This window comes from Mirounga angustirostris, unplaced genomic scaffold, assembly GCF_029215605.1.
Source record: "Mirounga angustirostris isolate CCGP_5_RB_7025 unplaced genomic scaffold, mMirAng1.0.hap1 SCAF_5, whole genome shotgun sequence".
Classification (NCBI taxonomy): domain Eukaryota; kingdom Metazoa; phylum Chordata; class Mammalia; order Carnivora; family Phocidae; genus Mirounga; species Mirounga angustirostris.
In genome coordinates this window covers 39,770,147-39,842,235 of record NW_026991713.1, presented here as the reverse complement: position 1 = coordinate 39,842,235, position 72,089 = coordinate 39,770,147, and positions in this window count along the sequence as shown.

Here is a 72,089-nt window from a genome sequence, read left to right as displayed (position 1 = left end):
AGGATACTTCAGTTGACCAAAACAGTGGTTATATCTGGATTTCAAGTAGGTTTATTTTCTTCTTTTTTGTTTTCATATTTAATTAGTTTTCTATGTTTTGCTTTCACAATCAGTGAAAAATAAAATTGAATAAAAATATTTGAATAAAAACTATCTGCTGTTTGGTAAATAGTTAAGAATAAAGGCCTGGGGGCACCTGGGTGGCTCAGTTGGTTAAGCGACTGCCTTCAGCTCAGGTCATGATCCTGGAGTCCCGGGATTGAGTCCCGCATCGAGTCCCGCATCGGGCTCCCTGCTCGGCAGGGAGTCTGCTTCTCCCTCTGACCCTCCTCCCTCTCATGCTCTCTGTCTCTCATTCTCTCTGTCTCAAATAAATAAATTAAATCTTTAAAAAAAAAAAAAAGAATAAAGGCCTGATGGTTAACAAGTTCTTTCCTGTAATTCAAACACTCCCTCTTTTAATTTTAACTACAGAAATGACAAGAGACAGGCTTAGGAAGGAAAAAACATATTTGGGGCATTTCACCTGAAAAAATGATTGAGTACCTCTTCCTCTTTATAGAAATTAAATATAAATGGCTAAAGTATTTCCCATTTAGTTATGACTCAAGGAAATAAACGTTTAGGGCAACATTTCCTAAACTGTTCAAAGGAACATTAGCAACCTGAAAATTTGCTAATAGGCATTCCTTAGAACAAGGGTTTTATAATCAAATCAATTTGGGAAGTGAAGTTAAACAAAATTAAACAGCCTTATTTTACAGCTAGTTTCTCAGAGCCATTTCATGTAATGATGTGCCTTGTGATTTTCCACCAGAATATACAATTTGTAATGTTTCCTAAACTTTCACCAAGAATTTCCATTAACACGTGGCATAATACAGTGTGCGGAAAAACATAATGGCAGATGTCAGCTACTGCATTCAAGTAAGACATAATGCTCTGCAATGGTTGGTTATCTCTAATTTTACTTTTACATTGTTTTGTTCACCTTACAAAATATATCTCTATCCTCAAACATAAAATTATCTTCTATTGTTTCTTTTTATTTTTGAGAGATTGAACCATTTATCTTTTTTATAAGAAAGTTGTTATGAATTGTATTCAGTCATAATAAATATATGGAGTATATTTATTTATTTGTTAGTTTATTTTTGATTATAAAATTCCCAGGCATACAAAAAGGCATAAAGAATGGTATAATGAATACTTGTGTAGCAGTCCCAAAAAATAAAACATTACAATACAAGAAATGTTTCCCTAGTCTGGAACCACCTACTCCTTATCTACTACCTCTAAGAGGTAGGCATCTTGAATTTCAAAACTTAAAATACAGGTCTTTATATTTTTACTGTGAATGTATGATGCTCCATGTGTTTATCTGTCCTACAATTTTCCCTGTCAATAGTGTGCTTGTGAGTTCTATATTAAATTTTTTCAGGGACCACCATGATAAACAAGCAAACAAAAACTTGGGGAGAGTGGCAAACTCAGCTTCCTGATGTGGAAGTCTTTGATTGATTAAGGCTTGATTGTTTAATGTACTATGTTGTTAATTAGCATAAATGTCCCATTTGTTCCTGAGACACATTTATTCTCCAATTTTTGAATACTGTTTTGTATACGCATATGATACATGGGCATATTTTTATCCTATTGGTTCAATTCTCTATAAACTCACACATTTATTTTGTTTGTCAATCTATCAACTAAGAATGATGTTTTTAAATTTTCTGCATCCAAGTATATACAATTTCCTCATTTTAACTTAACTTCATTAATTTCTTCTTGTAATTCTTTCATTTTTTGCTTTATGTCCTAAGTTTGTGTTATTAGGTTTAAAGTAATTTAGGATTATTATATTATGCCTTCTTGGTGAATTTAACTACTTAATTATTATATTGTGTTCCCTTTTATTTTTAGCATTTTTTTTAACCTTTGAGTGTATTTTATTTGATAGTTATATAGCTGTACATAATTTTCATAAACTTTCATTTTTAATATATTTCTGGGTCTTTATGTTTTAGATATGTCTCTTTAAATAATAGAGCTAGAATATTTTAACATAATCTGAAAATATCTATTTTTAACAGGTAAATTGAATTACTTTATATTTATTGTATTTATGAAAATACTTTCCCTTATTGCTAATAGCTACTTCTAGCTTTCAATTTGTCCTGCTTTTTCATCTTTTTTTTTTAATACACAGTGGCTTCTTTCAGAATGTTTGAGATAGTTTTACATTACATGTTTTCCTCTGCTGATTCGGATTTTTACACCTGGATTCTTTTCTTTAGCAGTCACGGCTAAACATTGAATTTAACATGCATATTTAACAAAATCTGAAGTTAATGAATATCTACACTGCTTCTAAACAATTCAGTATGCTTTGACGTCCATTACTTCCTTCCAATTTACATAGTATTGTTTTCCAGTATTTTAGTTCTACCAGAACAACCTTGGCTTTTACCTCCCAGGTTACTATTAATGCTGTTGCATCATGCAATTATCATTTGCTTAGATTCACCAACACATTTATGAATTCCTTTAATCACCATCTTCTTTCATTGTACTTTTTCTTTATGGTTCAGTTTCCTTTCAGAAGTTCCTTTATTGAATCTCTGTTGGTGGTAAATTCTCAGTTTTTGTTTTTCTGAAATGTCATTATTTTACTTCCTTTCCATGTGAAAGTTTATCTTAGTCCATGATTCTAGATTAACAATTCTGAACAGGTCAGAACTGTGTATCACTATCCCATTGTCTTCTGGCTTCTCTTCTTATTGTTGAAAAGTTTGTTTTAGTCTGTTTGTCCTTCCTACGATATGTCTAGTTTGTGACAGAGACAGTTAACCATCGGGTTCCTGAGTCATCTCATACTCAAGAGTCTGCAACTTAATGCCCAATCCTCTATCCATTTACAGACAAATCACTGCTACCTAATCCCTCTGAAACCCTGTAGGTTTATAAGTGATTTAACCCCAAAATCCGTGGAAAGTTTTTAATAACCCTTTCCAACTTCAGCTCCACCTGTTGCCTCTCACAGAATGCCCCCTTCATTAACAGTGAGTGAGTTGAAAGATCTTTAGATCAAAAAGCTCAGAGAGGTCAGGTGTAGTCTTTCCATTGAACATCAGGCTGGGAATGAGCATCTCTCTGAAAATGTGACAGTCAGGCCACCAAGATGCTTTGACCATTTGGCTATTAGAGAAGCCTGGAAAATAACTCATCATCTTTACTTAGGGCATGATTCACCAGCTACATCAAGAGAGGACCAAGTTAGACTAAAATGCCCCTTGAACCCTTTATTTATTATTTTGTTTTATTATATTATATTTTTTATTTTATTTTATTTATTTTATTTTATTTTATTATTTATTTATTTAATTTTTTTTTTAAAGATTTTATTTGACAGAGAGAGCACAAGCAGAGGGAGAGAGAGGGAGAAGCAGGTTCCCTGCTGAGCAAGGAGCCCAATGTGGGACTCGATCCCAGGACCTGGGATCATGACCTGGGCCGAAGGCAGCCGCCTAACCGACTGAGCCACCCAGGCGTCCCTATTTTATTTTATTTTATTTTATAAGTAGGCCCCATGCCCAGTTCAGAGCCCAACGTGGGGCTTGAACTCACGACAGTGAGATCCAGACCCTGAGATCGTGACCTGAGCTGAAATCAAGATCGGATGCTTAGCCAACTGAGCCACCCAGGCACCCCATCCTTGAACACTTTAAAAGAACTGGGTATGCAACCAGGAGGTTTGGGCACCATAGAAAGAACTGACAGGGCTTCTCTGTGTGTAATATATAGCGAGCTTAGGCATTTACTTTCTGAATCATGTTATATTTTGTGTAGGTGGAGAAATGAGTAATGCTGCAATTTCTCATGAGTGCTAAACTGGGAGGAAGAATACATACCTCAATTGACAACCTCAATTGATAAGATTGTTTTGAACCTGGACTCTTCAAAATTCCTCCTGTTGTTTCCAGAACAGTGTGTTTAAACTATGTGCCTGTGTGGGTGGAGGTGTGTAGAGATGACTTGGGGCATCTCACAACTTCCATCTCCTTTCAGTCTGTCCTTTATGATCTCTAGCTCTCAAGTGACTAAACTGGCTTTCCTCAATAATCATGTGCCATTCAGGGAATCCATAAGACTTCCAAGAAGCCTATAAATTGCCTGAGCTATGGAGGCGCTCTTTTTAACACTGCAACTATACTTAGGCCAGGGTAACACCACCTCATAGAGAAAGAAGCCTCCCTTCTTTGGAAGGGGATCTAGACTCCAGAAGTGAGCCTCAACAGATTGATAAAGTTTATGTCAGTTGGGAGCAGAATGCTTCTTCCTGCTGCCATGACCTCATATATCTCCCCTCAGGGAAATGGTAGTTCTGATCCAACTTACTGCCGGCAAGTCATGCCATCCGAACAAGACTTTTCCTCAGCATCACCCACCCCTGGCCAACCACAGTCTACTGCACATCTTGTCCCCTCTCCTCACTGGTACAAATGATACCAGCTTTACATTTCTGGGTGGGGCCTTCACCTGTTTCTTGGGGTCCCTCTATGCTGCTTCTCTTTAGCTTGAGCCTTTGTCTAAACATTCTTCCCATTATGGGGATCAGATTTTATCATTTGCCCACAGGTCTCCTCCTCACCCCCGGAGCATGTGTCATTTCCACCTGTCCGTTCCAACCCTTCCAATCTCTATTGGTTCATTTGTTTAAATTGTTTGCCTTTGATTATTTGCATATCATATTGTTTGGGGAGAGGGAACAAGGAATGATACATTAATTTCCCTAAAAATGTTTTTTGTTTGTTCTCCATGATGTTTACTATTTGTATTATTGTTATCTGAAACACATGAGTCTTTAAAGTTTTTTTCAGTAGCTTAAATAAACAACATCATTGTCAGAGTGAAAGACTTCTTTAGCACTAAGCTGCATGAAATGATATTGAAAAATGACCTGTCAGCTCTGCTCTGAGCAGGGCAAATGCCTGAGAGTTTTATCATGGACACCAAAAAAGAGAAGTGGAAGTTAGGCCTAACGTCAAATCAATGTCAAAGTAAACCAAAGCAATTGACTGAATGGAGGCATTTTATAGGACCTGCATTAATAAATGAAGTAGATATTGTAGTTTTAAGAGATCTAAAATGAAATTCTTTGAAAATTAAAAATATAGCCTGAACCATTTTTTTCTTTTGTTTTTTTCCTCTCCCAGGCTAATGAGTACCCAACTGGAATTTTGTGGCACATTTACAAAGTAAAAACGGAATTCCATGAATTATGCACAATGTTCTTAACTGCACATAGTCTCTGTAACTACAACCATTGTCACCCACCCTCACAGTTTGTCTCTCTATCCAAAAAAAGAGAATATCCATGCCGTTAGACATGTTGCATCGAATTATAGGGAAGAAGTATGAAGAATATCCAACTCTCTACATTTAAAACTGAAGCACTAAAATTGCACCTTGAATGTATTGTTCATATGAAAAACACGAAATTTCCTTTGATTTTTACAATAGTTTATGCTGCTTGGAAATTATGGGCTGGCATTTCAAAGTAACATTTTACAAGAGGAGAATGGATATTTTAGAAGAATATTTCTTTTGGCATACACTGTGTCAGAATGGGTTTTTTTTTTTTTTTTTTCAAATGGTGAAAATCCCTATAAGGCAGGATTCTGTCTTTGAAGGCAGAGGAGACAGGTTGGAAAATATTTTGTGACTTAAATACATCTTCTATATCTTAACTCCCAATTGTTTCTTTGTAGAATGGTCTCAGAAAGACTGATTTTACTGCTACTGAAAACTGTCTGAAGGTGAGAAACAGTTTCAGTAAGAAAAGCAGAGATGAAACAAAGCTAAGATACCAAAGTGAATGCCATGAATCCTGACTAGAACACAGTTTGGATAAATTAACTGGTTCTACTTTATTAAGTTACATTGAAGTAGAAGTTTATGGGACTCTACTGTACATAAAGGTCAAAGTGGTATGTGGTTTTTTTTTTCCAGAATTATTGGAATCCTCATATAGTTTTTTTTAATTATGTTATGTTAATCACCATACATTACATCATTAGTTTTTGATGTAGTGTTACACGATTCATTATTTGCATATAAAGGAAGCAACTAGGGAATTCTGTTTAAAGTACATAACCTTCCCTCTATGTCCATACTTTATTGAATTCTTACTGTATACTTGACCCAAGCTTCTTTCCCCTCAGTTTCTCTCCCCTGAAAACCTAGAATTTAAAAAGTAAAGAATTCTAGTTCAAGTAAACTGATTTTTTTCTTTTTATCTTTTAAGGATGAATAAGCAAATGTAAGCCAGCCCAAACGGTCAAGAAAAAGAAATAGTCAACGAGGGGTGCCTGGGGGACTCAGTTGGTTAAGTATCTGACTTCAGTTCAGTTCATGATCTCAGATAGAGCCCCTCATCCAGCTCCCCAACTCAGTGGGGAGTCTGCTTGTCCCTCCCTTTGCTCCTCCCCCACTCTCTCTCAAATAAATAAGTAAAATCTTAAAAAAAATAGTCAACCTTTAAGGGTACAATAATGTAACAAGTATAGAGAGGTAGGCTACAACATTTCTAAAGGTTATCCAATTCCTGATTGCAATCTCTCATTTTGAGACTTTAGTTCTTTTCTCTTTGGTTTCATGAAATGTCTCTGTCCTTTTTTAAAATTTTTTATTGTTATGTTAATGTTATGTTAATCACAATTGTTTGTGCAATTCTGTTGATTACAAGTATGAGAAATGAACTTCAACAAGATTAAGAGTAGAGAAGATCTATTATAAGAAAGGACAGGGGCGCCTGGGTGGCTCAGTCGTTAAGCATCTGCCTTCAGCTCAGGTCATGATCCCAGGATCCTGGGATCAAGCCCCGCATCGGGCTCCCTGCTTGGCGGAAAGCCTGCTTCTCCACTCCACTCTCCCACTCCCCTGCTTGTGGTCCCTCTCTTGCTGTCTCTCTCTCTGTCAAATAAATAAATAAAATCTTAAAAAAAAAAAAAGGACAGAGTGACTTATTTCGCTCAGCATAATATCCTCCAGTTCCAGCCACGTCATTGTAATATATGTTAAGAAAAAAAAAAAGAAGAAGATAGCAGGAAGGGGAAAATGAAGGGGGGGAAATCGGAGGGGGAGACAAACCATGAGAGACTATGGACTCTGAGAAACAAACTGAGGGTTCTAGAAGGGAGGGGAGTGGGGGGATGGGTTAGCCTAGTGATGGGTATTAAAGAGGGCAAGTACTGCATGGAGCACTGGGTGTTATATGCAAACAATGAATCATGGAACACTGCATCAAAAACTAATGATATATGGTGATTAACATAATAAAAAAAAGATATCATTCACATATCTATGACATTCATAAATACTATCCTTAGTTCAGCTTTTAAAGCATTACTAAATATGTTGTCCTGAATAAATATACATATACTCAGCCATAAGTCACCAGGTTGTCCCATTTAAATTTATCAAACAGAAGCCAAGATATAATAGTTATCATTGTGTATGTATGTGTGTGTGTGCACGTGCATGTGTGTTTGGTAGGAGATAATGTTGCATAGTGGTATGTGGGAGCTGTCAAACATGGGAGAAATGTAGTCTTTTTCTTGACTGAAATAAGGGGAAATAGAACTATACTCCCATCTCTTAGGATCTTGAGGAACCTGTATAGGTTTTAAAACACCTAAGAATCAACTGAAATGGGCATAATTGTCTGTTGCAATGTCTATTTGAGCGCAGATTCACAAGTTTGAGGTTTTTATGCCTAGACTTCTATTAATTTGCTTGGCACACTATTTTCCTAGACTATAAAAAGGTTCCTACTGTCTACTTCAATCAGCTCTCTATTTAACAGACCTGGCAGTCAACACACAGCTGAGCTAGTGAGACTCCCAAGAGGATTCTTAAGGACATCTGTTGCTAATCTCCATTCCCTCAATTTTCCGAAGATTCACTCCCTTTTCCCACCTCTCTCACTCCAGCAAATAATGTTACTTTCAGCTTTCCTGAGAAATGAAGCTCATCTGACATGGATTGCCTCACCTTTGTTCTTGCTCTTATCACTTCCTACATGTGATGAGATATTAATCCAAAAAATCTGTCCTTCAATCTTTTTTTCCTGTTGCCTAATAATATGAACATACTCCTCTTTTCTATTATATATATATATATATATATATATTTTTTTTTTTTTTTGAGAGAGAGAGAGTGGGTTGGGGAGGGCAGAGGGAGAGGGAGAGAGAGAACCTTAAGCAGGCTCCATGCCCAGTGTGGAGCCTGATGTGGGGCTTGATGCAGAGCTCAGTCTTATGGCTCTGAGATCATGACCCTGAGATTATGACCTGAACCGAAATCAAGAGTTGGGCACTTAATGAGCCACCCAGGCGCCCTTAACTCCTTTCTTCTAAAAGACATTCCCATTTGATCCCTTAGGTTCCTGTTCTTTTTCCCTCCCGTCTCCACCAGACATCTTAACATAAATATCTACTTACTGCCCCCACTTCCTCATTACCCACATTTTATTTATTTTTTTTAAGTAGGCTCTGTGCCCAACGTGGGGCCTAAACTCATTACCCTGAGATCAAGAGTCGCCTGCCCTACTGACTGAGCCAGCCAGGCACACCTTCACTATCCACATTTTAATCAAGCCCTTACAATCCATTTTCTACACACACTACTCTTAATTTGTTTTTAGCAGGTGACTAATTGCTATTATAATTTTCTAATGCTTAGGACATAGATAAGATACATCTCAATTTTATAAGAATATTGTTTTGAGGAAAAAAACTAGTTTCCATCAAGGTTATTTAAAAATGTTTAGAATAAAATTATTATTTTATTAATTTAATTACAATATACTGTAAAAATAAAATCCAATAAGAAATAAAAATTTCTGCCTAGGTTGTGATAGTCTATTATAGAAAAGAGTTAAAGAAAAAAATAGAACTAAAAACAAATATAATGAAGCAATGAATATTGGTACTTAACAGGGTTATAATACGTACATTGAAAGAGACCTGGGAGGATTAAAATTTTCCCACTTATGTTCCCTGCATGCCCTCAGTACCCACAGCTGTTTCTCTGAACCCCCTCTTGAACTTGACCACTAACTCTCCCTTCCAATAAAAATAAGTAAAAATACAATATTATATTAGGCGATATATACAATGTTATGATCTTAATAGAGGTTTGTGTAGTTTGTTATTTTTTAAAACCACTTTATTGAGATTTGACCGACATACAAAAAGGCATGCCTGTTTAATGTATATAACTTAGTGAGTTTAGAGATAAGTGCATGCCTGCAAAACCATCACTATAATCTATACCGTTATCATATTCATCACCTTTAAAAGTTTCCTCCCATCTTCTTTATTTTATTATTATTATTAACACTTAGCACTTAACAGCAAATTTTTTAGTATATAATACAGTATTGTTGCATAGTAGATCTCTAGGACTATTTATGTTGCATAACTAAAATTTTGTACTCTGACTAATATCTCCCCATTCCCAACTTCCCCTAGCCCCTGGCAACCACCATTCTAATTTGCTTCTGTATGACTAGTTTAGATTCCTCCTGTAAGTGGTATCATACAGCATTTGTCCTTCTGGGTCTGGCTTATTGCACTTACCATAAAGTCCTTCAGGTTCATCTCTGTGTCACAAATGACAGAATTTCCTTTATTTTAAATAAAAAGCTGAATAATATTCCATTGCATGTCAGTACCACAACTTACTTACCCATTCATCCACTGATGGACATTTACGTTGCTTTCATGTTGTGGCTATTGTGAACACTGCTGCAATAAACATGGGAATGCAGATATCTGCTGAAGATCCTGGTTTCAATTCCTTTGGAGGTAACACTCAGAAGTGGAGTTGCTGGATCACATGGTAGTTCTATTTTTAATTTTGGGGGGAACTTCCATACTGTTTTTCATAGTAGTAGTATGAATTTACGTTCCTGGCAGGAGTATACAGGGATTTCTTTTTCTCCATGTCCTCGCCAATACTTATTATCTTTTGTGGTTTTTTGTTTGGTTTGGTTTTGTTTTTTGATAATAGCCATCCTAACAGGTGTGAGGTGATATCTTATTGGGTTTTGATTTGTGAGGATGATTAGTGATATTGAGTACCTTTGCATATACCTGGCAGCCATTTATTTGTCTTTGGAGAGATGTCTATTCATTTCCTTTGATCACTTTACATTAGGAGGAAGATGATGATGATGAAGATGATGATTGCTATTGAGTTGTATGAGTTCCTTATATTTTGGATATTAACTCTTTTTTTAAAGATTTATTTATTTATTTTAGAGAGCGTGAGCAAGTGGGGGGAGGGGCAGACGGAGAGGGAAAGAGAATCCTTAAGCAGACTCCCCGCTGAGCATGGAGCCTGATACGGGGCTCAGTCCCAGGACCCTGAGACCATGACCTGAGCCAAAACCAAGAGCTGACCCTACCGACTGAGCCACCCAGGTGCCCCTTGGATATTAACTTTTTATCAGATACATGGTTTGCAAATATTTTCTCCCTTTCCACAGGTTCCCTTTTCATTTTGTTGATTGTTTCCTTTGCTGTGCAGAAGATTTTTATTTTGATGTAGTTTCACTTGTCTATTTTTGCTTTTGTTGCCTGTGGTTCTGGTGTCACATCCAAGAAGTCACTGCCCAGACCAATGTCCAGAAGATTTGCTCCTATGTTTTTTTCTAGGATTTTTATGGTTTTCTTTTATTTTACTCTACTATTTGGCTTGGGGTCCCTTCTTGAGAGTATGAAGTATCTGTAACATTTTCCTACATGAAGGTAGTGGAAGTAGAATGTAACTTATTTATTCTTAATTTTTAAAAACGATGTGATGTTTGATAAATACAAAAATACATGCTAAGAAGAGATTATCTACTTACATGTAGGGAGAATAAAACATGCTGGACCATTTGACTCCAACCTCACACATGTTACTTAATGGAGTTTCCTTATGTGCACATACACGTCTGGGTTCTAAGAAGCAGACACATTAAAAAATACATTTCACTAAGTCAGACTGAGAAAGTCAAATACCATCTGATTTTACTGATACATGGAATCTAAAAAACAAAACAAAGGAATAAACAGACAAAAAAACAGAATCAGACCTATAAATACTGAGAACAAATTGATGGTTGCTGGAGGGAAGGGGGGTAAGGTGATGGGTGAAATGGGTGAAGGGGAGCGAGATACAGGCTTTTGATTATGGAATGAGTAAGTCATGGGAATAAAAGGTACAACATAGGGAATATGTGTGTGTGGTGACAGATGGTAGCTGTACTTGTGTGGGTGCAGCATAACATATAGAGATATTGAATCACTATGTTGTGCACCTGAAACTAATGTAACATTGTGTGTCAATGATACTCAAAAAAATTAAAAATAACTAAATAATAAAATAAAATAGGCTTCATGAATCTTGGCGACTTTTGACCCTGTGAACTTATAAAGCAAGACAAATGGTTAGAAATTTGTGTATTACTAAATTACTAAATTTTTGAATAGAGCAGGTCTAGCTATTAAACTATATGAGCAACTCATGATTTTTTTTGGCATACAGCAGACTGTTTTGAATTCCTATTTCAAAAGTGTTCTGAAAAATACTCAGTGACCTCAAGGGCCAGTGGCATGAAGTATGTATTCGAATAGTTTTTTTTTTTTTTTAAAGATTTATTTATTTATTTGAGAGAGCGAGAACGAGAGAGAGAGAGAGTACATGAGAGGGGGGAGGGTCAGAGGGAGAAGCAGGCTCCTCGCTGAGCAGGGAGCCCGATGCGGGACTCGATCCCGGGACTCCGGGATCATGACCTGAGCCGAAGGCAGTCGCTTAACCGACTGAGCCACCCAGGCGCCCTAGAATAGGTTTTTGCCTGGACTTGTTTTTAATAAAATCTTCAAGAGATGTCCCTTGCATCTCAGAAAAACTCAGAGGAATATTTTGGTTTGTGGTGTAATGATAAAATGAAACACTGTCCCCTGTACACTATAGGGAGCAGTAATACATTGGTCATAAAATATAGTTTCTCTTCCTTTATAAATATGTTTTTAATTTAACTTCTTTGTTGATTTTCATTATACGTCTGTGTAATATGTTGGGGCTTTTTTTCTAAGCCTATTTTCATATAATTGGAGCTTTACAAGAAAAGTAATTCCAATGTAAATAACTTTAACATTAGTTTGTATTCTGTAACATTAGTAGCATATTTGTACTGTTACATTAGTAACATTTTTCTTTTGTTGCAGAGTTACTCAGATACAATCCAATAACATAAATATTTTATCCAGATACGTGAAAATGTCTGTATTACTAATGTTATCCATCTCACACTGGAATAATATATTGGTAATGTTTTTATTCCACTTTTAACCTTGGTTGTCAATCAGGTGGGGCACTGAGAATCTTTGAGCAACTCCGATAGCCCTATAAACTAAAGAACACAGAAGAAAGGGGGGGAACCCATAAAATTTCTGGCTTCCATTTTTCCTCCTCTAATACTTTTGAACACTCAGCTCCAATTACTATCTATTTGGGAAAAGACCAATCAAGATTCAACTTCCTCATTTTTAGGGTGAGGATAAAGGGGTCCTGAATACCATTAGGAAGTTTACCCATCTTCCAACTAATCATTTTGCTCCCTTTGTTTTAGAGCGTCTGTGCATATTGTAGATATTAAGGAAGTAAATGTTTATTTTATTTTGAGAGAGTTGAATCTATTTATTCTTCATTTATTCTTAAAATTGTATGAAAAAATAATTAGAAGTTCCCTTTTTTTGCTTCCTAAAGCAGCTTTATCTTGTAAGCCTTGAGACACCTCTTCAAGTTCACCACTTTGGTTTCCTTACCATTTGTGTCCAATTGAGACAAAACCTTACATTTTATCACTGCTTACTGTCTAGTTAAATTTTGAGACAATCTGACCATTCATTGTTTACTGATAATTTCAAAAGAAGTTCTCTCTTCAACCCACTGGTATTGTCATTTAAAAAAATCAGGTAACATTAGGGTGAAATTCAAATATTGGATGCCATGAATCATGTATTTCAAGCTTTGCCTCCAAGTTTAAAAACTGTGCTTCTCCTGGGTTTGCTGGGAATAATTATTTCATGTGAATCTTCTTTATATGTCAGACAAGACATGAAACAGCTTATTTTTCTTGGTATAGAACTTCACAAAGTTTTTGTTTCTCCAACAGAAAGGAAAGAGGTCATTAAAATTTTCATAATAAATTGCTTCAATTTAATTGATTAATATTGTTTACAACTTAACTTCTATCATTGTTATATTAATCATAAAGCTGTTATTAAACTTCACAAGGGAACAGTATAAATTTTAATATTTATATGAAATATGAACTTAACAAACAAGATTTCAGCTTTTCTTCAGTCAAGTAATCATTTTCTTAATGTAAATAAATGACAAGCACTTCTATAGATCTTAAAGAGAGAAAGTCATTACAGAGTCATCCCTGATATAAAATTTTCCAAGCTGCTTTCCCGAAATATTTCCCACAGAAAGATCTTTCTTTCACATCCTGGTCTCAGGTCAATCCAACATAGTTTGCTTTTGAATAAAGACAAAGACTTCTTGGAAATTTGGAGAATTGTTATTAAGATAAATATACTGTTGATATATAGGAAACAATAAATAATTCCCTATAATTATATAAAGAATGAATGCTGCATTGGACTTTAACAGAATGCACAAATTGGTTTGGCTTTTTGAAAAGTATATAAATAAAGAGAGGCAGTTGAGTGAATATGGTCACATTGACTGTGCAGGCAGCTCTACCCAGGGGGAAATTAAATAGGGCACATGTACAAAGGCTTACATTTTATGTAAGAAGAAGGAGAAAATTCCTTCCTTTTCAGCACATTAAACATGTTTGGCTCAGGGCAAGGCGAGAGGATTTTACACTTGGTCTTTTCCCTCATAAACAGAAGTCTTGCTATTTCACCTCTATAGCAGTTTTCTAGGCTATGTCTTTACAATTTTTGAAATGGAAAGGGAAGATTTCTGATGTGCCCCTGCAAGCAGGAGAATTGTTTTTTGTTTTTTTTTGTGTGTGTTTTTTTGCCAGGAGTATAGTGTATTATCCATTTGGTGTGAGGGTTAGAGAAACCGAAAGGGTCATTTCTTAGTGCAGAGGGGAGCAAGGGCTCCTAAGTCTGTACAAATAAGCTCCGTTTTCAACATTGATAGAGATAATCAGTAACTCATAAATCTTCAGAAAATATTTCAACCAGAAATGGATGTTTCATCTTTTTCTATTTTGTTACTTTAACTGAATATTCTCAGAATGGTCCATGTTATTAACTCTCTGTTCATCAAGGCATTATCTTTATGAAGCTTTCCTCTAATAGAAATCTCATTTTGTTTTTCCATTCAACCAGATGAAGGGGCATCCCAGCTCATCAGAAAGCAACTACTGGGTGTCTGTTCTGCACCAGATGAAGTCTAGGTATGATTCCTAAACAGTACAATGTTACTATGTAAGGGAGACAGTACCAAAGATCCTGAAGACACTGGCAAACATGTAAGATAGTCTATGCCAATTATGCAAGTTCTATCTATTTTTAAGTGTTGTATTGTATGATATAAATATATGACCATATGTTACAAAACCAAAAATCAGTACTCTTGTTCCAGTAAATTATTTTGTTTAGTTACTGGGTGTAAGAAACTGTCTGGAAAAGGTAGTTTAAGTACTTCAGGAAGTTTTAAGAGCTTTTGGGGAGAGCAAACATATTTGAAATTAGATTTGTCCCACAAAACCTGAGATACAAATGTATTTTGGAAATTCAAATATAACAGAGAATGATGAAAACTGGAACCTTACTACCCAGGACTTCATATTCATGAGCCAACATAAAAGATTTTTTTTTTCATTTGTCCCCGTGTTAGTGAAAAATTTATCATGGATCAACATTTGAGAAAATGGTGTTGGAAGTAATACAAAATGACTTTATAGACACAATGAGCTGGATTTCTTCAGCAAAGTGGATTTTGGTGAACAGGAGGGATTAGAAAACATTTTAGGTCAGGGAAATGAAATGTTTGAAGAAATAGAATCCAGCACATTTGTAGAACTATGATGAAGGTCAAACCATTGAAGTAAAAAGTACATGTTGATTAGTGGACATGAGGAATCATCAGCAAAATGAAGCCAGGATTATGGAAGGCTTGAAAACCAGACAGAGTCTGGGCATGATGGATTATCTGGATTATTTATACACTCCTATTGCAGTAAGGCATAGAGTCAATTATAAGATGATTATGATGACTGTATTCCTTTAAAAGTTTTTATATTGATAGATGAGTGTACTTCACGGTGACTATACTTTGATACTGATCTAAAATTTGAGTTCCCCTTTTTCCTGAATCATTTAAAAGACATAAAATAACTTCTCCTCCTTCTCTTCCTTGTCCTCCTCCTCTCTCCTAGATTCTGTTTCTCTTTCTCTCCACATACACATATACACACTACATGCATATCCATACACACCCATATTGTGATCAAACGACTGAATATACAGAAATCAATTGATTACTTTTGCATTGTTCCTTTTATTTTCCCTGTGATACTGTAGTTTTCACCTTGTTCTTATGCCCTGAAAATATTTTTGAATAATAAAGCAAAACCAAATCCCATCCTAATTTATTGGAAGGTAGTGGAAAAAAAACTAATATGTATTAAGCAAAAACTACTTATAATCACTATTTTGGATGCTAACATGCACACATCCATTTAATCTTCTATGAAACCATAGTACAAGATTATTTCCATGTTACAGATGACAATATTGAAAATCAGAGAGGTCAATCAACTTCCCAAGAGCACACAACAGGTTAATGTGAGAAACTGGATATGAACCCAGGTTTTTCTGACTCCAAAACTATCATTCACACCTCTGTATAACTCTTTACTCAGACAAAATATTGCCACCGTAGAGTTAGTGATCTAGAGGATTAAAATTAAATTGATCTTTTCAATACCACATTTGTTTGACATAATTCAGTGAAGTGTGTTTTTCTGTTTTACCTTTCAGTTATGGACCATAAAACAGTCACTTTCAATTGTTTTAATGGGAAAAAAACAAAAACACCCCAGCAACTGATTAGAGTCTTTATTTGTTCATAAGAAGCTGTAAGATAAGTTAGGAATCATGGATCTCATGCCAACTCTTTGTAGTCAAAAGAGAAAATAAACTACAGGCAGTTTTCCTGATAAGAAAAAGTGAAAACACTGATTCTGGCAGAAAAAAAAAAGTTAGCAAAATGTAATTAGCCTTTTTTTCTTTATGACTCTCTACTATCTACATTCTTATTGCTAATTTTTTTCTGTTATCTGAATAGTGGAAGATACTGATGGAAAATCACAATCTAATCACATGCTAATCTCATAACCTGGTCCCTGATCTGTGAATTTTCTGAATCATAAATGCTTCCCTCATCTACTTTGTCCCTATGTATCAGCCACTCCTCGCTACCTGATAGTTTATTAAGGAAAAGAAAAAACAAAGCTTCGCGTAGCTCTTTGGTTCTATGCAGTAGTTCTCATTCTTGCCTGATTGACCTGCCCCAGTTACTTCCATTGCTTTTGTTGAAGAGATGATATCACCTAGTATTTGTTCAGACCTTGCTATATGGGAGGCCCAGCGTGAAGCACATTACAGGTGATGGCTTACTTATTCCTATATTTCACCCTATGAGGCCGCTTCTCTTGCAGACGTAAACCCTGAAGCAGAAAGTGGTTATGGAGAAGGAATTTGAACCCAGATACTCTGACTATTGGGGCCAAACACTTAAACCCAACATTGTAGCACTCAATGTCAACAAGGAACTTAAGTCTCATTTTCATTCTTGTTAACAGGTAGATAATATTCCCTAACTTTCTGAATTGTCAAGATTAAATTAGATAATGTATTACGATGATTACCATAGTGCTTGACACAAAGCGTTTTCTCAGTAACTAGTAATTGCTATTAATTATAATATATTTTATTTAATGATACATTAAGCTTAGTTATATATTAAACATAAGTGAAATATGAATTATATATTAATTATTTTCTTCATTATCTTCATTTTTGTCCTGACATGCCTGTCTCCTCTTATAGGTATAGGACAGGATTTGTTCTTACTTATTTTTGCATTTAAGATGAATAGTGTCCGAAACTTAGCAGCTAGTTAACATATATTTGTTGAACCAATTAGAAATGTACAAATTGCTTAAGTAAAGTCATGTTTTGAAAGTTAGTTTTGAAATTAACTTTAAACCCTTATAGAATGGAAGTATTTAAAGCCCCTTAAAATTCCTTAAGATAAGATATACCACATGTTTTATAATGAGGAATGAAGAAAGGTAAATTTGGATTATTAACTAAGAAATGCTAAAAAATTGATAAATATATAAAAATGTTTATGGTGAGATTTTCTACAATAGATCTGCCTCTAAGTGAAACCTTCAGAAACTCACAGATAAAGCCTACATATTTATTTCACGGTGATTGCAAAGAAAAATCTGTTTTATCCAATTATAACATAAACAGCACTAAAGTGTTTTCTGGAAAGTGTTGTCACTTAGGGAAGGTACTGTCAAATGATGGAATACATTTAAAAAACTCTGGTGCACTGGTAACTTAACATTTAATATATATAAATACAAATGCCATATAATTGCAATATCATAACTATTGTATAATAACATGTATTAGTGACAATTGTTTAAAGAAGTGACAGCTTTATCAGCTTACAGGTGTAGAGTGAAATCAGTGAGGAAGGTCTGGAGCCTTGGAAGGACATTGGATGCTGATCCAACATTGAAACTACTAAGTAAATTCAGAAGCACCTGATACCTTTTTTCTTTTCCATCTTTTTTTTTTTAATTGTTATTTGTTTGTTTTTCCTCATTTATGGTCTCATTCAAGTGTGGAATTTCTCTTTAATTCATCCCCCTCTTCCATCCCATCATTCATGCATTTCTTAATTCTCTTGTTCTCTCCAGTGTCTCTATACTGGAAATGGCATTTGCTCATTTGCACTGTCATTTAACAAATATTTGTTGCATGCCCACTAAGTGGATGGGCTTTGGAAGATACCCTTATGGGTTCAACTCCTGATCTGACCACATAGTAGCTGTATGATTTTTCTTTTCTAATGATCAATTATCAAACCCTGAGGTGGTTGTGTGAAAGAAATCTTGCCACATGTGAAGAAAGGCCACTCGCAATAAATCTCAGAAATAGGCAGAAAACACAAATAAACAAACAGAAATGTAAGAATGCATTCTATAAATGGTACAACACAATACAGATGTTTGCAGGAAGAGAATGAGAGAGGTATTTACCCATTTTTCAGGGATATGTGACATTTCCTACTTCAAACCATGGTTGACAGTCTGGGTCAAAGTTTGTGCTAAGTAAGAAAGTGAGTACTCTTAAGAAATAAAGTTAAGGAACAATTTTCTATGGGAAATTAGGGTACTTCTAGTATTTAGAGTATGTAAGTCAGGATTTAGGAAAGGAGACATTGTGGAACATTAGAGAACATTGCATTAAAGTCAGTATAGAGTATGTTCCTGTGTTTCCATTTCTAAATCTCATGATTCCTCTTGATTTAATTCAGTGAATCCAATTCACATAAATGGGCATTAGTGGGAAAGATAGACTCCCACTGGATTATGACAGGGACAGGAGGAGAATGGTGGCTTTGTTTGTAAAGTGCATGAGTACATCCAGGAATGGAAGAACTCAACAAATCTAAGAAATGAATATTGAACTTGATCACTTTACACTGTGAAATAATATTCAGTGTCCATTTTAAAATGGACCTCACAGATAGCTCTTTTGAAGAAACAATTATTACAAACAAGCCCGACTCTCTTCCCTCCTTTACCCTTCTGCCTTCTCTCCCTCCCTCTCAAATATTTTGGCATGGACACAGACATGAGCAGCAATCATTAATTTTACAAAGGCTATTTGAACAGTGCCAGTACTTTGAACAAAATAGCATGGTGTATACTCATCTTTTTAAAAGCAAACTTTAAAGAACTTACTGAAACCCAGGAAAACACAATGACTCAATTTCACAGCTAATGAACACATATTTATAGTTAGTCACATCTTTTAATGTGAATCCCTCTATTTGCCTGAAGGCAACAGAACCTGTCGAGAAGGGCCTACTAATAAATCCTTGATACCCTGAGGAAATCTTATATTTTTATTTTGCTTTTTTTGGTTTTGGTTCTGTGTTCAGACTGATCAGGAATATATGATTCATTGTATTATAATAATTATGTAAACCTCCGCATCTACACCTTGACTCAAAGTGAAAAAGAAAAATATAGGCTGAATGGAAAACTAAATAGGTGATGGGGATTAAGGCATGCACTTGTCATGATGAGCACCAGGTGATGTATGAAATGTTGAATCACTATATTGTACACCTGAAACTAATATTACACTCTGTTAACTAACTGGAATTTAAATAAAAAATAAAAAAAAAAAAGAAAAAAAGGAATATAGGATTCATACATCCTTAGCATGCTCTTTATACCAATAGGGACAACACCTTTGCATATATAGAGAAAATATATTCTTTAAGAATATATCATAGAGTAGATATCACAAAAATAGAGTCATGGGAACAGTGGAGGAAGTTATAAGTGGGCAACAATTTGGTTTTTACAGCTTCTAGTGCAAGGACTGGGTTTTTCTGTACAATTTAGCCTTTCAAAGAATGAAATATAAGAATTCTGGATGATCCTTAGAGAAAAACACCACAGATCAGATGGCTTAATCTGAACATGAGAGACACTGCCTTTGGAGAGGTAAGATCTGATCTTACTTAGAAAGATCTAGAAAAATCAAGAAAAAGAAGGAGTAGAAACAAATTACCATAATACTAGCAAGACTACATAAAATGAGGAAGATGAGATATTGGGTCCATGGGATCAGTGGAAGCATGTGGTATGAATCCTGGCAATAGTTTTAGTAGGTTGATGTATATCATTAAATAAACACGAATTATGTTCAAAGACAAATATACTGGGAGAAAATAATATTTGTGATATACATATCAAAGTATGAATATGCATAATATAAAGAACTTTGCATATAATACAGTAGATTAGGACACAAACTCTGCACTACCTCCAACTCCTGCTGAAGTTTGAATCCTAGTGTGGTTACTTACCAGCTGTGTGACCTTGGAAAAGTGTTTTAACCTCCTGGGCCCAGTCGGTGTTCCCAGTGATAACAATATATTCATATATGAATAGCTTGCAAATAATCAAATAATTTATTCAAATAGAGGTTTGAAACTTACCTATTTATTTATTTATCTTTTTTTTTTTGAGAGAGAGTGCATGTGAAGGTGGAGAGGCAGAAGGAGAGAGAGAATCTTTTTTTTTTTTTTTTCCTTTGGGGGGAGGGGCGGAGGGAGAGGGAGAGAGAGAATCTTAAGCAGGCTCCACACTCAGTGTGGAACTGACATGGGGCTCAATCTCATGACCTTGAAATCAAGATCTGAGCCGAAATCAAGAGTTGGAGGCTTAACTGACTGAGACACCCCGGTGCGCTGAAACTTATTTATTATGTATAAAAACCAAATTTCTCTAGAATGAAGTTGGTGGCGGCAAAAGACTTATTTATAGTTCACTAAGATGGTTAGGACTTAAGATCATATGAAATATTATAAAATTAACCTTCAAGGAAAGAGACCTACCTCCTACCAGTTCCCTTTTATTTAAAACAGATAAACAAACACCACCCAAACAAACAACAGTTGCTCATCTGTTTCATTTTTAATGGCAAAGTCAATATATGGTAATTTGTGATCTATATAATAGGTTCTAATTCTTTTGATTAGTCAAAAATTAGTTTAGGGACATGGGGTACCTGAGTGGCTCAGTCGGTTAAGCATCCAACTCAATTTTGGCTCAAGTTACTATCTCAGGGTCTTAGGATTGAACCCTGAGTGGGGCTCCACGTGGAGTCTACTTGAGATTCTCTCTCACTGTCTCCCTCTGTCCCTCCTTCTGTGCACTCTCTCTCAAATAAATAAATAAATCTTAAAAAAAAAAAGTTAGTTTATTTCCTGGAGTCCAGAGTCTCTCATGGTTTGTCTCCCTCTCTGATTTCTTCCCATTCAGTAGGAAAAAAGAAAGTTTAGGGGCAGTTCATTGGTAATATGTTCAGTCTCTGGGTCATGTTTTGGTTTTGAAACATAAGTGACACATTCTGATCTCTCAATTAGTCAGTTGCAGAAAAAGTCTCCACATTGAATACTCTTTGAATACCCTTTTATGTGTTTGTTTTTTAGAAAGAAGTGATTTAAACTGATGCACAGAACATTCTTAAAACCCATAGATTTGTATAATGGAGTATATTTCCCATTTTGATGATGTATTTCTTGGAATATGTAGTTTTTATGGAACATGTCCTATGACGTAAGAATATTCTTTAAATAACAACTTCAATAATTCCTTAAAGTTTCAGTGGAAATATGCCATAATATGTGGTTTTATTGATATTAATTACATTGGCAAACATTCATTTATAACTTTTTTCTCATGAAAGTCAAATTTTGAGTGTCACAAATTGATGCAGTTTGATTAGTCTCTTTGGGACCGAAGGAGTATGTTCTGGGCCTTCAACTGTGCTGGGACCAGAACTTTCTCTGGGGAGAAAATTAGTTTGGCTTACGTAGGAAATTTCATAAAGAAGAATTTGTTATTCAAAAGAAGGTTTTAGGGCGCCTGGGTGGCTCAGTTGGTTAAGCGACTGCCTTCGGCTCAGGTCATGATCCTGGAGTCCCGGGATCGAGTCCCGCATCGGGCTCCCTGCTCTGCAGGGAGTCTGCTTCTCCCTCTGACCCTCCCCCCTCTCATGTGCTCTCTCTCATTCTCTCTCTCAAATAAATAAATAAAATCTTTAAAAAAAAAATAATAAAAAAAAAAAAAAAAAAAAAAAAAAAGAAGGTTTTGTTTAGAAGCAGTGCTTCATAAAACCAGGGAAAGAGTTGTTTACCAAGAAATGGAATTTGGGGAGCTAGTTTATGTTTATGAAGTAAACAAAGATATGTACTTTCTCTCTTCATTCTTTCACTCTACTTCTTTGACATGTTACTTGATTTTCTACTTATGCAAATTAGATTACCAGGGACAAAAATGTGATTTTAAATAAATTTGAGCTTTTGGTCCATTTTGATTCTCTTAGGATTTGAATAATCAGCATTCCTTTTTTCTCTCTCTCTTTTTTTTTTTTAAAGATTTTATTTATTTATTTGAGACAGAGAGAGAGAGCACATGAGAGGGGGGAGGGTCAGAGGGAGAAGCAGACTCCCCGCCGAGCAGGGAGCCTGATGCGGGACTCGATCCCGGGACTCCAGGATCATGACCTGAGCCGAAGTCACCTAACCAACTGAGCCACCCAGGCGCCCCAATCAGCATTCCTTTTTTAGGGCAATTCTCTTGTGCCATGACAGCTGACATGTCTAAACCTTGTCAGTCATTTTCTCCAAGTCCTTTGAGAGTTTTCAAGTCTATGTAAGAGATGATTTCTCTCATCATCAATGAGAGGCAAGAGGGGTCCTAATGGCAACTTCCTATTAGCCTTATCTTTAGTGTGTCAGTAAAGTGCAGTCCAAACAATAGTCTTAAAGTCAGATTTTTTAAGTGTCTCATTTACTAGCTGCATGGACTTAAAAAAAATTCCCAAAGATTCAGTTTTCTTAGTCAACACAAATGATAATACCTCTTAGAACGATGATGAAGATGATGTGAAAAGACATATGTATAAAGACCTAGCCCAGCTTCTGACCCATAGTGATATTCAACAAATGTATTGATATTCCCCCTTTTCTATTTCCTTTCCTTTCTTGCTCTCAAACTATAGAAGTTTTTGCTAAAATAAATTGCATTAATAGTCAATATTTTCTATTTGGTAGAAAAATTCATACATGCCTTCTCCAACTACTTTCAATGGAAAATATATTGAGAGAGAAAAGAGACTTGATCTAATTGTGAATTTTAAATTATTTCACATTCACGTGAGTGAGGAGAAATTTGTAAACTTGCTCAAAATGCATTTGTTGTATTTCTGAGCATAATTTCAAAATATTTTAATAGCTTTCCATTTTCCATCAATTTTATTGTGTAAATGACTTCTAGTTGTTTTGATGTCAACTCACTTTCCATTTCTTTCCTTCCACTTATTGTGACTTAATTGTGGACTTGTCTCAATAACGTGTTTATTTGGAATACTTACTTGATAATGCTATTTTAATGATAATGATACAGTTTCATAGAGACTGTTGGTAGGTAGGCATGAGGGAATTCAGGAGAACATATGTAGGATAGCAAAATATTTTAGTAAAGAAAAACCAGGCTAATGATATAGATTTTCTCTGATGAAGGCAAATTAGTGGGAGGGGAAGAAATCTCCTTCATTCACATTTAAGATTCACTTGATCTAAATTCCCAGGTTTGCTTAAGGGCTAAGAATATGGGAAGAAATAAGTAAACTAGCTCCAGCATACTTCTATTTAAAATGCCATCAGGACCCATCTCTCCATAGATCCTCTAGAAGCAAAAAGATGAACTGATGTATTCTTTGTTAATTCATTCACTCAGTATTTACTGAGCCCCAATTATGTGCCTCACTCTTTTGGGATACTTTGGATACAGCAGTGTCCCAAACAAAATATAATCCCTGGCCCAATGGAGCTTACATTTTACAGGAAGCTTTGGTTAGACAAGCAATAGGTACTAAACATAATAAATAAAGTATATACTTTCCTTGTTAGGTGATAAAAGCTTGAAAAAAGAAAGAAGATCAAGTACGAGAGCACTCAAAATACTGTGAAAGAGTGTTTGTTGCATTTGCCCTACTGATGTGAATTTAAGATTATACCAAACAATAGACCAAATGTCAGCAAATTAGCCCGGAACTAGGAGAACACAGTTCAAATACCATGAGAAAATGGTTACTTAGTGTATCAGTCAATGTCCTTAGGTGAAAATAGGTAGAAATTTATTAAAGCTCATTAGGTAGTTCAAGGTATCTTCTGGAGATCCAGTGACTAAACATGAACAATCCCCAACAAGGCCATGTGAATTGTTATAGAGAAGAAATCACTCTCATCCCCAACCTACACCAACAGCATAGTTCTGAGTCAACATGGTTTGTACCAACAATGCCAAAAATGGTCACACAACAAATTTCTACCACTGTTGCTCTCAAAGGGTCTTACCCTTTCTCCACGTTGCTCACTAAGAGGTGGATTCTGCACATGCCTACTTCTTGTTCTTCTTAGATTCTTCTTGTTCCTTCTAGTTGCCTCACATAGATATGTCTAATTGGCAGAATCTAAGGTACCTGATGCCCTAGCGGTGGGAAAAACTGGCACAATGAGTCATGGGATTGGCTTTAGAAGGATAGGACTCACAGTGTGGCAAATTTCCCGAATACCCAAAAGACATTCAAGTGATTTGGGACAACCCAAGCCCGACAAATATAGATTGCAGCTAAGAATCATTGATTAGCTTCTGAGCCATATAATCTTATTTTTATGCTTTACTTTACTTTTAATTATTGATTTTTTTTTTTCTCAAACAGACTCACAAGAGTGTTGCTCTGTGTCTTTCAATAGCAGGGTTTCGGAGCATTTTAGTGTTCCAAGCAACATGGATTTTTCTTTCGAATAGGTTAGACAGAAAATCAGTTGATGTTTTTGATAATGGTTTTCATGGTGATTATATTTGAATATCTGCTAAAAGGTGAGAGAAGCTTTCTTAAAGACTATAAGCCAGTTGTAGTTTTAAACACAAAACTAAATTTTGGCATGCTATGGGAAGTCGATACTCTGATTTAGCAATCTCTCTTTTAATATATTTATTCCTTCCTAGAAACAGGCTAAAAAATATATTCCGCTCTCCCTTACAACTGGTAAGATTAGATGATTATTGATTGAAATATTATCTTTGAAAAAGTATATGCAACTATTGTGAAAATCACAGTTGTAGAATTATGCACATACTAGGCACATCAATGTTGGTATTTTAGTTATGATTTATGAACTATATATTTTAACTTATGGATGAAATATTTTTTCTGCTTAGCTTTTTTCCCCTCCTTCCTTAACTTAAATCTAATCTTAATAGTTCTCATCTATACTTATCAAGAATTCTTAAATAGGGGCGCCTGGGTGGCTCAGTCGTTAAGCGTCTGCCTTCAGCTCAGGTCATGATCCCAGGGTCCTGGGATGGAGCCCCGCATCGGGCTGCCCGGTCTGCAGGAAGCCTGCTTCTCCCTCTCCCACTCCCCCTGCTTGTGTTCCCTCTCTCGCTGTCTCTCTCTCTGTCAAATAAATAAATAAAATCTTTAAAAAAAGAAGAATTCTTAAATATATACATTATTCATTTAAATATTTTCTGTATATTTTTAAAGAAAGTCAAGTGCATGTAAATAATGGGTTGTTCCACCATTTTTTTTTTTTTACCTCATTTAAGCAAAACAGAAGTGAGCCAAAAACTCTAGTGAAATATCTATCCTGAAGAAAGATGTTTCAGAACAGAGTTTTTGTTTTTTAGGTCATCATTAAAGAAAGGTAGGAGATGAGGCTGAAATCATGTCAGAATTAGAAGGGGGGCGCATATGTGAGCATGTTGAAGAACTGCTGGTAGATTGTACCAGCGGCAGGAAGAAACTGGCCTAAAATGAATACGCTGAAGGATGGAGGACACGGGCTTATTGGAGACACATTCTTCCTTTCAGGATCATTTCCAGACTCAAGCCATCGAAGGGTGCTAAAGTTTCCTTCACTCCCTGGATTATTCTGTCCATCCACCTGATTGTGCAGGAAGAATTCTAATTGTGGCCTCTGTGAGACTGTAAAGCAAATGTTACTTACTTCCGTAAGCTTATTACTGGGTGTTTCTATGCAAAGCTGGCAGAAAATTGGGCCACGCACGAGCTCCTTTTGAATTAGTCAGCCAGACTACAACTTACCGCAATTGAAAAGGCTTTGTAACAGTTGCCAAGGATGTTTGGACAAGCCAGATTTCCACACCTTCCCACAGGGGAATCCTGACACATTTGTCACTTCCTAAATCAATCAGTGGCCTTGTTGTTTTGCTGACTTTACCAACGGCAGGTCTACTCTCCCTAGAGATACTGAGAGCCTGGCGAGGAGGCTGGCAATCTGCAGAAATAGGTACCACAGCCAGGACTGTCAAGCTGCATGAGTTCTCCCTTGAGCTGAGAAACTTCAAACACTATCATGATGCAATTCCTTGGACTATAAGCAGAGGAATTTTCAAAATAAAGCTTCCTTGTATGCTTAGCAGTATAACAGAGATTAATCTGATCATTACCTGAAGAATAGAACAGAAGGGAGAGTCTGGCCTAGCACACCTTTATGTCAAACGCAACAACAAAATAAAACAACAATCGATTTGGAACACGCTTTATCGTTTTTCCTGCTTTCTCACATGTATTAGCTCACTTGACTATAACAGCCCCGTGAGACAAGACAATGTAGCATGTGGCTGAACACAGGATTGGGAATCCTAAGATGTGGATCCAAGCCATAATTAAATATGTGTGTCATTTGCATCTGAGTGCCATTTTGTACAAGATAATGTGAGGATGAGTGAGATGAAGAGTGAGCAAGTGCTTTGTAAAGGCCCTGTAGGTACAGAGCAATTATGTTACTATTCAAGTGGACAATACCCTAGTAAGCAGGGTTGTATAGTATTGTTTAGATGACCTAGAACACCAGTAAAGATTCCCAAAAATAGATGAAGAAGGAAACCCAGTAAAAACTAGACCCCTGTGGGCAAGCAAGTTGAGGACTTGGACTATTCTTATTCGGGCTTTATAGGAAAAGATGACCCTTGAAACCTGGAGAAAACTAGGACATCTGGATTAAAGAAGCAATTCTTTGAAAGGCAGCTATTACTTTTGATCAGATAACACTAGAGGGAAGTTTTTATAATTCTGTCGTATGTGGAACAAACAGTACCTGTCCAGGTACTGGGAACTGAATGATGTTCCTTACTTGTCGAAGCAACAGCTATGAGGTAGCCATTTTGACATGACTCTGAAGCTGTGGGCATAAGTAGAAAGAGAGAGAAAATATTATCCAACAGACAATAATTTTATTTTCAGACTCTAGAGCAGTTTGTCTCAATTTCCCATGAAAATATTAAACGTGTATGCATGCATATGCACACACATCACAAATGCAAAAAAAAATGCTTACTATAGGGCAAGGCTCAGGAATTTGGATGAAATAGTGAACAACACTATTGAAGCTGCTCTAATTTTAAATTCCCTCTCGCAGCTGCAACATCCTGCCCTATTCTCTATGAACACAACACATTGATTTAAATAAAAATAGTTATCTGCATCATGCTTCCCTTTACCAGCTGCAGGACTTTCATAAGTCTTTGATTTACTCTCTATTAGAGGTATAGAAATAAAGGCATTTTAAGATTAAAATAGTAATGTCTCTTAGTCCAGTCCCTAGATCCTGTCAAATTTAACCTAACATCAATTAATGTGGCTGGTTTTGTATTTAACAAAGGAATGAATCTGGTCCTTTCTGTAAAGTAAAGAGGAAACCTTTTTGAACGTGTCCTTTTTCTCTGTTGTTCACAGATTTTGTGCTGAAGTTGGTGGTATAGTGGCATCTTTTGTAGTAGTTCCTGAAAACCCCATGGTCTTCCCTCTCTTTTTGTACTTACAAAGCTTCTCCCTCTTCCTCCTACACATTATTGGAAAACCTGTCTTGCTAATACTTTTTATCTCCTATCTGTCCCCTTGCCCACATGGTACACAGAGACAGAAGTCATTTTAGGAGCCCCTCCTTGGTGCTTGCAAAGCCCTATGAGCCTCACTCTGTGGTAACATGCGTTAGATCTCTGTAGGAGCAGAGGCCCCATCTGTATTTCTCCCATCGTTGTATCCCCAGCACAGATAGCACAGTAGATGCTTAATAAAAATAATTGCAAAAATGGAAGCTAGAAATGAGTCCATTGCCCAAGTCTATGGCTTGTCTTTTCTCGTGCCTAATGATTTGCTAGCACAACATAGGTGCTTAGTAAGAAATATCTGTTGCAGAAGCAAACCCAGGGTACCGTATTGTTTTTTACTTGTTTGTGTTGAACACAAGAGGGAGACAACGGTGAGGGCAGGAGAGAGGATACTCCCTTCACTGTTATCATTGTCTCTAGAATAAACCTAACAGTCCCTATGGTGTTTAAAACCCATCTTGATTCAAAGCTTGCTCACCTATCCCATTTCATCTCTCGCCTTTTGCCAGACTTCTGCCCTCCCCCCCACAGCACTACCCACTGCATAACTGCAGACCTAATGTGTCCAGCCCTCTCCTTGCCAGACCACTGCATGTTTTCCTTCTATCAGAAATATCTTTCGGGAGGCCTGGGTGGCTCAGTCGGTTAAGTGTCTGCCTTCGGCTCAGGTCATGATCCCAGGGTCCTGGGATCGAGTCCCACATTGGGCTCCCTGCTCCGTGGGGAGCCTGCTTCTCCCTCTGCCTCTGTCTCTCTCTCTGTCTCTCATGAATAAATAAATAAAATCTTTTAAAAAAAAAAGAAATATCTTTCATAACTTCTTCACCTTGCTTCCTCAAACTTCAGGTCTTTGGATCGACATCACTCTCCCAAAAGACTCTTTCCGAACATACCAGGCTGATATGAGGTGAGTTTTTATGTGTTCTCATTGCCTACGGAGCTCACCCTACTTTAATAGCTATATTTTTTGTTATAAATTATGAGATTTCTGGTCCTTTAAGTCCTTTTCTACTGTATGATTTTGAAGGTCATTTCATTTAAGATAAAGCTCAAGTTTCTTAAATATGGAACACAAGGTCCTAGGGGATCAAAGCACTATTTACCATTCCAGTCTCACCTCAGAGTTAGGATCTTTCACCATAATGTTTTTTGCAGTTGAAAAATTCTTCTACCTTCCCCGAAAATTCCTTCTCATCTTTTAGTTCTCTCTCGGAGCACAGAATCTCTTCAGTTCACCCACTGACTAATTAATTCCTAATTCAAAATATCTGTTGCACAAGTGAATGACCCATCACTGTGCAGCTAGGTATAATGACCAACACAAATAAAATATAGGCATATAATATTTAGTTAAATCTGTAAATGCTTTAACAAAACATTCAGCAACTATATGCTTTCAAAAACAGGTCTATTACTCTGAAGGTGCATCTTACATCTATGTGCATGTATATTACTTCTCTTTTCCTTCTCATTAGGCTCTAACAGGTAAGACCCAGGGGTTTGTTGTGTTGTTCTTGTCTTGCTTACCTCAATTAAACCCTTCAACAAGGAAATCAAGGTACTTAAAAGGGAAAATGTTGTTTAGCCCACTACAGCTGAGAGTGCAGGAGTTTAATCCTCACATCAATAAATAATCAGTGCTGGGTCATATTATTCACCCATACAGATTGTGCAAACTAGATGCTCATTGTTTTAATTAAACTCCAGAACTATTCCAAGTAAGACAGGTATAGAAAGATGTGAAGGGAGAGGAAAGTGGAAGTAGGGCATTTGAGTGTGAGCAAGAAAAGAAGTGATGGGGAACCTGAATCAATTCTATATTACATAACAAAATCAGTTTGAGAAGTCAGATTGCAGGAACTGGTTTTCACACATTTTTGTGCAGCATCTAGCCTGCTGTCTGTATGCCTTAATGAACTGAGTCCTCCTTGTGCCCAGGGAACCTATACAGGAAGGACGAAGAGCTGCCTCATAAGCCTGCTGTGCAGATACATGAAGTATTAGGAATAGAAATTAAAATGTTATGCAGAAGGCAATGGTGAGTCAGTGAAGGGATTTTAAAGAAGAGATGAATAATATGTGATTATTTCACTTGAGTTTTAAGCTGATTGAAGTCAGGGGTAATTAATGCCTCAAAAAATTTTTTTTGGAAATATCATGGACTCTGTCTCCTATAGATATAAAAATTAATAATATGAAATATTCAGATCAACCACATATTAAACTCTTGCTATATGTCAGTTCAACTACAAGCTTTCTATATTTTTTCTCTCAGCTTCCCATAACTCTATGAGACTCAGGTTTGTATCATTATTACCATTTCAGAGGTGAGGAAATTAGTAACTGTCACCATATCACATGCATGTCAGATGTCAGAGCTAGAATTTGAACCCAGAATAGTTGTACCTCAAAGACCAGGAAGCATATTCCACATAGCATATATTATTTAATTCCTTTATTTCTGACAATAATCCAATTGAGACAATATCATCATTCTCATGTTGTAGATGAGAAAATTGAAGCCCAGAAGAGGTCACTAACAGAATGTCATACTCCCAGTCAGTGGTAGAGCCAGGACTTGAACACTTCCTTGTCTTCAATTCTGTGCATAGTCTTTTTTTTTTTTCCCCTACTATATTAGCTTTGATGTGGTAATCCTATGGCATATTTTGGCAACTGTGGGTAAGGAGGCAAACAATCATTTCACTTTTACATAATTGAGAGAGTTATTTTCACATGGGTAAGTAAACAAATGGGTAAGTAAATTTCCTAGGTACTTGGAAATTATGACTACACATGATAAACATTTCTTAATATAAAGCTCACTCACACAAGCTCATATTTCAATTTGATTTTGCGTTTGGAAATTACTTCCATTTATTATCAAAGCATTTGAAATAACTTTGTGCCAAGGACTATTGAATCAAGTTGCTGAAATTCTGAATTGATTTATTGATTGATTAATTTATGACAGAAAAATCCAGCCTATCCTGACTAAAAAAATCTGGCCTCTTCCCAGCTCGGCCACATTCCAGCTGGGTAACATTGGGTAAAGCCCTTAATCTTTTCTGTACCTCAGCATTTTTGCCTGCAAAATGTGGGTGATAATAATGCTAATCCTATAGGGTAATTATGGAGTGAAACTAGTTAATGTATTTATGGTTCTTAGACCAGTATCAGTACAAAGTAAAAATGCTTCTTTTGCTTCAATCCCTCATTATCTCAGCTGCTTTTAGATAAAAAAGTTGGGACACTTTGTATGGTCTAAGAAGTCAGCCAGGCTCTTCAAAATAGTCATTTCAAAGCTTCTGCTGAATTTTTGGACATGTAAAGGGAAGCCCTGATCTGAGTTGACAGCAGGGGCAATGGAGAACCAAACTGCTCTGCATTAGGAAATGGGAAGGATTGTTGGTAGTGTCATTACTGGGTTTATGTCTGTATGTTTTTGCTTTTATCATGAAAAAAGATGAGAAAGGAAGAATGAGTTACATGGAATCACTAAATCTCATAGTGGGCAAGGACCAGAAATAATAACAATCAATTTAAAGATGTTTTTGTTCCTCTGATTTAATACTATTTTCATCTCCTCCAGAACTTCCAGTCACATGGAAACCTTTGTAAATATTGTTTTCTTTGTTTCTTTGTTTTTGTGTTTGCCTTTGATTTTTATTTTATGGTTGCAATTGGTTTTTGGAAGTCACAAAATGGAGTTGAGTACAATGCCATAGCAGAGATAAAAGAACATAAATAGAAGAGTCAGAAATAGGAGCCAGAGAAAAATGTTGTAGAACATCATTTATGGCCTAACTATAATATATTCATAGTTGATGCCAGTGTAAGCCACTACCATCCCATGATACTGTTATCAGAAACTATTAAGTTTCTTTATTCAAAGAGATTTAAAAAAATAAAAAAAGGGAAATGATACCAGTGGCATCAAACACCTGGACTCTCCATTTCTCCATCCTTCACCCAAGGGTGGATGATTCCCCTGAGTCTAGCATGCTTCCCACAGGGATAGATGAAGCGTCTGATCATGCTTATATCTTGGAAGTTTCCATCTTTCTACTCTAGAAATAGCAGACTCCCAGTGGATAATAATTAAGGAATGAATATTTGGTCAATTCAAATAGCCCCTGTCTGTAATTTTCACAATTATTATTGACCCCCCCTTAAACCACCTGCAACACAAATACCACCTTATTCTCCTTCCACTAGAAGATAATGCGTTTCTCTTAGGCTGTTTCTTTAAAAATAAAAGACTAATGTTTCCCACTGACTTATGTCCTCCACAGTTCTGACAGAAGTGAGGAAGTCTGACATCTATTGGTTCAACATTTTTATTTTTTACATAAGGAAATAAGGTCATTGAAGTAAAATATTTTCCAGTTGGACTGTGTTTGATCAGAAATATATTTTTTTAATTCATAAAACTTTTGATCCAAATATACCTTTTATTTTTTCTGAAGGGAGAAAAGTCACCTGCAAAAGAAAATGTACATGCTCAGGGTAAAACTTGCTTTACCCATTTTAGGGAAATATTAGATAACAAAAAGCATAACTTCTTTAGTATAAGTAAAATATGACCCTCTTATCCCATTTTCTCTCCCCCTTTCCCAAAATATAGTACATGTTTTGCTGAAGGTATTGAATTGTTCATAGGACATCACATAGGAATTCTAGCCAATTTCACCTAACTTTCAAGGGGGCAATTGATAAGTGCATGAAATACACATTATTTTATTTAATCTTCACACGGATAATGTACAGATGATGAAATTGAGGCTGAAGGTAGATTTTGGTATTTTTCTCAAGTCAGAAGCTAATGAGGACAGACCTAGGATCTCCACTCAGGTCTGCATCTACATTACTGCAATGGGGACTCCTACAGTAATAGCTTTCCATGAATTAAGCACTGATTATATAATGGTTATTATATAGGCAATTATCTCATTTGACCTTTAGAACATCTTTGGAGTAGGAATCATTACTCTCACTTTAGTGTAATAGGTATTTACCTTATTTGAACCTTATAGCTAAGGAAATTTGGGGTCATACAGCCATAGTCAGTAAGTGGTAGAGCTGTGAATTGAATTGATTTATCTTGGTTCCCAAAGTTTTCCTTTAACTGGAATCTACATCTTTCTGTCTATCTACCATTCTTATCCCTTTAACTCCTAAAATCCTCCTTGGAAGCTATTGCTGCTCGCTCTTATTTTCTGCTCCTTCCTTCCTATCTGTTCTTGACACCATCGTCAAGGTCCTTGTTCTGCTAGTAATGCTCAAGTATTAGGAAGGGTGGTTCCTCTCAGAAATTCCAGTTTTAGCAGACTATCATAAAGTTTCTGGCCCTTATTTGATTGCCTCTGTTTTAAGCTAGTGCAAAGTGGCATTTATAGTCTCTTGTAGAAGAAATTAGCTTATTTTACCGTAGTTAGAGTGGAAAGAATTTAATGCCAAACAACTCAAAGTTGAACACAGTGGATTCTTCTATCCTACCAAAACTTTGAAAATCTCACTCTCTGAAAGTCTGAGGTATTACTTCACATTTCAGGAATACCGCCTCTCAAAAGTTGGGGTTCTGATTACCTTCCATTTTTTTCCATAAATCTTAATGCTACTAAGATCCTAAATGTGCTAATATTGGTGTCATCTTGCTTCATGACTATGCTTGTGCTACTAGACGTGACATAAAATTCCACTTTAAAATAGGAAGCAGGACAAAGCCATTTTACCTTCACATCATTTTGTATTTAATAAAGAAATACTTACTAGGTATCCACTATTGTAAGTGGATGAATCTTCAAGTGCCCTGTCTTAAAGGAACTTTCATTATCATAGGTGAGATAGGTATACAAATAACTCTAAGATAAGGTAAAAATGATGAGTGTAGGGTGCTTGGGTGGCTCAGATGGTTAGACGTCTGCCTTCAGCTCAGGTCATGATCTACAGGTCCTGGGATTGAGCCCCACATCGAGCTCCTGGCTGGTTCAGTGGGGAGTCTGCTTCTCCCTCTCCCTCTGCCTGTCCCCCTGCTTGTGTGCTGTCTCTGTCTTTCTCTCTCAAGTGAATTAAAAAAAAAAAACCCTTAAAAATAATGAGTGTAATTTAGAAATGAAAAAAAAAAAAAGTGCTATTGGAATTCAGAGAATTTAGAGAAGACTTCTAAAGGGGTAGAATGTGATGGAGAGTAGGAAGAACTGTTTTGAGGAGACAGTATTTCAACTGGTGATATGGGATTTGGATTAATGGTAGATATGCAGGAAGGGCATTATTGGCGCAAGCCATGAGCTGATCAATAGAAGTAGTAAGTCAAAGGGTATATATAGGGAATGGTATTTTGCTGTTAATGGGAACTGAGGTGCATAAAAAGAAGCAAGGAGGATAAAATTGGGGAAAAAAACTGGGGAAATATTGCATACCAGGCAAAGGCATTTGGGTTTGTTCATGTTTCACTGGAAAGCCATTGAAGATTTCAAACAAAGGACTTATAGGATCAGATTGAGCTTCAAAAATACCTTTTTAAAGATTTATTTATTTATTTGACAGAGACAGAGAGAGTCAGGGGAAAGACAGAAGGAGAGAGAGAGAAAATCCCAAGCAGACTGCATGCTGACTGTGGAGTCTGATGCAGGGCTCGATCTCATGACCCTGAGATCATGATCTGAGTCGAAACCAACAGTTGGACACTTAACCATTTGAGCCACCCAGGTGCCCCTTGATCTTCAAAAATATTAATCTTACAATAAAGTCTAGAGTGGATTGGAATGAGGAAAGTCCAAATAAGGCAAATTAGGAAACTAGGACAATGCTTTGGGAATCTGAATAAGTGCAGGTTATAAGAAGAAAATGAGGATCAGAATGAGATCTGGTAACTGGTTACCAATTAAAAATTGAAAGTAAAGAGAAGAAGGAGTCAAATATGACTTAATCCTAGAATCAGTAAGAGAATTAAGGAAATCAGAAAAGTGAACAGGATTGAGGAAAAGAAATTGAGCTTGGTATATACTGAATCTGAGGCTCAAGTAGAATGTCCAGGTGGAAAAAAATCTAAGAGAAATTCAAAATGTAGTCTGAACTATGAATTTCTTCAGGGAAGAACACAGAATTTTCTCTTTTTAGAGTTTTTAAAAATTTATTTTTAGATAAGCATGCACTTGCAATTAAATGTATTCTGGGAACAGAAATGTTTAGAAGGAGAAGGGACAGAATTGCTTCAAAGTTATATTAGATAGCTGATAAATCTGATTGGAAAATATTTTAGAGATTTCTTACAATGAATGTTTTCTATTCCTAAACCAGAGACATCTATTCTCTTAAATAGCTCTTGGGAGACAATTCCACCTCATGTTTAAAATTGGAATGGTCAAGAAATGACCATTATAACTCTTATTAGCTAAATATAATCCATTGTAATTTAAAACTATTTACATTCATTTTTAGAGACATTTTCTATTGTTAAATTGCATTTTTTACTCAAATCGTATTCATTACTTACTATGATCTGCAGATCCACTTTTATATTAATCACCTTTATATTTGTATTTTACTCTTGAGTTCAAATTTACTGAGATGTATTGTCAGGAATTTCCATTACTTCTTGACATGTTTAAAAGATTTTTAATTCTTTTCTGTTGCATTGTATTTATAGTGTACTTCAGTATAGCAATACCTTGATGTCTGGTTGAAATAATTGTATGGTTCAGTAATTTAATGAAGATATTCATGATAGAACACAGAACAATTATTTTAACTTTTTTGTGGTCTCAAAGGTTTGAAGGCAGAAAGTAAGGATTACCGCATTTGGGGAATGTTTTTCTTCTTTCTTAGATGTGGTTTTAGGCATAGATAGGAAACTATTGGGGTTATTTAAGTCTTTAGTATACCAGGCTCCTCTTCCTCTATATGTAGTTTTATACTATAAATTTTTTTCTGCATTAGACAAAAAAGTAGCAATTTTATCTGGAAATTAAATATAAAAATATATCTACATATAAAGGAAATCTTCTAGCCCCTTCTAAAATCTATTAATAATTTACTTTAACCTTAGACATAATTCTACTTTATCATAGATTGTATTTTTTTTTTTTAAGATTTTATTTATTTATTTGACAGAGAGAGACACAGCGAGAGAGGGAACATAAGCAGGGGGAGTGGGGGAGGGAGAAGCAGGCTTCCCGCCGAGCAGGGAGCCCGATGTGGGACTCGATTCCAGGATCCCGGGATCATGACCTGAGCCGAAGGCAGACGCTTAACGACTGAGCCACCCAGGCGCCCAATCATAGATTGTATTTGTTCTCTTGACATCATTTGAAGCAATGCTGTTCATCCTTTCCCTTTTTATTTTTATTTATTTTTTATTTATTTATTTTTTAAGATTTTATTTATTTATTTGAGACAGAGAGAATGAGAGACAGAGAGCATGAGAGGGGGTAGGGTCAGAGGGAGAAGCAGGCTCCCCGCTGAGCGGGGAGCCCGATGCGGGACTTGATCCCGGGACTCCAGGATCATGACCTGAGTGGAAGGCAGTCGCTTAACCAACTGAGCCACCCAGGCGCCCCCATCCTTTCCCTTTTTAGATGTTCTTATCACCTAACCAGTAATATTGAACACTAATGGTTTTGCTTCTTTGACTCTAAATCACCTTGTGAACATTTGGTTGACCTTCTCTTTTCACCATATCATTTCCCGTGGCTTCATCCACTCTGGTAGTATTTCCCTAATTTTCTACCTTGGGTAGAGATTTAGCCATCTTTAACTCTTTTTATATTTAAATTGTAACCACATCCTGTCTAATCTGTATCATAAATAATCTCTGTGTACTCCTCACTGACTCCATTGGTACAATCATCATTTTCTGGTTTGTTGAAATCGACTTCTAATTGACCCTCTTCCTCTGTCTCTCATTACCTACCTTGCTATGTTATAGTCTAAGACACATATCCGTAGCATGCACCCAATTCTTACAGAGCTTTCTTAAGGTGCCAGCCAATGCCTGGACATACTTGCCATGAAATCTTTTTCAAAGCAAACTCAAATCCTGTTCCCCTAGCAATATGTATTCTTTGTTGATGAAAGTATATCTTGGTCCTTTTGTTCCTATTCCTTTTCTCACAATCTTCCATATTTCCAGGACACACTTCCACTCCCTTCTCTGCTTTGTAAATTCTTCCCATTTTAAAAGGCTTCGTACAAATATCACCTCCTGTAGTTTTCCTTGATTCTTCTTCCAGAATCACTTTTTATCCTCATCCGAGTTTCCACAGACACCTCCATTATGGAAGTCATCATGTTGTACTGGAGGGAATTGTTTATGTACTTTACTGCTTGTAAAAGACTGAAAGTTTCTCATGGATGGATGTGCCTTATTTCCCTATGTCCCCAATGCCAAGGATAGTACCAGAAATTAACCAGCTCCAAATAATTGTTTGAATCACTGTGTTATCATATTCAGAGGCCTAGAAAAACCCACTGGCTTTAAGGGAGAAGGGAGAATGAGGTCTAAGAGTCTTAAAATCTACTGGACTTTATTTTTTTTTCACAGAATTATTACTGTAATCAAGACAGATGTCATTAACAGGGCGTAGAGAGTAGAGCAACAGCCCTTCTGAAGGCTAAGCTACACTTGCACATGTTGTCCTGTTGATATGTTGTAGGGAAAACAGATTTGTTGAGCAGCTAGCCGGACCAGACAGATGAGGGTAGAGGTGAGAGCAGTATATGAGTATTAGCAAGAGGATGGTCTTTAAGAGTCTAGTAATAAACAGAGCTTACTGAGGTTTGGGACATACAGACTGCCCTTAGCTACACACTGGACAAGATCAGTCCTCTTTGTACTCACATATCTCCTTTCTTTGTACTGTCTTCACTCTTATTTCTTCCTTATTCTTCCTTTTTTGTTCACATTCTTCTTCTAGATTAAAAAAGAAATGTGTATGGGGTGGGAGGGGAATACAATTAAGAACACAATAAGAAAGAATTTCTTGGAATTTACACATGCTTGTATGCAGATGCATGTTTATTCTATAGCAGAGAAAGTGGTGCTAGGTATACTACCAAGTAAATTCCAAGATCTCAGTGGTTGAACATAATGGAGGTCTACTTCTTGCCCACATAAATCCCAGTTGGCAGTTTGTGTGTCAGGGTGAGGGTGGGGTGGGTGTGTAGTGGGTATAGGGGAGAATAAATGTGTGGAGTGTGTGTAGATGAGGGGATTTCTGCTCCAGACAGTCATTCAGGAATCCAAGCTGATAGAGACTCAACATTCTCAGCGTAGAACTCAATTAAGTAGACATCTCTAACTCAACGGCGTCTATAAAAAGAACTCTAGGATGTGCCAAGGAGAAAAGGGAATTGAGTCATTGAACAAGTAGCCAATCTCTGCCACACTAAATGCAAGTGATGCTACCTAGAGTTAGCAAGAAGAAAGTTTTAGCTATTATATTTATATTCAGATGCACACATACATATGTGTGTATATTCACATAAAAAGCCACAAAACAAATTCTGTGAGAATATTTTGTAAAAGCATAACAATAACTAATCCCATACTTTTCACATTTCTCCATATGACTTCAATACACTGTGCTTCAGTAAATTCATTTTATAGTTTGGAGGCAGTGACTAGAATATTACATGTATATCTTTTTGCTCATTTTTCTAAAAACAGAGCAGTGAGAACTTTAAATCACAGTGGCCTAAGCATTCAAAAGTAGAGATTTGTGGATGGAAGTTATTTATGTGTCATATAAATAATCTTATTTCTGTTTTGAGACAACTGGATGCAGCATAAAAAAACAATACAAACATTCTATTGAGTGAACATAGGGAATCTTATTGTGGGGACATGCTAGAGAATTGAAGAGTCAATAACAGATTTGCGTGACGTTTGCATAGTTTGAGCTATATTTTCTACAATAATGAGACTTATTTTACAGAAAAATTAAGTCAAATTTTGAAATAAAAAAATACTTATGCCTAATAATGAATCAAATGTCAGATAAATCCATTTCTGTCTACTACAAAGCATTTTTTTTTTTTGAGAGAGAGAGAAAGAGAGAGTGAGCAGGGAAGGGACAGAGGGAGAGAGAGAGAGAAGAGAATCTCAAACAGGTTCCATGCTCAGTGCAGAGCCTGATGTGGGGCTTGATCTCAGTACCCTGAGATTATGACCTCAGCCAAAATCAAGAGTCAGACACTTAACCAACTGAGCCACCTTGGCACCCCTACAAAGCATTTTCAGATGCACCATGTTCATAATTAACTAAGCCTCAGCCCTGGGCAATTAACAAACTCTAGTTAGAAAGAGCCAGAATCCAAGTTTTGCATTTGATAAAACACAGGCCCCAAATTATTTTTCTTAGGGTTAAGAAATAACACTAATAAATAAGACCTTCATTTTTTGGTTTTGTTTTGTTTTATTTTGTTCAGTATGGTGCCAGGACTAATTTCATTGTAAGCTATTTCCCCACATCGCACACTTACTTAACCATGGTTTTATAGGATTTCAGGTTCATTTATTTCACCTCTGTGACAGATCAGCAGTGTGATTCAGGCCTCATGTCACTGGGCCAGTGTCCTGTGCACTCCAGTACTGAATGAAAGATGCTCTCCCTTGAAGTGGTCTGCTTCATGCCTTTACTGTTTATGATTCTCTCTATGTTCAATATGTCAAATTCAAGTTAAATTGTGCCCCAAGTAAAACAGTAATTGCATTTGATGCCTGGAGGGGTGAACATCAATTAGTTACAAGTGTTCAAAGGCTCCCGACTGGCAGGTTACATTATTCTTGTATGATGATTTCCAATTGCTTTGAAGGCATTTTTAATAATGTCAACAGGTAGCAAAACTTTTAAATAATTTTGCCACTTATTTTTGCCACCATTCCATTAAAACCTTAGATTTATCTACCTTGTCTTACAAAGCTTGATACTGGCCTCTCTGGATTCAAAATTTGATTTCTTTCTTATTCCTCTCCCCCCCCCTTTTTTTTTTCCACTGAAATTAAAAACATAACTATGTCGGGGAAAGAACTTTAATCACTTACAAGGAAGGGCTCAAAAAGTCAAAGTGATTTACAGCAGGTTCTCAAATTTTCATGTACATACAAATCACCTGAGGATTTTTTGAAAATACGTGTTATGATTTAGTAGGTCTGGGGATCATCAAGGAGTCTACATTTCTAATTAAATCACAGATAATGCTGATATTGCGGGTCTGTGGATCAAAATTTCAGTGGCAAGGAATAATATTTCAGTAGTACACAAAGCTAAAGGTTAGCCACAAGGCTAACACGTAGCCACAAATTTAGGTCTCTCATTTTCTGATTAGTAAAATAAAGTCTAATATATTATTTTAAAAAATATATGTTTTAGATGTCTTTGGGTCCACTAGAAGCTACTCATAATTGCTGAACCTTAACACCTGGTAATGAAAAAATTCTAGTAGGCAGAGCCAGCGGTCCCAGGAATCTGGCCCGAGGAGACTTGCTCCTAAATTCTGGAGAACAAATGGAGCAAATAAGAAATTTGGCATCATAATTTTCTTTGTAGTTGTCTGATTGTAGAGCCACAAAAAAACAGGTCTAGCTGAATGTCCCTAGAATTTAGCAGAATGTATGGCACTTACTTATTCTCAGTAAATGTTGAATGAATAAAATTGTGCAATAATCTCTAATTGTTAAGAGTTGTTGATAACTGATGGCCTATATAAGTTTGAGAGGTTAATTTTCCTGTTAAACATATTCTCCCCTATATAACTGTATTAAATAAAAGATGTTCTCTTCCTTCAATAAAATGAGTGGGTTTGTTGAAAGGCCCTCCCTATACAAACTCATTAGTAATGATGTCTGTTCAGGAAATAATTCCAGAAAGAAATCACCAAATGGAAGGTAGAGAGGATAGCTCGATTAGTGATAAGAAATTAACAAATAGAAGAAAGCACAGTAGGGAATGAGACAATAAGAAGAAATTCCAGCTAATTAAAAAATAGGTAAAAAGCATTGTGTCTGGCATCTACTACATAGAGAATGCATTAAAGAGTAAATGAATGAACAGTTATTATCCTTCTCCAAAAAAAGTTGAACCCATGTTTATAGAGAAAAACTAATTTGTTCTGTAATAGAAAAGGCAAAAAATTTTAACCTTAGGAATAATATATAGTGTAGTGTTTGTTGTCTCAGTGCTGAAAATTAGATAGACAGCCACACGTCGTATAAAAGAAAAATTTTTTGCTCACAGCTGCATTTGTGTAGGGCTTCAGTCAAAACTAGATGTGTGTTTCATCATAACAAGTTCAAATCAACTGAAGCTGATAAAGGACAATGAACTTTGAGAGACTCTAGAATTCTAGACACTTACTAAACCCAAATGAAGACTTTCCTGAACAATGAACAATGGAACCTGTTTTAATTAACTGTGTTTAAACAGATAAACCCATTAGAGTCATGACTGGAATGCAAATTTTCACTCCTTAATTGGCACAATCACCATGAACTCTCTCCTTCTAACACTTCAAAGCCCCTGAAATTTCCCTTTATCCGGGAAGTTAATAAACTCTTGCTGTAGACTGCAGGTTTGCTCCCACCGCAAATTCATATGTCGAAATCCTAACCTCCAACATGATGGTTTTAGGAGGTGCGGCCTTTGATAGGTGGTTAGGTCATGAGAATGGAACCCTTATGAATGGGATTAGTTCCCTTATAAAAGAGACCACTGGAGCGGTCTCCTCACCCCTTCTACCAGGTGAGGACATAGGGAGAAGCGAGTAATCTGCAAGCAGAAGAGAGCTCTCACCACAACCTATCTATGGGGGCACTCTGATCTTGGACTCCTTAGCTTCTGACACTGTGAGGAGCAAATTTCTGTTGTATGTAAGCTGTCCAGTTCATGATCTTCTGTGATAGCAGACTAAGACACTAGCTACTTTTAAAACTCTGGAGATCTTTGTTTTATTTTTAACCAGTCTCTGAATTGACCAATTTCCAGGAGGTTGTACATTTGTGAAGGAAGAAAACCTATTTAAAGCATCATTGAAGCTGGCAGTAGTCACATAGTCCTGTACGACCCCTGACACGAGATGAATGATGCCATTAGGACAAATCTAGGAGAGATTTTAATGATTGGAAAGATGCGGACCCAACTTGAATGACAGGAATGCATGGTAGATACTTCCCTCTCTCCTTCCAGTTTAACTATGGTACTCTGGTAGAAAAAGGACATGGGACATAAATAGCAAATGATATTCATAGTGCCAGATAATGTGACTACATATTTTGGGTAAGATGGGATTTGTCTCAACTATGTCTATCTATATCTATATAAATAGATATGCTTCCAGATAAAACTGAGACATCATACACAGTGAGAGATGCTGGATATTTTCATTCATTCAACAAACACTTATTGAATGCCTAATACGTACCAGGCAGCATTCTATATTCTCAGGAAATAGCAGTGAACAAAAGCGAAAATCCCTACATTCTTAATGTGTGTGTGTAAATAGACATTTATAAAAATAACTAAATTATATTGTATAAAACAGTATAATACATTAAATAGAGTCTGGAGAAAATTTAATCAGAAAAGGGGGATGACAAGTGCTGGGAATGTGGGTTGGAGAGAATTGCAATTACAAACCGGGCAGTTGAAGAAGGTCTGGTTGAGAAGGTGGGGTTTGAACAAAGACTAAAGAAGGTGAGGGGATGAGCCATGTGCAAACCTGAGATCAGAGAGCCCGAGTAGATGAAACTACAGGGACTTAGGAGGGTGCCCCTGGTATTGTGGAAAGGGCAGTGTGGCTGTAGCAGAGTGAGCTACAGGGGAACAAATAGGGGATGGGTTTAGAGAGGTAAGTTTGGAGGGTGAGGAGCAGATCGTGAAGAAAAATGAATCGGGGGGGGCAGTTGGACAGTGCTCTGTGTATGTGTATGTGTATGTTTGTGTGTGTGTTAAGGCGGTGCACTTATAAATTAGGTGGTGATTATATGTAATTAAAAAGCTTTGACCTTACATTTGAGTAAAATAGGAAGTTTGGGAAGGGTTTTAAGCAGAAGGAAAAACATGACCTCATGTCTTGATGATACATACCACAGAATCCATCTGGCCATTGTGTTAGGAATAAATTGAAATAGAGTGATGTGAAAACAGAGGCCAGTTAGGGTACTATTAAAATATCTGGGCGAGAGAAAACTGTGATTTCACTAAGGGGATAGTGGAGATGGTGAGATGCAGTCGGATTCTGGATATATTTTGAAGTCAGTAATGGAAATATTTGCTGATGGATCTAATGTGGGATATGAAAAAAAAAATGAGAGAAGTTAATTATAACTCCAAGATTTGGGGGCTTAGCAAATGGAAGGTCCAGAACTGAGATATAAATATATAATATAAATATATAATATTTAAAGCCAGAAGACTAGATAAGCTAATCTTGATATAAAAGAAGAGGCTCAAACACTGAGTCTTATGATGCTTCAATATCAAGAAGTTGAGGACATATGAGCAGGAACCAGTAGAGGAATCTGAGACGGACCAGCTAGTAAGGTAGAAGAATGAATAATTAATTCTCAGAAAGTAATTCTCAGAGATAAATTACTTCCAGTCATACACAGGAGAAACCTCTAGTAATTCAAAAGTGAAAATAAGTGAGAAGAAAGAAAGAAATGTTTTCAGAACTCTATGTATCAACATACAGATTATGGGAGGGTTACCTAGAAATGTGAAGGGATATCATTATCATTATTATTAACAATGTAATGACAAAACAGGTAGCATTTAAGTGTTACACATTTTATTTAATCTTCACAAAAGTGATAATATTATTATTCACTTTTTTATGGAAAATGAAGAGGAGAAAGGTAAGTAACATTATCAAGGTCATTCAGTTACAAAAGAACAGAAGAGATGGGAGTTACAACTGGAATTCAGACATCACATGGAAAACAAGGATATAACTTGGAATTTAGAACATGAATTTTAATGAATTTAAAATTGTTAGGATAGCATACATTCAGCAGAGTGTGTTACATATAAATACAGTTCAAAGAATTGTTATAAAGCAAATATTAGTATAATTAACCACCAAGGGCATGAAATTGAATATTGTCAGAACTCTAGAAACTTGGGGCGCCTGGGTGGCTCAGTTGGTTAAGCGACTGCCTTCGGCTCAGGTCATGATCCTGGAGTCCCTGGATCGAGTCCCGCATCGGGCTCCCTGCTCGGCAGTGAGCCTGCTTCTGCCTCTGACCCTCCCCCCTCTCATGTGCTCTCTCTCTCTCATTCTCTCTGTCTCAAATAAATACAAAAAATAAAAATAAATTAAAAAATAAAAATAAAAAAAATTAAGAACTCTAGAAACTTTTCAAGTGTCCCTTTTATTTTTTTTATTTTTATTTTTAAAAGATTTTATTTATTTATTTGTCAGAGCGCACAAGCAGGGGGAATGGCAGGCAGAGGGAGAAGCAGGCTCCCCACTAAGCAAGGATCCCAGGACTCTGGGATCATGACCTGAGCCAAAGGCAGATAGATGCTTAACCGACTGAGCCACCCAGGCGTCCCTCAGGGTGCCCCTTTTAGGTCAACACCTTCCAATTCATCCCAGCGGTAACCACTACCCTGGTTCCTTTGTTTTTCTAACTAATTCTTTATTGTTCTGAGTAATTCCACCACCTACGTATGAACCTGTAAGCTGTATAATTATTTTGTTTCCTTTGGAACATTATGTAAACAGTCCCATATTCCTTTTTAGTATTTGGAGATAAGAACTATAGTTGCATCAAGCATAGCTATTAGGGCTAAGAACTAAGTGTCATGTCAACATGATTTAGTTGTTTGTTCCAGGAAATCTTTGTGCAGGAAAAATAAAACTGTGAACCGATGAATGACACCACTGCTTGCTTCAGAAAATTTATGCAAAAATTTCTATGAGATAACTGCCCGAGACAATTGTAGATTATCATTTTGCTATGTTTATTAAGCTGGAAATATGATATCACAGACTTTGCAAAATCCAGTTAGTTCCTTGACTTCAAAGCCTCACCTTAAACTACCTGTGCCAAAACCCCAAGATCTTATAAATATCCCTCTTCTGACTCCCACCTTTTGAATCACTGCTGATACATTGTTAAGGTGGGGTTTTCCCTTACTGCAGTGACTCTAGTAAATTTAGCTTTTCTTTATTAACAAGTGGTCTGATGATTTTTTGGGGTATTCACCAAACCTGCGGAACTTCTAGGAAGTCCCACTGAGATCCACTCAAGACTTCCTCACTGCCACTGTCAAAAAGACTTCACTCAGAAATTGTGTTTTCCACAGAGGTCTTTTGGGCCTCTCACTGACTGGTCTATGGGATGAGTCTCAGCGGGTCTCAGCACTGATTTCTCTGAGCTCCAACAATTGTTTACCTTGTATCCCAGAAAGTAGGATATTTTAGGGGAGTGTTTTGGTTTTCGGATCACATTTGAAACCTCTAATTTTTGGCGGAGATTTGTTTTGTGATGACAAACACTACTGTTTGTGTTATCTCTCCTTTTAAATTTACATTGTAAATCTGTAGAAAAGATTTCATAGGGAGAAGATGAGCATTAGCTCTGCCTCAATAAGTAGGCCTCAAAACAAGTTCTAAAAGTCTCTTCACAAATCCCTTGGGGCACACTTTGCCTTGGGCCATATTTTCAAAACCTTGTGAGGAACTTCCTCTGTTGCTTTTATTAACTGATCTGTTTAGCTCTATCTGGGTTTGAGAAATTTCTTGGGCTCTTGATTGGTGGTAGGTAGTCTGTTGGCTAATTTCTGAGGACACATTTTTTTGTAATACAGGCACCACACTTAATGACGGTTGCAATTCTCATGGGCCATTCACATTTAGGTCTTGAGTCCACATGGAACTCGTTTTTATGTAAAGTGCGAAATAAATATTTAATTTCATTCTTCTTCCATGTGTATGCATAATTTCCCAGAACATTTATAGAAAAGGCTGCCTTTTCCTACTAATCTGCAATGCCATCTCTGTCATATATTATGTCTCTAAATGTGTGGATCAATTTCCTGGCTTCCTATTATGTTTCTTTTTGTCTATTTGTCTAGCCCAGGACTATCATCACACTGTAACAATTATTATATTTTTATAAAAAGCCCTGATATATGTTAGTGCAATGCATTCCACTTTGTTCTACTTCTTTATGAATGTCTTGGCTACTTAGACCTTTTTTGCTGTTTTATACAAGAAAGAATAAGGCCGTCAAGTTTAACCCAAAAAAGTAAGAATTTTGTTTTGGATAGCATTGAATCCATAAAATAATATGGAGAAAAGTGACATTTTTCAATATTCTAGGTTTTCCTGTCACAAACATGGCATATCTATTTAGGTCTTCTTTAATGCCTCTCAATTAAATTTTATAATTTTATTTACAGAAGTGTTATCTATATTTGTAGATATATCAGAGGAAGTTTGCATTTCTGATTACATTATAAATAGTATATTTTTTAAATTTCATATTTTAACTAGTTTTTGATGGTTTATACAAAAGCAATAGGTGTTTATATTTTTTTTCCTCTGGTCATCCTGCTAATCTCTCTTATAAATTCTGATAATTTACTTGTGTATTCTTTTGATGATACAGATTGCAATCATGAAATACAGATACCATCACTGAACAGTTAGAGTTTTGCTTTTCCATCCAATCTTGAGTCTATTTATTTATCTTTTTTGCTCTGCTGTATGATAAAGACCTCCTAGCTAAATGTCGAGTAGAAATGTTGATGATAGAATTCATTTCTAGTCCTCTCATAAAGGGAAGGTTCTCAGTATTTCACTGTTAAGTCTGATATTTGCTCTAATTATAATGGGGATACGATTTAGCAGGTTAAGGCAGGTCCTTTCTAATCAAGTTTTCTAAGAATATTATTTTTTAAGTCACAAATGTAAACCTTTTTTTAAAATTTTTAAAATTTTATTATGTTATGTTAGTCACCATACATCATTGGTTTTTGATGATAAATGTAAACTTTTATCAACTTTTCTGTTCATAAACCCACAAAGAAACTTGGTACCATCCTCCCTGCTCTTTTTCTCAGATTCCTACCATTATTCTATCTTCAAAATATCCATGATTTGCCCAATTCTCACCATCCCTAATGCTACTACCTTCATTGAGGTCATCATCATCTGTCACCAAGTTGTTCAAAAGTCTCCATCCTCACCGCACTCTCTGCCTCACCCTTGTGCAGTCAGAGAAAATTTTTTAATATCTAAATTAGTCAGACCACATGACTTTTCAAAATCCTTTAATTGCTAGCCTGTCACTCAGGATAACAGTCCCTAATTAACAGGACTGTTCATTAAGACTCTTCAGGATCTCCTTTTCCCACCTCTGCCCGTGTGTAGCCTCTCTTGCTTCATTTTCTTACATTCTTCCCTGGCTCTCAGGATGCCAGCACAATAGTGTTTGTTCTCTTCCATGGATATACCAAGCTTGTTCTTAGGTCAGCTCTGTGCACTCATTGATCTACTACTTAGAATGCTCCTTTATCTGGGCGCCTGGGTGGCTCAGATGGTTAAGCGTCTGCCTTCAGCTCAGGTCATGATCCCAGGGTCCTGGGATCGAGTCCCACATCGGGCTCCTTGCTCCTTGGGAGCCTGCTTCTCTCTCTCTCTCTGTCTCTCATGAATAAATAAATAAAATCTTTAAAAAAAAAAAAAAGAATGCTCCTTTATCTATCTGCATGATTGATGTTCTCATTTCCTTATGTTTTATTAGTTATAATTACTCTAGTACACAACATAATAACCCACTCATTTATAATTATTTTTAATACTACTTTATTTTGCATTATTTTAAATTGCTTTGACTAATATAAATAATACTGTGATGGGCGTCAATAAATATCACTTTTCTCCATATTTAGATTATTTCCTGAGGAAAAAAATCTCAAAACAGAGTTGTTACCTCATTACACGCATATATTTATTGTTTTGATACATCATGCCAAACACAAATTCAAAAGGATTATGCCAATGTACAAAAAAGGCTCTACCCAGCTTAAATTTTATAATATTTAATTATTGCTAATAGATTTGTTTTCTGTTGTTATTTTGATTTGTGTCAGATTACTTGTAAGAATGAACACTTCCCACATGATTGTTTCTTATTTGTATTTCTGCTTTTGGAAAGTATGTTCATTTGTCCATTTGTCTTTTGAGATGTTTTCTTCTATTAATTTTAAGAACTTTTCTATATAATAAAGAGGTTGACCTTTGGCCTATCATATTTGCTGCCATTGTTTTTCCTACTTTCTTTGGCTTTTAATTCTAGTTTTTGTTTTTACATGCAAAATCTTATATTTTTTATACCTTTGAATCTGTAGACACCTTCCTTTGAGATTTTTCCTCTTGCTTCTAGATTAAGAAAATTCTTATCCAGAAGATATTTAATAGGCAGTATTTTTTATTGTTTGGCTAAATTTTACTGTTTACCTTTAGGTACTTAGTTAAAATTCAATCTATTTGGTATATGATACTATAAGAACCACATTGAATCTTTTCTATTTTGCTAACTCTATATTCCAGATCCATTTATTACCTGCCTTTCCATTGATCTGAGATGCCTTTTTTTATATGTATTTATTTATTAACTGTGTTAAGATTTTAAATGTGATTTTTATTTTTTTTTCTTCAAAGTAAGCCAATATATTTATGGTCCCTGAACTACCTTTACAATAAGGTATATTATATTTTGAGATAGAGACTCCTTTCTTATTAAATAAATTCATAATAAACAGATTTTGAGGTTATCAGATATGTACCTTTGCTCTGAAGGATAAATATCCTTATTCATTAATAGTTGCTGAATGGAAAAGAGATCAAATCACTTAGTTTGCCTTGAAAACTACAGTAAGTTAGATTGGAACATAAAGAACTCTCTCACAATGAGAGCTTTTCAAATGGAATTGACCATCTCAAGAAGCATTGAGTTCTCCTTCACCAAAAGAAAGTAGTTAAATAAGAGCTCATTACCAATTAGACAGTTTTCATAAAGAGTCCTTGTTTTTTTTTTTTTATTTTAAAGATTTTATTTATTTATTTGACAGAGACAGAGCGAGAGAGGGAACATAAGCAGGGGGGCTGGGGGAGGGAGAAGCAGGCTTCCCGCCGAGCAGGGAGCCCGATGTGGGACTCGATGTGGGACTCGATGTGGGACTCGATCCCAGGATCCTGGGATCATGACCTGAGCTGAAGGCAGACGCTTAACGACTGAGCCACCCAGGCGCCCTAGAGTCCTTGTTGTTTTATACTAGAGGACTCCTAGGTCCACTATAGCTTTAAGAATTCCATGTTTCTTTCATCTATCTGTGAATAAGTTTTTTTTTGCCTCCACAATGTAAGAAGACTTAAAGGGCAGGAGTATTTTGGTTAATTTTGGGTAACTCCTAAACCATAGAGCAAATCAATTGTTTCATTTAATTCTATTTGAATGACCAAATTTGCATAGATTCTCATCAAGTTTAATGTCTATACTAACTCTATCTTTCTCAGTAGACAACAGAGTCCTAGGGAATAGGTCCATACCTAAGAGAAACACAGGCTTATTTAGAAGTTCTCCAGGTAGTTTTAGAAGTTGAATAAAACAGTTAACTGTACTTAACCAACAGGGACTTCATGCCCTTACTGAGAGACTGTGTATATACATCTTTTAAGGAGGCTAATGATGATGAATCCATAAAACCATGGGTAAGTTGCATTGAAAACAAAGTTATGTCTCATCTATTTAGATAATTTAAAAAATCTAGTATTGAATTATAGAATATTTTAAATAAAAATGTATAAAGCAGTAAATAAAACAATAAAATATGATCCTGATGAAGAATTTATCTATAAGATAAATTGCCTCAACAAATAGATGATCATAAAGTATAATTAATGTAGGTATTACATTTAAGTGGATGCATTTAGGATTGAAATGTTCGATTTCCCTCATAGTTTGAAAAATATTGATGGGCTTATAACCTATTAATATGCCCATTAGTCTCTTTTCAGTGATAACCTAAAATTAGTCTGAGCCCTAAATGATCAAAAAAATTAAGTAGGCGTTTCTCATCGATTAAATTGTAACACACTGGTACATTTCCTGTAAAGCAAAGAGAATGCCATAGAAATACACATTACAGAAGAGGTAAGAACCTATGGCATTTAAGATGACTCTGAGGAGCCTCAACCCTGAAATTCCTGCATCCCTGGCTCCAAGAAACTCTGTAGACAGGTCACAACAGATTATTCATTTTGGTACAACCAATTCTGTATGTCTGCAGACACAACCTGCACTGTTGACATGACACAGATGGTTCCCTGTTCCTGCAACAGACACACAGGAATTTGTAACGCATGATCATCATTTCAAAAATTTTGCATTTATTTCTTTCTCTGGAGGAATCATTTAGTATAATGTGCCTAGTAAAGATGATTTTCACTGTAAAATACACAAACACATACACCAATGCAAAGTGGTTCCACACACTTGAAAAAGAAGCACCCTATTTTCAAATAAATTGGCATCAGAATGTAGGTTAAAAAAAATAAAAGTAATAGTGTTTTAATATGATTAAGTATTGCACAAGAAACAAGATGAGGATTTTCTTGTTTTGCAGCTTCGTGAGAATGATAATGCCCATGTCAGTTGGTATTTAAAAAAGTTAGTAAGTGTAAAGCATAAATGCTATGTTCCATAAATGCGTATGTTTGTTGTTGTTCCTTAGTGTTTAATGAAATGAGCTCATTTCATCTCATCTGTTCAATTTGACAGGTTTATGAAGTCATGCTAGGCAGTACAGAGAGGGCAGGATGGATGAGATTGCATACACGCAAGAGACAGATATGAGGTTAACTAGTTATTAGATTGGTGATGGTGCTGGAACACATGGACAGAGGAGACACATGCCGGGCTGGAGCAGGGGTTTGGGGGAATGGCTGAGGAAGAAGAGCTGGGGGTACAGGTTGAAGCAGTAATCCATGTTGTGGGTTCCCTTAGACCAAATATATTCCTTATACACATAATCCAAACTTCCCCATTGTATTCTCTTAAGTAGCCCAACATTCTACCACTGGAGACATCCTCAGTTAGTTCAGGAGCTTTTAAAACATATTCATTTTTCAGCTATCTTCTAAATCTGTTAGGTTCTATCTGTAGGCCTTTGAAAATGCAGTTCTCTCTGGAATGCACAGGTTCTTTCCCTTCCTGCCCACTATGGACTTTATTGGACAACTTGTAAGCCCCCTCCAAAACCCACCTGGAAATAATTTCTTCTGTGGTGCCTTCCTCAAATCCTCCAGTGTTTCATAATGCACTTATCTGACCATATATCATAATTTGTCTATACTCCTTAAAAACAGTGTTGAGCTACCTAGTAACAAGGACCGTATCTTACCCATATCAGATTTCCTAAAATCTAGCGTATGTGGTATTTCTAACAGATGTTTTTGCTTGAGTTGATGGATATAATAGTTTTGTATCATAACTTGCTAAAAATAACATGGAGACAGAAACATAGCTGAGGGAGTAAGAGGGGGCAGTCAGAGGTAATGAGAAATCTTTAGGAATGCCAGTTCTAGGAAGACACCTAGAAGCAAGACTCCAGTAACCTCCAAATGAGAGGAAGGGTTTCCAGGTAGTGAAAGTAGCTACAGACTTGGAGGCAAAATTGAAAAAACAAACTGCCTGCTTCTCAATTCTGCCCAAGTCAAACTCTTGAGAAGAGAGTCCTCAAATTGAAATTGCTGTCTTTTTGAAATGTACCCCCTCCAAAACAGCCATCAAAGACACCCAGTAGTAGACATGATTGACTTTTACTATTTCTGTGCTCTTACTCTTTTTACTCTCCAGGCATTTAATTAATGTGCTAAGTTTAGTTTTTAAGTTTTCATGCTCCTCTACATTTTCCCTTTCCAGGGAAATTCTGTAGAAAAAATTCTCTACAAATTTTAAAGCAAAGGATTACTTCTCTCATTACTAGTTTAAAAAAAAAAACAAGCAAAAACAAACAAACAAAAAAACATGTATTTTATCAAATCTAAACTGTGTACCAGATCAGTACTAAGCTGTGTGTGACTGTGAAGAGGGAAAAAAAAAAAATCATACAAAGTTATCAAAATATGGTGTCTTCTCCCAAGGAACTCTTAAGGGCATGGTAAAGTAAGACATTCATAGCATTTTATAGGTAAAAAGATACTTCCATATGTTGAATCCCATTTCACCTTTCTACAACTTATTTCTCATTATTATCATTTACTTCTTAACAGATGAGGCAACTTCAGGTAAGAGCTTAAATGACAGTTGTGGTCACAGCTATTAAGTGGAAGAGTGTGGGCTTTGAAAATGGGTTTTCTGACTACAGCTCACATATCCTTTGAAACGCACCCTACTTTGTTCTCTTGTAAGACTCATAATCAGATTGATTAAGCCTCATCTGGGGAAGCTCAGTTTATCATTGGAGACAAGCACATTTCCAGTGCTTTTTCTTTTTCTTTCTTTTTTTTTTTAAATTTATTTTGACAGAGAGAGAGACAGCGAGAGAGAGAACACAAGCAGGGGGAGTGGGAGAGGGAGAAGCAGGCTTCCCGCTGAGCAGGGAGCTCGATGCGGGGCTCAATCCCAGGACCCTGGGATCATGACCTGAGCCGAAGGCAGATGCTTAATGACTGAGCCACCCAGACACCCCTCCAGTGTTTTTTTATAGAACTCATGCATGGTATGTATGTATGCACAAAGTGAAATAAGACCCAAAAGGGTTGAGCTGTAATTTTGGGATGTGAGATGAGAACGTGACTTCCTAAAGGAATTGATTCTTAAACTGAGTTTCGGAGAACAAGTAAATGCTGGCTTAAGAAAGATTGGGGAGATTACCTTCATGCAGAGAGGACAAGGTATATATGTATACAGAGGTGGGAAGGGCCAGGATGCATTTGGAGAATGAGAACTACTGCAGAGAGACTGAAATAGAGAGTATAGGCGTGGAAGGAACTGAGCGAAAGGCAGACGGACTTGAGCTCCTCAAGAGGTTGATAGAATCTGAAAATAAGTCTTTTGTTTAGGGAGTGAGGACTCTACAGAAGTGCGACATGATCAATTTATATTTTGAGAAGTTTGTTCAGTCAGCACAGTAGCTATTGTTTGGAGGGAGGATACGGATTATTTAAAGGCACAGATACAAGGAAGCCATCACAATCACGCAGGGGGAAAAGGAAAGAAAGTTTAAAACACAGAATGGCAGTACCAATGAAAAAGAAGGGACATGAAAGATTTAGGCAGGTAAATATCTATAAAACTTAATAAGTGATTTTATAATTGAGATGGGAAAGAAAGCAGGATCTATGATAATTATCAGATTTATGGTTTGGAAAAACAAAATAGGTGATGCTGCTATTTGCTGAGAGAGAAACTGTGGGCCGTTCTGAAGAAAAGATACAGTGAGTTTAGACTGCCATATGTTGGATGTGATGTATCTTTGAGCACTAAACCACATAACCCAGGATTAAGGACTGCAGTCTGTGAAGCTAAGGTGACTTGCATTTCAAGCCCTGCTCACCACCTACCTCCTGCATGGCTTTAACTATTTATTTATTTATTTATTTATTTATTTATTTATTTATTTATTATTTACTTATTATTAAGTTCAATTAGCCAACATATTAGTTTTTTTTTTTTTTTTAGTACATCATTAGTTTTTGATGTAGTGTTCAATGATTCATTAGTTGTGTGTCTTAAAATCTTATGTTCATAACTGGTAAAAATGGGTTTAAGATAATTACCTCAAAATTTGTTTTGAAAATTAAATATGATCACACATGTAATTATTTATGGTTTATCTGCCCAACTGAATAGTCTCCTATTTGAGAATAGGGACTATGTCTCTTTTGTTTAATTCTGTATCTCAGTATTTAGAACTGTGTCTGGAACAGAGTAGGTACTCAATAAATACTGAGTCAGTAGATTGACCAACTACATAGAGACTCTTGTGTAGTAGGTGCTCAGTAAATTGTTGGTATAAATCTCTCATATGTGAGATTGGAGCTTAGCAAAGAGGGTTGGGAAAGAAGATATATCTGTGTAATTGGTTCTAGCCATGGGTTGAGAGTAGGCTGCTCTGGAGTATGTACACACTATTTCCCTGAGGAATGGAAATTTTAAGGAACCACTGAAGGGAAAGGAATCCGTGCTGCCATGACTGTCAACTTTGTTCAGCTATTCTTCTTCTAAGCTCATCAATCTAACACTCTTAAGATCAGAACTGGTACCTGCAGACACTCCTTTGTCTGGTAACACAAGATTCAGCGTAGTGAATTCTCCGATGATGTGCATTGGTCAATCAAGGGTAGGACCAACTTAAAACCGGAGATCTCCCGGGGCGCCTGGGTGGCTCCGTCGTTAAGTGTCTGGCTTTTGTTCGGCTCAGGTCATGATCCCAGGGTCCTGGGATTGAGCCCCACTTTGGGCTCCCTGCTCTGCGGGAAGCCTGCTTCTCCCTCTCCCACTCCCCCTTCTTGTGGTTCCTGCACTCGCTATCTCTCTCTGTCAAATAAATAAAGTCTTAAAAAAAAAAGCCAACAAAAGCTAGAGATCTTCCTTGGGGCAGTCTATTGTCCATCCATCTTCTGAACTGGGGAGTTCCAGCAACATTCAAGAGTGCCATTGGCTTTAATGGGGGCATTTAGAGAACAGACAGGAGCAGCTGTTCCTTGCATGCATTCCTGTATATAGCAAGCTGTAGGTGTTCACTGTATCTGGATATATCTCACAACTAACTTCTGTGCTGCTGCTATTAAAACATGAAACAACGGTGGCATCTTTAGATGGGAAAATCTAATTTGTTTCATGCTATTCTGGATGTAAGTTTCTAATTAGACTCAGAGAGGTGACAACATGGTGGGTGTGTGAAGTTGCCTGCCTGCCAGCTGAGGGTTCCTCCTCTCCCTTGTGGGGCAGAGAATGTCGTACTTTGCTTTGTTAACACCGCATGACAGATGCTTTCTCAGGCTTTCGGTCAACAGCTGGCCATTTGGTGTACACTCAACTGGTCTTCCATCAGATGACTGAAATGTCTTAGGATGCTTCTCTAATCACAGCCAAAAGAGTTTTTCTGCCTATCTGAGTGATAGCCATAATAGCAATGATTTTCCAAGTTTCTATTACATTTTAAGACATGAAGAAAGCAAGGAGGGTAAGAATGGAAGACTGTTAAGGAGTTGTTTGTTGTGCTTTAAGTGCAAGGTGATGGTGGCCTGAACTAAGATGGGGCCTTGGGAATAGAGAGAAATGAGGGGATTTAAATATATAAGGAGCTATGTGTTACATGCCTTGGTGCTAGATTGGGGGTAATAAACAAGAGGGAGAATCAGTGACGACCCACTGCCTCTCCTAATAATTTTAAGTACCCCATTTATATGTTCTGTGTACTTTACCTCTTCCAACAGTCTTAATATCTGCTATTTCTTGTTAAAATTTATTCTTCACTATTGGATTGAAGCTGAAGGAAGACAGGGGCCACATCTGTCTTGTGTACCAGAGGATCTTTAGTAGCCAGTAGTGTAAATAAATGTCATTTTCTAAGATGTGGACCACAGAGAAAGGAGCAGATTGGAGTTGGGTGAAGAAATGATCGTTTGGTCTCTCTCTCATTCTGTCTCAAATAAATAAATAAAATCTTTAAAAAAAAAATGATCGTTTGGGGGCACATGTGAAATATTCAGATGGAGCTGTGTCATAACAAGTCTGGGACAGCAGTCTGGGCTGAGGAGAGAGTTCTCTGGTGAACATTTAGATTAGGGAGCCATCAACACCTAAACAGGAATTTCAGCTATTAGAGGATTTGCAATTCATGAAGAATTTATAGGGTGATAGGAAACATATCAGAACTCTCCTAACACAAGGACTTAAGAGGATAGAGAAAAGCCTTCTTCTCTTTAAACAAATTAAGTAAACTGAAGAATTAAAAGCAACCTTTGGATTGAGTACACAAGATCTCATTGATTACCTTGCTAAGAGGAGATTCCTTGGAGTTTTGGCAATGAAAATAAGCTTGTAACAGATAATCTAGCTTCTGCCACTGTTATTTTGGAATGGCTATTTCCTTTTGTGCTAATTGAGAATACTTGTCTTTCTCTCTCCACAACTGCTCAGAGTGTACAGTTACAGGACAAAGCTATGACTCTTTTTTCTCCTGCTCTGTACATTCCCTTTATGCTGGTTCTGTCAGGCTTGTGTGAGGCACTGAAATGGTGAGACACACTTTCTCTAAGTTTCTGATAAGTTTGGTGGACAGAGAGAAGTGTCCAAGCTGACCTGCTAATGAGTTTTATAGCTGTAATGAAACTTTGGGTCACAATATCGTAGACAGCCTTGACTTTAGAAGCTCAGTGTTTTTCTACCTAAATTTCCATGCTCCCCTAGGTGAAAGCCATATACATCTGGCCCAAATTGTGTAGGCTAAAGAGAGAGGAGTGGGCAGAAGTAATAATCCACCAACAGCCAGTCACATTTGAACTAAAATAAAACACTTCTTAGTAATCTTGACCTTTAAAACATCCATCATCTCCACAACCATGTTCAAAACAAACTCATCACCAAATGTCCTGTGTATGCAGCTGGAGAAACTGATGCAGGGAATAATGGAATCCATATCAAAGAGCTAACAAAACATGACTAAAGAGTTAAGGCAAAGACTTACCAGCAAAGACCTCTGAAGAGCAATCATCTTTGCCTTGAGATGCAGCAGGTGTGCAAATTGGACAGGAATTGAGTCATCTTCTGATGCAAGCAAAGAGCCTAGTCCCTACACTGCTAGGCAAGAGCACTTGAGTTCCCTTAGCTCCCTGAGATATTGCTGAATTGAATCCTGGCTGCCATTATAACAGAGAGCCTGAATTATTTGTAGGATTTCAGTTATCATGGGCATACCATGGGGCTCAAGGAAGAGATTATTTGACTCCTAATGTTATAAATTTAATTTTCTTTCTGAACACCTGCTAAAGGACTAACTAAATCATTTGCCAGTGTGGAATACAGGCATACCTCTGAGATACTGTGGGTTCAGTTCCAGACTAGTGCAATAAAGTGAGTATCACAACAAAGTGGGTCAAATGAATTTTTTGGTTTCCCAGTGCATATAAAAGTTATGTGTACCCTCTATTAAGTGTGCAATAGCATTATGTATAAGAAAAGTACACATCTTAATTAAAAAATACTTTATTATAAAAATGCTAGCCATCATCTAAGCTTTCAGTGAGTCATAATCACTTATTATAGATCACCATAACAAATATAATAATAATGAAAAAGTGTGAAGTCTTGTGAGAATTAACAAACTGTGGCACAGAGACATGAAATGAACAAATACTGTTGGAACATGCTTGACATGCGGTTGCCACAAACCTTCAATTTGTAAGAAGTGCAATAAAGCAAAGCACAGTAAAACCAGGTATGCCTATATATCATATTGAAAGCTGATAGTGGCTATATTTATTCTCCCATACCCCAATTTCCCAAGAAGTCTGCCTCAGTCTGTAGAGGCAGAAATGAATTTCTTTTTTCTTTTTTAAAGATTGATTTATTTATTTTAGAGAGAGAGAGAGCATGTGAGCCAGGGGAGGGGCAGAGGGAGAGAATCTCAAGCAGACTCCCTGCTGAGCCTGGAGCCTCACGCCAGGCTTGATACCATGACCTGAGATCATGACCTGAGCTGAAACCAAGAGTTAGTTGCTCAACCACCTGAGCCACTCAGGCACCCCTGAATTAATTTCTTTCTTTCTTTCTTTCTTTCTTTCTTTCTTTCTTTCTTTCTTTCTTTCTTTCTTTCTTTCTTTCTTTCTTTCTTTCTTTCTTTCTTTCCTTTCTTTCTTTTTTTTAAGATTTATTTATTTATTTTAGAAAGAGCCAAAACCAAGAGTGGGACACTTAACTGACTGACGCCACCTAGGTGCTCTGTGAATTTCTCTCTCTTTTTTTAAGTTTTAAGTTCCAGGTAGTTAACATATAGTGTAATATTAGTTTCAGGTATAGAATTTGGTGATTCATCACTTATATACAACACCCAAGACCCATCACAAGTGCACTCCTTAATACCCATCACCCATTTAGCCCATCCCCCACTCACCTCCCTAATGGTAGCCATCAGTTTGTTCTCTATAGTTAAGAGTCTGTTTCTTGGTTTGCCTCTTTTTTTTTTCCCCTGTGCTCATTTGTTTTGTTTCTTAAATTCCACTTATGAGTGAAATCATAGGACATTTTCTTTCTCTGAATGACTTATGTCACTTAGCATTATGCTCTCTAGCTCCATCCACGTCGCTGAAAATGGCAAGATTTCAATGTTTTTTATCGCTGAATAATATTCCACTGTATAAATATACCACATCTTCTTTACCCATTCATCAACTGATGGACATTTGGGCCGTTTCCATACCTTGGCTATTGTAAATAATGCTGCTATAAACATTAGGGTATATGTATCCCTTTGATTTAGTATTTTATGTTCTTTGGGTAAATACCCAGTAGTGCAATTGCTGGATCGTAGGGTAGTTCTATTTTTAACTTTTTGAGGAAACTTCATACTGTTTTCCACAGTGGCTGTGCCAGTTTCCATTCCCGCCAGCAGTGCAAGAGGGTTCCATTTTCTCCACATCTTCACCAACACCTGTTCTTTCTTGTGTTGATTTTAGCCACAGAAATGAATTTCTTAATGAAGGTTTTACAGCAGTTAAATCTTTCCAGGCTAAAGGTTGAGTATTTGTAGGTTACACCTACTAGTCAGAGTATTGATTACAATGTAGAAGGACTTTAGATTTTTTTTATGGTACATTTGTCTCACATATTCAGTCTCTTAGTTGTGAAACTGTCACATGTAGTCAACCACACTTTTACCCAAAAAGTCCTGACTGCCTTTTCACTAACAGTCTCACTAAGAGTCTCCACAAACAAGTCAAATAATTAATAGGAAAACCAAACTGTCCTACTACAAAATATAGGACAGAATTAGGGCAGGCAGTTTTGGGAGGAAACTTAGGAACTTTATCTTGCCTTTTGAAAGAAAAGTAAAGTTTCCATATAACATCTTGATACTTCCCTAAAGTAAAAAATGAGCTACTCAGTTTAAAATTAGGGAGATAAGTTAATAATATGTACATGAATTAATATTTGCCTTAGTTCTGCAAATCTTTTAAAGCAGTAGAAAAGAAAAAAAAAATTGATTTCATACCTCTGGTATCCTCAACAGTATAAATGAACTTGGGAACAAAATATACTTTATAATGGAATACCCCATGATATATAAAAATGAATATAAATTTGTTGCATAATATGAAGATAATGAATATAAATTCAATGTTCTATCATCACCAGTGTTTACATAACTTACTTACTTTGGGATACAGAATAACAAAATCATATGTGTGGGTAAAAAAAGGAAATATATTTCTAAGTTGAAAATGATCTTTAAAATGATCTTTAAGAAAATAGACAGTTTGGTAAGTTCTTCTTTGGGAATGCCTTCAGAATCAGACTCACACATGAAATTCAGATTTTTATATTATAGTAGTATATTTGGGACCCTATATTCCATAATTTCTCTTAAAACCTTTATTTACTTTTTCCATTAATTATGTGCATGTCTGTCTTCACGAGTAGATTATAAGCTCCTTTAAGGGTACAAACCATGGTTCATTGAAATTTACATCCTTCACATAATCTTAGGGAGTGTTTTCTATTTGATCATTTTTATTTTTAAAATCTTTAGGGCATATGAAAATTCATGTGGATATAAAGACAAAGCCCAAAGAAAGAGAAATGTGGGAAGGTTGGGTCACACCCTGTAGTTCCACACAGGCTGTTTTCCTGGGCAACCCAAGCAAGCAACAGTTGTTTTCCTCAAAGAGCCATGCTACGTATAGTTGCTGCTGTGAGTTTAACAAGGAGCGGGAGCTCTTAGGAGATGCTCTAAAATTATTGCAGTGAAGTAGCAGAAGGCTACCTTATAAAGTCCATTTGCTATAGCTGATGAAGACCAACAACCAAAATGAATGATCATTAAAATGAGAACCAATAATCAGTAGAAGGACCAACAATCAATAGGAGTTGATGAGCTGAGAATGTATGTGCCAGAGAAGGGAGGGGGCAAGAGAGCTGCTGACATACACATTGTTGGACAAAATTAGGAGCTATTGGGGGCACCTGGGTGGCTCAGTCGTTAGCGTCTGCCTTCGGCTCAGGTCAGGATCCCAGGGTTCTGGGATTGAGCTCCGCATAGGGCTCCCCGCTGGGTGCGAAGCCTGCTTCTCCCTCTCCCTCTCCCCCTGCTTGTGTTCCCTTTCTCACTGTGTGTCTCTCTGTCAAATAAATAAATAAAATCTTAAAAAAAATTAGGAGCTATTGGAAGAATATGGAGCCACCCCCCCACCTTCATCAGGTTAGAGTTTTTCCTACCATGAAGTTTGGGCTAACATGGAGGTAGGAGCATGAACTGTTAATGTTTTAAGTACCTGCAAGCAGAAAGCAGAGATTATTTAAAATGTTCACACAGAGCAAGATGTAGAAACCCTTACTAGAAGGTTTAAGTGACATTGACATTTTACTATGACCAAGTCTTCAGTTTTCAGGTGGAGAAAGAGGCAGGAAGTAAACAGGAAACAAGAGGAGAGAAAGGAAAGAAAGAAAAACACAACTCCTTTAGAAATGTTTGGCAATGAAGCAAGTGCTAGGCTTTCATCATTACAGTTTGTCACCTAACTAATTAGAGTACTTAGTGGGTTTCAGTGTGTATTTTTCATTTTAATTTAATTTATTAATTTATTTTTAATTTTTCTTAATTTTAGTTTCAATCTCTGTTCTATTTTAAAAACCACTAAACTTATTTGTTTCTAAAGAAGACAAAATATCTGGGCTTGTATCCATTTTCTTAGCTCTGTTAAAGCAGATTGAAAATGGATTATGAGGTTGTTCATTCATGAATGACCAAATATCCTATTCTTTGCTGAAATGACAGCTTCGGTTAATTCCTTCCGTTGCAGGCATTTCCACTTCTGTGGGCAGAGCTCCATGGCCCAAGTTGCTCATGGGAGCAGCTTCAAGAGTGTCCTACTCTTAATACTCACGCATTATAAGGACTTAAGCTCGTAAAAAAAATCTTCGCTTTCATCAATGATCATTTCCTTTCTCTCTTTTGCTTCCCTCTCTTAACTCTTTGTTAATGCACACCTAAATGACCAGTGGTTCTCACCATGGATATTGAATGAAAGGTTTTGTCTGAAAAATGTCATTGTTTCCTAAGCTTTCAATTTCTAGTAGATCCCCGAATTCTTCACCCTCTACCCTTGAAACGTTCCCTCGCCTTCACTTTATATGTCAACAACTCAACCCTCCTCATCAATCTCTCTTGTCTCTGCTGTTGCAGAAACTGCAATAGTAGGACTGGAGGATATAAGATTCGAGCTTTAATTTTCAATTCCATATGCTCTTTGACCGTGTCCTGAGGAAGCTGTGAGATTTCAGTATCCCATTTTTTTAAGCAAGCATTTGTTGTAAATAAATCTGGCAGATGGCCACAACACCTGGGACAATTAAGCCCCAGGGATGGATGAGTAATTTCTAAGGTGAGCAGAATTTTCCATCTGCTCAAATGGCACTTTAGGGGTTTAAGCAAGCCAGTGTTGGCAGTCTGGGGTGTGTGCCTCATACCAGCCCACCTTTTGGTCCCCCAGAGACTTCCTGGCTGTCCCTCTCAAAAGTGGGAAAGACTCAAAAATAAATATTTAGTCTATGTTACAGCTGTCTGGCTGCTGGAAATGGATAACTTCACTCCTTTGGGTTTATCTTTAAGAGGCAAGATCAAAAACAGTTTTCATGAAATTCCACTTATATTTTAAATACATGTCTTATTTTGGTTTATTATGTTGTAGAATATTCTAAAGTCAGAATTAAATGCCAAAGAATAAATGAGCCCATTTAAAAGAGATTGGTGTGCCATGTAACAGATGTGGCTACTAATATTCTGAGTCAGGCCTTCCCCTCCAAATTTCCCACTATTCCCTTCACCTGTACAACCCACTAATTAATGTATGATGGAATCATACCAAATCAGTATTAGGAATATGTTATTTAGGACCTAGGTTATTGTTTTGAAGATTTGTTTCTTAGGATAAACCCACAGGAAATCTTTTGCGAATTGGGCAGGTTGGTTGTTTGTTTTCTGTTTGAGGGTGTACAATAAGTTGGCTTGTCCAAGGAAGCTCTTACATCCCTGCAAACTTGAGTCACATTGCCATGTCAAGTCACTGCCAAGTTTTCAAAAATGAGTCTGGACTGCTATTCCAATTCACCAGTGTTCCGCCTCCGTGGCAGATGGTGTTCACTTATGCAGGGGACACAGCTGAAACTGCGCAGTGGAGGTGTCATTCCATTGCTAAGGTTTTGGAATTTGTTGCTCTGAAGAACTCATATGTCGAACAGTTACAGCTTCTCAGTCTTCTTCACTCTGCATCTCTGGCTGGTGCTCATCCTAGACCACCCACCCCAGCACCATTTCTGGACCACAGCTCTTCCCTTTCTGTACTTCTTTGTTTTTGTTTTTGTAAGCACATTGATTTATATGATTTACTGGTAATTCCTGAATATGCATTTCAGCCCTGAATCTCAGTGCCTTTCTGGCATAAATATCTGGACGATCTTGGGGCGGTACTTGGAGTATCCTCTAAATGCTGAGACCCAACCTGTCAAAAAGTTGAACTAGCATGAAGGACAAAAAGAACATGGCTCTTGAAATCAGACAGACCAGATTTGAACTTGGCTATGCCACTTGCTGTCAGTGTAGCTTTAGGGCATATACTTGACCTATGCTATTTATAAAATGGAAATAATTCTTTAGAAACCTCACAGAGTTTGGAGGATTAAATGAAATTGAATCTTTATGTTTGATACAATAAATGATAAAAGATTGTGTTTTTCTCCCTGCCAATTTGTTAACAGTAAACTTCCTACATTGGAATTATATTTAATTTTTTACTCCTTTACCTTCTAAATCAAATCTATTGCCATGTTTTATTAATTATGGTGCCTCTCTTTTTCTGTGTCCATGGCTGCATTTTTAAATTATTTCAGACCATCATTGCTTACCAGGAATACTGCTATGTTTTATATTTAAAATTCTTTACCTTTTTCTATCCCATTTAATATAATTAAATTTTCTTTCAATTTAGCAAACATGATTTTGAACCTACTATGTGCCATAGAGATTACTAGGCTACGTCATAAATGGGGTTGCTAGACTCCTTTGGAAGTCACTATTAGTTAGGGCTTGGGCTCTGGAGCCAGATTGGGTTCAAATGCCAGCTCAGCCAGTTATTAGCTACATAACTTTGGGTAATATCTCTTTTTAATATTTCTTTATCTCAGCTTCCTCATCTCTAATAAGGATATAATAATAGTATCTCATGTCCTAACGACTGTTACGAAAAATAAAGGAAGATACTGCATAAAACCTGCTGAATATGTAGAAAGCACTCATAATTGTTATTTTTTATTATTAATAATCTTCAAATATTTCTTTCAGCATTGACCTCCCACTGTGAACACCTACAATGACCACCTCTTCCTTTTATATAAAATTGAACTTTTTGTATTTGAGTTTTCCGTTAACTTGCTTTTAATCAACTTACACCAAGTTTGGTTCTTTGACACCTGCCTAAATAATGAACATTCAGCCTGCGTACATATTCGTTTGTCTTCTCTGCTCTGTTATCCCTAGACCTCCAATCACCCACATGATGTGTCCACAGTAGAGATTCTCTGTCTCACTTAAACCATTATAAATATTCATATATCTTCATTTGACCTGATGTACAGAATCTGATAACTGATTCTGTGCATTTACCTAACTCATTCCTACTTTTCTATTTTTAATTGTTGTTAATTTCAAACATTCTTTTTAGAACTCGCTTTTCAAGAATCTTTTCCTTACTAAATGCTCCTAAACTAACCACTCCTGTATTCCCTCTTTCCTTAGAACAATTATGTTCTGTTAGTGCTATGTTGAATCTAGTATTCCATATGCCGGCTTAAATCTTCCTTCTCCAGCCACATTGGTCTCTTGCTGTTCCCGAAGCACGTCAAGCATTAATCCATCTTAGGGCCATTGCACTTGCTTTCCCTTTAACTGAAACTAATGTTTTTCTCTAGATATCTGCATGGTTTATGCTCTTACTTCATTTAGGTCTCTGCTCAAATATCACCACCACAGAGAATTACCCCATATGGTTTTATTTTTCTTTGTAGCATTTGATATAGGTAGCTCTGATGTTTATTTGGTTATTGTCCTTTTTCCCAACTAGGGAGAAGGGCCCTTGTCTGTTTTGTTCACTGTTCTATCCCCAACTCCTAACACAATGCACTTTATATAATAGACTCTCAATTAAAATTTTGGATGGATGAATGAGTAAATTGTAACAAGGCACCCCCCACCCAAAGTAATCCTAAATGCTTAAAATGATAAGACAATATCTTTGATTTTGTACCATACCACCATGTATTGTACTGGTTTTAGGACAAACCTGGCCGAAATTCCCAAATTCTCAGTTATTATCTGAGTGAATCTGGGTAAATATCTCTCTGAGCTTCAACATCTTTATGTATAAAATGTAATAATACCCACTGTGATGATTAACTTTATGTCAACTTGCCAAGGGTATAGTGTCTAGTTCTTTGGTCAAACACCAACCCAGATGCTGCTGTGAAAGCATGTTTTAGATGTGATTAACATTTAGATAAGTAGACTTCAAGGAAAGCAGATTACCTTCTGTAATGTGGACAGGCCTTAAGAGAAGTGACTAATGTCTCCTGAAGGAGAAACAATTCTGCCTCAAGACTGCAACATAAAAACCCATTCTGGGTTTCCAGTAGGCAGATTTTGCACTCAAGATGGCAACTTCAATCCTTCCCTGGATTTTCAGCCTGCTAGCCAGCCCTGAACATTTCAGATTTAGGCCCAGTTGTGTGAGCCAGTTCCTTAAAACCTCTCCTCTCCTCTCCTCTCCTCTCCTCTCCTCTCCTCTGCTCTCCTCTCCCTCCCTCTTCCCCTCCCCTCTCATCTCATATCCTGTGTGTTTATGTATGCGTGTGCATGTACCCACTTATATACATATATATCATATTGTATTGGTTCATTTTCTCAGGAGAACACTGACTGATAAACCTATTTTGCCTGATTGAAGTTAGGATTAAATGAGGTAATGTGTTTAAAAAGGGTAGTAATTATTATATGGTCAGTAAATTCTTTTGGCAGGTTAACATGCTTGTCCCATAGTAGGTGGTCAGTAAATATATGATGAATGAATGAATCAGTGAATGCCAGGAATTGGATGCCCTCTGAACAAATATTCCAGATGACTATAAAACTCATATGATTTGGTTACCATTAATCATTTCTGAATAGTCTTTGAGGCTGAATGTACAGTGCATTGCATTCTCTGTGAAGGTCTATGGAAACCTATTCATATGCAGCATCATTCACTGAAAGAAAGTATTTCTCTTATGATGGCAAAAGTCCTGTTTGAGATTGAAAGGAAGTCTGATGCCAAATCATTCCATGAATCTTCCAGTGGCTTTGAAATAAACCTCATTTTCTATATCTGAAAACACTCCATAAGAATGTTTTGAACACTAGCTGGCTAATTGGGGCAATGTTCTTTGAGGGGAAAAGAATACACACACACACACACACACACTCACACACACATTATATAAATATTAAGTATTTTGGTTCAGATGGAAATGGAGGTGGTAAGGGATTTTTAAAATGTTTGAGCATCTGGAAATTAGGTACACAAAATTTAAGAATATATAAATTCAGATGGTGTTCTAATGAGAACATATTATGCTCTAAGAATTGAGAAGACTGAAATAGTCACTGTTGAAATTTAGCAGATTCACACTTATTGTAAAGGTATTTAGTAGTATGTGGACCTGGAGGCTTATCAGATGCCTTCGTATTTGGGGCTTCCCTGAAGGTAACTACAAGTCTACGAGATAGGCCCATGTGTCAGGGATGACAGAACTAATACCAGGACAATGGTAGGAGTCTTTGGTTCAACCAAGCACACTCACCAAAGCCTAGGCTCTAGAGAAACATTTAGGGAGTAGATGAGAGGAGGAGGGAATGATTGAAAGATCCTAAATCAGATGCTGGAAACCAAGTTGTCAACCTTCAGTTTCGCGTTGCTTCCCAGCTAGAGTCCTTCAAAAGAAAATGGTATTTTTAAACTCTATTGACATTCTTACTGTGATGGAAATATCCTGAAAGTTAGCAGCAATTCTAGTCACCTTTAAGTCTTAATTTAGGACAATTTTATAACCCTACTACCTCTATCATTCCAGTTCCCCCTGATTTGATAGTTGGGGATAAATGCCCTAATGAGAATGTTTTTTGTTAATTAAGAAAGGAGCCTGTCTAAAATAGGAAAACATCTCTATCACTTTTAAATATGCTTGCATTATAAACCTACTCACTGGAATAACCAGCTCCTCAAACATTATTAAATACTTATTTAAAAATTCATTTTTAATATTTCCATACTACATTGAGTTTTGCTTATTTCAACAGATGCTAAAGTAAGCCTGTCAGTTCCATGGGTATTTTAGCAACAAGACAGAGGAAATATCTAGATTTCAGTTATTTTCTAAGTATTTGAATTCAGTCCAACTATAGGGTATCAGCCTCTAGATGTGTTCAAGCTGTCAGGTTTTTTTTCTTTTCTTTCCTTTTTTTTTTTTTAATGAAAGTTACACAGATTGGAATATCAATGCAATGGAGATATTTTGGGGAAAGAAAGTACACATTAAAGAACTCAATGCTAATTTATAGACTTGCCCCTTGTGTCCTAGGTTCCCTAAATGACATAAAATGCCTTGTGGCTCTAAAGTATTGCTAAGTAAAGTGACATATTGTACATAAATTGAATTCCCTGTTGTAAAGAAGAAGAGAGATCTGTGCTAGAGCAATAGAGCTTGCAAAAATAAAGTATTGTAAGCTGAACCGTACTTAAAATTCACACTAAGCATTCGTGCCTTGTGCCATAAGCATTCAGGAGTTGTCCCCCAACATTGGTGTCATCAGTGCTCCTTTGACTTGTAGTGGGCACATGTCTGGGAAGCAAGCATAAGTTAAGAGCACACATCACCTGGGAAGTAGATGGATAAAATCAAGAGTGCACTTGATGGGGGAGGGCAAGAAAGGGGGCTTAGGCAGCCATCCACTGAGATTTGCTACTGTATGGGGAAGAGGTCAAGGACCAGCAGAATGACTTAGAAAATGCCACTGTGGGACCTGTCCTAATCCAAACAATCTATAATTTGAGGGATCCAGTTTTCATGCTTGCCCAACTATATCACCATTTTTCACTAAGCAAAACGAAATTTGTTACAAAGGACTGTTTTGTGTTGATATATGCAGGTCTAAAGTGCCTTCAATCTGATAACACTATTAAATAAGCCGTGAGACACCACTCAGCATGTGTATCTTTTAATAGAAATTCTGATAGTTGCCACCAAAGCGTTCAGCAGAGGGGAGGAACGTTCCTTCACCCCATCTCTTAGTTTCTATCTCCAAGTTGCATGGTTGCCTCTTGGGCCTTTTTAGAAAGCCTTGTCACCAAAGTTAAAAATATATACCAAATTAGATTTTAAGAAGAACAGTGCATGTGTGTACTGATTTTTGCTTGTTTGTTTTCAATTTTGCTAAATTGCAGATACATAATTCTCTGCACAGCTGAGCACAGTGCTCTTTCAAATATTTTTTCCCTTATCAGAAATTTAAAAATATACATATATATTTGCCAAATTATCTTTTACCAAAACACGTGTAAAAATTAATTTTATTAATATTCTTTAAGTTTCAAGGTGGCAGATCTACCTTCAGAAACCTGTCACTAAAGGTTACTTGGCATTACTTTAGACAGGCAACCAACATGTTGGCCACAGGTTTTATTGTCCAAATCTGCTCAGTGAAACCCCACACCAACCTTGGTCATTATGCAATAAGGCTACAGATATTGTCAGAGAATCTAGAGACCATAAAATCTGCATGTTGTATGCATAAATTTGCATATGAAATTAAAGAGGACTTAACTCCAAGTGGGAAAACTAAGTGATTTCCTGAGCGTAATGCTTTTGTGTTTCATCTCAATGGTCATGTCTGAACATCTGAAATTTACAACTGGTTGTGCCATGATGCTTGGGAAGTGTGGGGTAGGAGTGAGCCCATTCCTAGCAATGAGCAGGGAATCAAGCTTCAGATGATGCATATGGGCACAAATGGACAGCAAAGGTCTCTGGTGTTCTGTTTGCTTCTTTTTTCTACAGGGTAAATAAGGGTCACATTTTAACTATATATTACAATGAATCTAGTAGCCACAGTTCAACACTGGCTGGTGGTAAAGAAGGAACTGGACAAATCTTTCTGACTCCTATTGTTTTGGTATTTCTCTTCTGTCATACTGTCTTAACATGCTAAACCATAGCCACAATTAAGTACAGAATTCGGAGAAAAGCCACATCATTTTTTAAGTATTTAGTAGATCTCTCCCTTTCTAACCCTACAAGAGCCATCTGAATGATGTTCATGGAAGCTGAAAATAGCTAATAACTTATTCATACAATTCCGTTTCTGAGGAAAATACATCAGGGGGAGACGTGCTCTGGCTTTTCTAGTATGCAAACCCATCCCTATCAGTTCAACATACAAAAACAATTTTTTTTATTCTTATGTTAATCCCCATACATTACATCATTAGTTTTAGATGAAATGTTCCATGATTCATTGTTTGTGCATAACACCCAGTGCTCCATGCAGAATGTGCCCTCCTCAATACCCACCACCAGGCTAACCCATCCTCCCACCCCCCTCCCCTATATACAAAAACAATTTAATAAAACCCTTAAAGACTCACTTCCCCTGGGCCCAACATCACATCTCTGTGGAATTGCTAAATTAAAAGTTTTTTGACAATATTATTGATTTTCAGTTATTTTCAACTTAGTCAAACCAAGTAATATTGATATATATGAAATATAATTCTTAATCACTAGGGCGATTAAAAATAACACATCAACTTTTCTAAACAGTACTTTGCATTCCTTATAATCGTAACATTTTCAATTATTAATTTAACACATACTTATTGAAAATAAACTGTGCTCTAGGCATTGTGAAAAGCTTTGAGAATATAAGGATAAATAGCAGAATCCCCTCCCTGAGTAGCTCAAAAATCTTACTGCTTATAAAGAATTGCCAAAGAGCTTTTAATCCGGTCTGTCACAATATTCTTCACAGATGCTGTCACACATTTCATGGAATGGCTGGTGGCAAAAGCCCCCATAGGGGAATCAGAGGACCCGAGTTAGAATCTTGTCTCTGTCATCTGTTTGCTGCGTAACCTTGGGTAAGTCAGTGAAGAGTGAAACTCTGAAGCCCTTTTCCTAATTTATAAAATAGGAACGTAATAATACCTATCAGTTGGGATTATTTTAAGAGTGAAATGAATTGATACCAATGTCAAGTGCCTAATACAGTGGCTTGCATAGAGTCCACATTATAAATAGTAGCTATTTTCAAGGAACTAACATTTAAATAAGGCAACTCATTCTGTTTTTCAACAGTTCTAATGTCACAAAGTTCTGAAATCTGCCTCCCTGCAAATTCCAGTCATTGGAACTCATTATGCACACTAGAGCAGATGAGTTTAATTCTTTCTTCCACATGAACACCCTTAAGATATTGAAACAGTTTCTACCCATCTTCATTTTTTTCCCAGTTGACCATCTGCAGTGAACTTTTATTGTTACTTAACTATTTTTTCTTAAGTGTAATGAATATATTAGAACCTTCAAAACCATTTACGCTAGAGTGGGAATCAGTATAAGATAGAATATTTTGTACCTAATTTAAATCTGTTTAGTAATTAAAATTAGAAAATAACCTCTCCTCCTAGTTTTTCTTGTAAAACAAACTCCCTTAAACTCTCACTGGGACAGTAGTCTCCTAGCCTGTTTCCAGTCTGCTTACTGAGTCATGTTCTAAATACAAATCTGTTTTTCTATGCATTGCCATAAATAAAACTTCTCAGCTTACTTAGTAGAGTGGTTTGCAAACTTTTTGGTCTCCTGACCATTTTACAACCTTAAAATTTATTGATGACTTCTAAAAGCTTTTGTTTATCTATATCAGAAAAGAAATCCTAGCTCTAAAATTACTGCTTGAATTAGTTTCTTAACCATTCTGTGTCTCTAATCTCTCATCTGTAAAATGAAGTACTATCACTTACCCCAAAGAAATATTGTGAGGACTGAAGGAGAAAATGCATACATGGTTCAAAATATTAATTATCATCATTATTACTAAATGTTTTTGAAGGATTACCCCAATGATGAAAGGATTCTTGTTTTAATATGAACATAATTAAGATTGAGTCCATACAACTGAGTTTACAAAGGTTTCTTGTCTTGTATTTTTCTATCTTGGGCCTAAATTCTAGACAATAATTTACTTGGGTAATTTTTTATCCTTCATGAATTCTTTTTGGTAAACAAACATTTGCAGGTAAGATGCTTCTGTCACTGTGTTTACTCCGTGAAGTTCCATATTTTTTTAAAAGGTTTATTTACTTATTAGAGAGAGAGAGAGAGAGTTGGGGGAGGGGCAGAGGGCGAGAATCTTCAAGCAGACCCCCCACTGATCGTGGAGCCTGATGAGGGACTCAGTGTCATGACCGATGAGATCATGACCTGAGCCAAAACCAAGAGTCAGATGCTTAACCGACTGAACCACTCAGGTGCCCCTATGAAGCTCCCTATTTTAAGCACATATATGTGGTTCAGGCTCTCACTGATGTAGTCCATCTAGACTCTGTCCTTTCTCTGACCAAGAAATCCATTAACTACATCCTGCTCTCAGATTGTTCTTCAACTCTCATCCCTACTGCTTCCATTTCAGTTTAGGTCCTGTCCCTTCTCACTTGGACTATTCCAGATAGTTTCCATTCTCCCTCAGCAATTTAACCTCATTCTGATTCCAGAAAGATCTTCATAAAATGCAAATATGACTAAAAACCACTGTTAGTTACCTGTCACAAAATAAACTCAAAATTTTTTTGCATGTGTATAAAGAGTCTTATGCCCTTACCTCTTTATTTCTTGCTAAACTGGTTTCTCAGTTCATTCCCTCTGCCCCACCCTACTTCTTTATGAACCTGCTATGTTGAACAACTTGCAGCTCCTGGAATGTGCTCTATCTATATTTTATGGCTCAATTTTTTTCTATTCCTGGGATATCTTTTTTGAAAATTAGCACTAGGCTTTCCAGACTCAGCTCTTTTCTGCTCTGATGTCATTCTGCTATGGTTTTCTCCTCTCCTGACTTTATTTAAGCTCTGTATTTTATAACGATTTATGTCATAGCCCATAGCACTTTGTTATCTCTACATGTGTTTATATCTTTCCTCCTTCACACGGTAAGACATATTTACAGAGCCTACCAGTCATAAACTCTTCCAAGGAAATCTGTTCTCCCTTCATCCCTGCTGTATAAGGATCTATGAGTTGGAGCACCGTTCTGTTCTCCTAGTAAGGTCTTCCATCCAGGAATGTTTAGCTAACAGGAGGGCCGTTAATCTAAAGAACGCAAGGATCCAAAGTGACCTATGACTTATGGCCAATGGCACACCAGGTATCAACATTTGAGCTAGCCTGATCAGGTTCCCTGGGCAAACCCAGTGGCAAAGAACTGAGACATAACTTGAAGGTGAAAGAATCTCTAGGAGTACTTTCACAAGTCCCTATCTCCATGTCTGCTCACCTGCCTACATCTGTACCCACAGACTCTGCCTCGCCCCCACTTCACCACAGCTGTACCTACTGACAATGCTTGTGTAAGGCCAGCCCTCTACTGGTGCACTCCATCCTAGCCTCTCTCATGTACTCAAGAATATCAATCTAATGATTCTCTCCTTTTTCTCTTACCTTATTGTTTTCCACTCTAATAAATCATTCTCATCAATATACAAATACCCTATAATTTCTTCTAGCTAAAAACATACATATATATCTCCACATCTCCCTCTAGGTACTGTCCTATTTCTCTTCTCCCTTTTATGGCAAAATTTCTAGAATAAAATCATCTCTAATGGATGTAATAACAGAGTTCCTGAATTCCCCGAG